Here is a 72089-nt window from a genome sequence, read left to right as displayed (position 1 = left end):
CTTGTATAACACACATTTACCACTCTTGTCTCCTTTAAGTAAAGAATATAGGATTCATACAGTGTTTCATGTGATCTTAACTCGAATTAAGGATTTCCCGGATCTTAGCTACCTTTTCTACACTAAGAACTGACTTGGAGAATCTCTTTGAGCTGTTCTAAACAAGTTCTCATCTGTTTACAGTGATTTTCTCTGAATTATCCATGTTTTCATGCAGTTTCCTATATTCTGCCTTCTGGTCCAAGTATAAGCTTTGCCCACTTTATCAAACAACTTCCTATAGACTGTTATGAACTGAGGCAGCTCGGGAACATTTTCTCTCAACTGTGTTATAGAGTGTAGTACTACATTTCAGTGAAGTGTAAGGCTTTCCAAAGCTGCCGAACGTGTTTCTTTCTCTATTTCAATGGTATTCTGCCTTGTATAACACACATTTACCACTCTAGTCTCCTTTAAGTAAAGAATATAGGATTCATACAGTGTTTCATGTCATCTTAACTCGCATTAAGGATTTCCCGGATCTTAGCTACCTTTTCTACACTAAGAACTGACTTGGAGAATCTCTTTGAGCTGTTCTAAACAAGTTCTCATCTGTTTACAGTCATTTTCTCTGAATTATCCATGTTTTCATGTAGTTTCCTATATTCTGCCTTCTTGTCCAAGTATAAGCTTTACCCACTGTATCAAACAACTTCCTACACACTGTTATGAACTGAGGCAGCTCGGGAACATTGTCTCTCAACTGTGTTATAGAGTGTAGTACTACATTTCAGTGAAGTGTAAGGCTTTCCAAAGCTGCCGAACGTGTTTCTTTCTCTATTTCAATGGTATTCTGCCTTGTATAACACACATTTACCACTCTAGTCTCTTTTAAGTAAAGAATATAAGATTCATACAGTGTTTCATGTCATCTTAACTCGAATTAAGGATTTCCCCTATCTTAGCTACCTTTACTACACTAAGAACTGACTGGAGAATCTCTTTGAGCTGTTCTAAACAAGTTCTCATCTCTTTACACTCATTTTCTCTGAATTATCCATGTTTTCATGTAGTTTCCTATATTCTGCCTTCTGGTCCAAGAATAAGCTTTGCCCACTGTATCAAACAACTTCCTACACACTGTTATGAACTGAGGCAGCTCGGGAACATTGTCTCTCAACTGTGTTATAGAGTGTAGTACTACCTTTCAGTGAAGTGTAAGGCTTTCCAAAGCTGCCGAACGTGTTTCTTTCTCTATTTCAATGGTATTCTGCCTTGTATAACACACATTTACCACTCTAGTCTCCTTTAAGTAAAGAATATAGGATTCATACAGTGTTTCATGTGATCTTAACTCGAATTAAGGATTTCCCGGATCTTAGCTACCTTTTCTACACTAAGAACTGACTTGGAGAATCTCTTTGAGCTGTTCTAAACAAGTTCTCATCTGTTTACAGTGATTTTCTCTGAATTATCCATGTTTTCATGTAGTTTCCTATATTCTGCCTTCTGGTCCAAGTATAAGCTTTGCCCACTTTATCAAAAAACTTCCTATAGACTGTTATGAACTGACGCAGCTCGGGAACATTTTCTCTCAACTGTGTTATAGAGTGTAGTACTACATTTCAGTGAAGTGTAAGGCTTTCCAAAGCTGCAGAACGTGTTTCTTTCTCTATTTCAATGGTATTCTGCCTTGTATAACACACATTTACCACTCTAGTCTCCTTTAAGTAAAGAATATAGGATTCATACAGTGTTTCATGTCATCTTAACTCGCATTAAGGATTTCCCGGATCTTAGCTACCTTTTCTACACTAAGAACTGACTTGGAGAATCTCTTTGAGCTGTTCTAAACAAGTTCTCATCTGTTTACAGTCATTTTCTCTGAATTATCCATGTTTTCATGTAGTTTCCTATATTCTGCCTTCTTGTCCAAGTATAAGCTTTGCCCACTGTATCAAACAACTTCCTACACACTGTTATGAACTGAGGCAGCTCGGGAACATTGTCTCTCAACTGTGTTATAGAGTGTAGTACTACATTTCAGTGAAGTGTAAGGCTTTCCAAAGCTGCCGAACGTGTTTCTTTCTCTATTTCAATGGTATTCTGCCTTGTATAACACACATTTACCACTCTAGTCTCTTTTAAGTAAAGAATATAAGATTCATACAGTGTTTCATGTCATCTTAACTCGAATTAAGGATTTCCCCTATCTTAGCTACCTTTACTACACTAAGAACTGACTGGAGAATCTCTTTGAGCTGTTCTAAACAAGTTCTCATCTCTTTACACTCATTTTCTCTGAATTATCCATGTTTTCATGTAGTTTCCTATATTCTGCCTTCTGGTCCAAGTATAAGCTTTGCCCACTTTATCAAACAACTTCCTACACACTGTTATGAACTGAGGCAGCTCGGGAACATTGTCTCTCAACTGTGTTATAGAGTGTAGTACTACATTTCAGTGAAGTGTAAGGCTTTCCAAAGCTGCCGAACGTCTTTCTTTCTCTATTTCAATGGTATTCTGCCTTGTATAACACACATTTCCCACTCTAGTCTCCTTTAAGTAAAGAATATAGGATTCATACAGTGTTTCATGTCATCTTAACTCGAATTAAGGATTTCCCCGAACTTAGCTACCTTTTCTACACTAAGAACTGACTTGGAGAATCTCTTTGAGCTGTTCTAAACAAGTTCTCATCTGTTTACAGTCATTTTCTCTGAATTATCCATGTTTTCATGCAGTTTCCTATATTCTGCCTTCTGGTCCAAGTATAAGCTTTGCCCACTTTATCAAACAACTTCCTACACACTGTTATGAACTGAGGCAGCTCGGGAACATTGTCTCTCAAATGTGTTATAGAGTGTAGTACTACATTTCAGTGAAGTGTAGGGCTTTCCAAAGCTGCCGAACGTGTTTCTTTCTCTATTTCAATGGTATTCTGCCTTGTATAACACACATTTACCACTCTAGTCTCCTTTAAGTAAAGAATATAGGATTCATACAGTTTTTCATGTCATCTTAACTCGCATTAAGGATTTCCCGGATCTTAGCTACCTTTTCTACACTAAGAACTGACTTGGAGAATCTCTTTGAGCTCTTCTAAACAATTCTCATCTGTTTACAGTCATTTTCTCTGAATTATCCATGTTTTCATGTAGTTTCCTGTATTCTGCCTTCTGGTCCAAGTATAAGCTTTGCCCACTGTATCAAACAACTTCCTACACACTGTTATGAACTGAGGCAGCTCGGGAACATTGTCTCTCAACTGTGTTATAGAGTGTAGTACTACCTTTCAGTGAAGTGTAAGGCTTTCCAAAGCTGCCGAACGTGTTTCTTTCTCTATTTCAATGGTATTCTGCCTTGTATAACACACATTTACCACTCTAGTCTCCTTTAAGTAAAGAATATAGGATTCATACAGTGTTTCATGTGATCTTAACTCGAATTAAGGATTTCCCGGATCTTAGCTACCTTTTCTACACTAAGAACTGACTTGGAGAATCTCTTTGAGCTGTTCTAAACAAGTTCTCATCTGTTTACAGTGATTTTCTCTGAATTATCCATGTTTTCATGTAGTTTCCTATATTCTGCCTTCTGGTCCAAGTATAAGCTTTGCCCACTTTATCAAACAACTTCCTATAGACTGTTATGAACTGAGGCAGCTCGGGAACATTTTCTCTCAACTGTGTTATAGAGTGTAGTACTACATTTCAGTGAAGTGTAAGGCTTTCCAAAGCTGCCGAACGTGTTTCTTTCTCTATTTCAATGGTATTCTGCCTTGTATAACACACATTTACCACTCTAGTCTCCTTTAAGTAAAGAATATAGGATTCATACAGTGTTTCATGTCATCTTAACTCGCATTAAGGATTTCCCGGATCTTAGCTACCTTTTCTACACTAAGAACTGACTTGGAGAATCTCTTTGAGCTGTTCTAAACAAGTTCTCATCTGTTTACAGTCATTTTCTCTGAATTATCCATGTTTTCATGTAGTTTCCTATATTCTGCCTTCTTGTCCAAGTATAAGCTTTACCCACTGTATCAAACAACTTCCTACACACTGTTATGAACTGAGGCAGCTCGGGAACATTGTCTCTCAACTGTGTTATAGAGTGTAGTACTACATTTCAGTGAAGTGTAAGGCTTTCCAAAGCTGCCGAACGTGTTTCTTTCTCTATTTCAATGGTATTCTGCCTTGTATAACACACATTTACCACTCTAGTCTCTTTTAAGTAAAGAATATAAGATTCATACAGTGTTTCATGTCATCTTAACTCGAATTAAGGATTTCCCCTATCTTAGCTACCTTTACTACACTAAGAACTGACTGGAGAATCTCTTTGAGCTGTTCTAAACAAGTTCTCATCTCTTTACACTCATTTTCTCTGAATTATCCATGTTTTCATGTAGTTTCCTATATTCTGCCTTCTGGTCCAAGAATAAGCTTTGCCCACTGTATCAAACAACTTCCTACACACTGTTATGAACTGAGGCAGCTCGGGAACATTGTCTCTCAACTGTGTTATAGAGTGTAGTACTACCTTTCAGTGAAGTGTAAGGCTTTCCAAAGCTGCCGAACGTGTTTCTTTCTCTATTTCAATGGTATTCTGCCTTGTATAACACACATTTACCACTCTAGTCTCCTTTAAGTAAAGAATATAGGATTCATACAGTGTTTCATGTCATCTTAACTCGCATTAAGGATTTCCCGGATCTTAGCTACCTTTTCTACACTAAGAACTGACTTGGAGAATCTCTTTGAGCTGTTCTAAACAAGTTCTCATCTGTTTACAGTCATTTTCTCTGAATTATCCATGTTTTCATGTAGTTTCCTATATTCTGCCTTCTTGTCCAAGTATAAGCTTTGCCCACTGTATCAAACAACTTCCTACACACTGTTATGAACTGAGGCAGCTCGGGAACATTGTCTCTCAACTGTGTTATAGAGTGTAGTACTACATTTCAGTGAAGTGTAAGGCTTTCCAAAGCTGCCGAACGTCTTTCTTTCTCTATTTCAATGGTATTCTGCCTTGTATAACACACATTTCCCACTCTAGTCTCCTTTAAGTAAAGAATATAGGATTCATACAGTGTTTCATGTCATCTTAACTCGAATTAAGGATTTCCCCGAACTTAGCTACCTTTTCTACACTAAGAACTGACTTGGAGAATCTCTTTGAGCTGTTCTAAACAAGTTCTCATCTGTTTACAGTCATTTTCTCTGAATTATCCATGTTTTCATGTAGTTTCCTATATTCTGCCTTCTGGTCCAAGTATAAGCTTTGCCCACTTTATCAAACAACTTCCTACACACTGTTATGAACTGAGGCAGCTCGGGAACATTGTCTCTCAACTGTGTTATAGAGTGTAGTACTACCTTTCAGTGAAGTGTAAGGCTTTCCAAAGCTGCCGAACGTGTTTCTTTCTCTATTTCAATGGTATTCTGCCTTGTATAACACACATTTACCACTCTTGTCTCCTTTAAGTAAAGAATATAGGATTCATACAGTGTTTCATGTGATCTTAACTCGAATTAAGGATTTCCCGGATCTTAGCTACCTTTTCTACACTAAGAACTGACTTGGAGAATCTCTTTGAGCTGTTCTAAACAAGTTCTCATCTGTTTACAGTGATTTTCTCTGAATTATCCATGTTTTCATGCAGTTTCCTATATTCTGCCTTCTGGTCCAAGTATAAGCTTTGCCCACTTTATCAAACAACTTCCTATAGACTGTTATGAACTGAGGCAGCTCGGGAACATTTTCTCTCAACTGTGTTATAGAGTGTAGTACTACATTTCAGTGAAGTGTAAGGCTTTCCAAAGCTGCCGAACGTGTTTCTTTCTCTATTTCAATGGTATTCTGCCTTGTATAACACACATTTACCACTCTAGTCTCCTTTAAGTAAAGAATATAGGATTCATACAGTGTTTCATGTCATCTTAACTCGCATTAAGGATTTCCCGGATCTTAGCTACCTTTTCTACACTAAGAACTGACTTGGAGAATCTCTTTGAGCTGTTCTAAACAAGTTCTCATCTGTTTACAGTCATTTTCTCTGAATTATCCATGTTTTCATGTAGTTTCCTATATTCTGCCTTCTTGTCCAAGTATAAGCTTTACCCACTGTATCAAACAACTTCCTACACACTGTTATGAACTGAGGCAGCTCGGGAACATTGTCTCTCAACTGTGTTATAGAGTGTAGTACTACATTTCAGTGAAGTGTAAGGCTTTCCAAAGCTGCCGAACGTGTTTCTTTCTCTATTTCAATGGTATTCTGCCTTGTATAACACACATTTACCACTCTAGTCTCTTTTAAGTAAAGAATATAAGATTCATACAGTGTTTCATGTCATCTTAACTCGAATTAAGGATTTCCCCTATCTTAGCTACCTTTACTACACTAAGAACTGACTGGAGAATCTCTTTGAGCTGTTCTAAACAAGTTCTCATCTCTTTACACTCATTTTCTCTGAATTATCCATGTTTTCATGTAGTTTCCTATATTCTGCCTTCTGGTCCAAGAATAAGCTTTGCCCACTGTATCAAACAACTTCCTACACACTGTTATGAACTGAGGCAGCTCGGGAACATTGTCTCTCAACTGTGTTATAGAGTGTAGTACTACCTTTCAGTGAAGTGTAAGGCTTTCCAAAGCTGCCGAACGTGTTTCTTTCTCTATTTCAATGGTATTCTGCCTTGTATAACACACATTTACCACTCTAGTCTCCTTTAAGTAAAGAATATAGGATTCATACAGTGTTTCATGTCATCTTAACTCGCATTAAGGATTTCCCGGATCTTAGCTACCTTTTCTACACTAAGAACTGACTTGGAGAATCTCTTTGAGCTGTTCTAAACAAGTTCTCATCTGTTTACAGTCATTTTCTCTGAATTATCCATGTTTTCATGTAGTTTCCTATATTCTGCCTTCTTGTCCAAGTATAAGCTTTGCCCACTGTATCAAACAACTTCCTACACACTGTTATGAACTGAGGCAGCTCGGGAACATTGTCTCTCAACTGTGTTATAGAGTGTAGTACTACATTTCAGTGAAGTGTAAGGCTTTCCAAAGCTGCCGAACGTCTTTCTTTCTCTATTTCAATGGTATTCTGCCTTGTATAACACACATTTCCCACTCTAGTCTCCTTTAAGTAAAGAATATAGGATTCATACAGTGTTTCATGTCATCTTAACTCGAATTAAGGATTTCCCCGAACTTAGCTACCTTTTCTACACTAAGAACTGACTTGGAGAATCTCTTTGAGCTGTTCTAAACAAGTTCTCATCTGTTTACAGTCATTTTCTCTGAATTATCCATGTTTTCATGTAGTTTCCTATATTCTGCCTTCTGGTCCAAGTATAAGCTTTGCCCACTTTATCAAACAACTTCCTACACACTGTTATGAACTGAGGCAGCTCGGGAACATTGTCTCTCAAATGTGTTATAGAGTGTAGTACTACATTTCAGTGAAGTGTAGGGCTTTCCAAAGCTGCCGAACGTGTTTCTTTCTCTATTTCAATGGTATTCTGCCTTGTATAACACACATTTACCACTCTAGTCTCCTTTAAGTAAAGAATATAGGATTCATACAGTGTTTCATGTCATCTTAACTCGCATTAAGGATTTCCCGGATCTTAGCTACCTTTTCTACACTAAGAACTGACTTGGAGAATCTCTTTGAGCTCTTCTAAACAAGTTCTCATCTGTTTACAGTCATTTTCTCTGAATTATCCATGTTTTCATGTAGTTTCCTGTATTCTGCCTTCTGGTCCAAGTATAAGCTTTGCCCACTGTATCAAACAACTTCCTACACACTGTTATGAACTGAGGCAGCTCAGGAACATTGTCTCTCAACTGTGTTATAGGTAGTACTACCTATCAGTGAAGTGTAAGGCTTTCCAAAGCTGCCGAACGTGTTTCTTTCTCTATTTCAATGGTATTCTGCCTTGTATAACACACATTTACCACTCTAGTCTCCTTTAAGTAAAGAATATAGGATTCATACAGTGTTTCATGTGATCTTAACTCGCATTAAGGATTTCCCGGATCTTAGCTACCTTTTCTACACTAAGAACTGACTTGGAGAATCTCTTTGAGCTGTTCTAAACAAGTTCTCATCTGTTTACAGTCATTTTCTCTGAATTATCCATGTTTTCATGTAGTTTCCTATATTCTGCCTTCTGGTCCAAGTATAAGCTTTACCCACTGTATCAAACAACTTCCTACACACTGTTATGAACTGAGGCAGCTCGGGAACATTGTCTCTCAACTGTGTTATAGAGTGTAGTACTACATTTCAGTGAAGTGTAAGGCTTTCCGAAGCTGCCGACCGTGTTTCTTTCTCTATTTCAATGGTATTCTGCCTTGTATAACACACATTTACCACTCTAGTCTCTTTTAAGTAAAGAATATAGGATTCATACAATGTTTCATGTGATCTTAACTCGAATTAATGATTTCCCGGATCTTAGCTACCTTTTCTACACTAAGAACTGACTTGGAGAATCTCTTTGAGCTGTTCGAAACAAGTTCTCATCTGTTTACAGTCATTTTCTCTGAATTATCCATGTTTTCATGTAGTTTCCTATATTCTGCCTTCTGGTCCAAGTATAAGCTTTGCTCACTTTATCAAGCAACTTCCTACACAATGTTATGAACTGAGGCAGCTCGGGAACATTGTCTCTCAACTGTGTTATAGAGTGTAGTACTACATTTCAGTGAAGTGTAAGGCTTTCCAAAGCTGCCGAACGTGTTTCTTTCTCTATTTGAATCATATTCTGCCTTGTATAACACACATTTACCACTCTAGTCTCCTTTAAGTAAAGAATATAGCATTCATACAGTGTTTCATGTGATCTTAACTCGAATTAAGGATTTCCCGGATCTTAGCTACCTTTTCTAAACTAAGAACTGACTTGGAGAATCTCTTTGAGCTGTTCTAAACAAGTTCTCATCTGTTTACAGTCATTTTCTCTGAATTACACATGTTTTCATGTAGTTTCCTATATTCTGCCTTCTGGTCCAAGTATAAGCTTTGCCCACTTTATCAAACAACTTCCTACACAGTGTTCTGAACTGAGGCAGCTCAGGAACATTGTCTCTCAACTGTGTTATAGAGTATAGTACTACATTTCAGTGAAGTGTAAGGCTTTCCGAAGCTTCCGAACGTGTTTCTTTCTCTATTTCAATGTTATTCTGCCTTGCATAACACACATTTACCACTCTAGTCTCCTTTAAGTAAAGAATATAGCACTCATACAGTGTTTCATGTGATCTTAACTCGAATTAAGGATTTCCCGGATCTTAGCTACCTTTTCTACACTAAGAACTGACTTGGAGAATCTCTTTGAGCTGTTCTAAACAAGTTCTCATCTGTTTACAGTCATTTTCTCTGAATTATCCATGTTTTCATGTAGTTTCCTATATTCTGCCTTCTGGTCCAAGTATGAGCTTTGCCCACTTTATCAAACAACTTCCTACACACTGTTATGAACTGAGGGAGCTCGGGAACATTGTCTCTCTACTGTGTTATAGAGTGTAGTACTACATTTCAGTGAAGTGTAAGGCTTTCCAAAGCTGCCGAACGTGTTTCTTTCTCTATTTCAATGGTATTCTGCCTTCTTTAACACTCATTTACCACTCTAGTCTCCTTTAAGTAAAGAATATAGGATTCATACAGTGTTTCATGTGATCTTAACTCGAATTAAGGATTTCCCGGATCTTAGCTACCTTTTCTACACTAAGAACTGACTTGGAAAATCTTTTTGAGCTGTTCGAAACAAGTTCTCATCTGTTTACAGTCATTTTCTCTGAATTATCCATGTTTTCATGTAGTTTCCTATATTCTGCCTTCTGGTCCAAGTATAAGCTTTGCCCACTTTATCAAGCAACTTCCTACACAATGTTATGAACTGAGGCAGCTCGGGAACATTGTCTCTCAACTGTGTTATAGAGTGTAGTACTATATTTCAGTGAAGTGTAAGGCTTTCCAAAGCTGCCGAACGTGTTTCTTTCTCTATTTCCATGGTATTCTGCCTTGCATAACACACAATTACCACTCTAGTCTCTTTTAAGTAAAGAATATAGCATTCATACAGTGTTTCATGTGATCTTAACTCGAATTTAGGATTTCGCGGATCTTAGCTACCTTTTCTACACTAAGAACTGACTTGGAGAATCTCTTTGAGCTGTTCTAAACAAGTTCTCATCTGCTTACAGTCATTTTCTCTGAATTATCCATGTTTTCATGTAGTTTCCTATATTCTGCCTTCTGGTCCAAGTATAAGCTTTGCCCACTTTATCAAACAACTTCCTACACAGTGTTATGAACTGAGGCAGCTCGGGAACATTGTCTCTCAACTGTGTTATAGAGTGTAGTACTACATTTCAGTGAAGTGTAAGGCTTTCCAAAGCTGCCGAACGTGTTTCTTTCTCTATTTCAATGGTATTCTGCCTTGTATAACACACATTTAGCACTCTAGTCTCTTTTAAGTAAAGAATATAGCATTCATTCAGTGTTTCATGTGATCTTAACTCGAATAAGGATTTCTCGGATCTTAGCTACCTTTTCTACACTAAGAACTGACTTGGAGAATCTCTTTGAGCTGTTCTAAACAAGTTCTCATTTGTTTACAGTCATTTTCTCTGAATTATCCATGTTTTCATGTAGTTTCCTATATTCTGCCTTCTGGTCCAAGTATATCTTTACCCACTTTATCAAACAACGTCCTACACACTGTTATAAACTGAGGCAGCTCGGGAACATTGTCTCTCAACTGTGTTATAGAGTTTAGTACTACATTTCAGTGAAGTGTAAGGCTCTCCAAAGCTGCCGAACGTATTTCTTTCTCTTTTGAATCGTATTCTGCCTTGTATAACACACATTTACCACTCTAGTCGACTTTAAGTAAAGAATATAGGATTCATATAGTGTTTCATGTCATCTTAACTCGAATTAAGGATTTCCCGGATCTTAGCTACCTTTTCGACACTAAGAACTGACTTGGAGAATGTCTTTGAGCTGTTCTAAACAAGTTCTCATCTGTTTACAGTCATTTTCTCTGAATTATCCATGTTTTCATGTAGTTTCCTATATTCTGCCTTCTGGTCCAAGTATGAGCTTTGCCCACTTTATCAAACAACTTCCTACACACTGTTATGAACTGAGGGAGCTCGGGAACATTGTCTCTCTACTGTGTTATAGAGTGTAGTACTACATTTCAGTGAAGTGTAAGGCTTTCCAAAGCTGCCGAACGTGTTTCTTTCTCTATTTCAATGGTATTCTGCCTTCTTTAACACTCATTTACGACTCTAGTCTCCTTTAAGTAAAGAATATAGCATTCATACAGTGTTTCATGTGATCTTAACTCGAATTAAGGATTTCCCGGATCTTAGCTACCTTTTCTACACTAAGAACTGACTTGGAGAATCTTTTTGAGCTGTTCGAAACAAGTTCTCATCTGTTTACAGTCATTTTCTCTGAATTATCCATGTTTTCATGTAGTTTCCTATATTCTGCCTTCTGGTCCAAGTATAAGCTTTGCCCACTTTATCAAGCAACTTCCTACACAATGTTATGAACTGAGGCAGCTCGGGAACATTGTCTCTCAACTGTGTTATAGATTTTAGTACTACATTTCAGTGAAGTGTAAGGCTTTCCAAAGCTGCCGAACGTGTTTCTTTCTCTATTTCAATGGTATTCTGCCTTGTATAACACACATTTACCACTCTAGTCTCCTTTAAGTAAAGAATATAGCATTCATACAGTGTTTCATGTGATCTTAACTCGAATTAAGGATTTCCCGGATCTTAACTACCTTTTCTACACTAAGAACTGACTTGGAGAATCTCTTTGAGCTGTTCTAAACATGTTCTCATCTGTTTACAGTCATTTTCTCTGAATTATACATGTTTTCATGTAGTTTCCTATATTCTGCCTTCTGGTCCAAGTATAAGCTTTGCCCACTTTATCAAACAACTTCCTACACAGTGTTCTGAACTGAGGCAGCTCAGGAACATTGTCTCTCAACTGTGTTATAGAGTATAGTACTACATTTCAGTGAAGTGTAAGGCTTTCCGAAGCTTCCGAACGTGTTTCTTTCTCTATTTCAATGGTATTCTGCCTTGCATAACACACATTTACCACTCTAGTCTCCTTTAAGTAAAGAATATAGCATTCATACAGTGTTTCATGTGATCTTAACTCGAATTAAGGATTTCCCGGATCTTAGCTACCTTTTCTACACTAACAACTGACTTGGAGAATGTCTTTGAGCTGTTCTAAACAAGTTCTCATCTGTTTACAGTCATTTTCTCTGAATTATCCATGCTTTCATGTAGTTTCCTATATTCTGCCTTCTGGACCAAGTATGAGCTTTGCCCACTTTATCAAACAACTTCCTACACACTGTTATGAACTGAGGGAGCTCGGGAACATTGTCTCTCTACTGTGTTATAGAGTGTAGTACTACATTTCAGTGAAGTGTAAGGCTTTCCAAAGCTGCCGAACGTGTTTCTTTCTCTATTTCAATGGTATTCTGCCTTCTTTAACACTCATTTACCACTCTAGTCTCCTTTAAGTAAAGAATATAGCATTCATACAGTGTTTCATGTGATCTTAACTCGAATTAAGGATTTCCCGGATCTTAGCTACCTTTTCTACACTAAGAACTGACTTGGAGAATCTCTTTGAGCTGTTCTAAACAAGTTCTCATCTGTTTACAGTCATTTTCTCTGAATTATCCATGTTTTCATGTAGTTTCCTATATTCTGCCTTCTGGTCCAAGTATAAGCTTTGCCCACTTTATCAAACAACTTCCTACACAGTGTTATGAACTGAGGCAGCTCGGGAACATTGTCTCTCAACTGTGTCATAGAGTGTAGTAATACATTTCAGTGAAGTGTAAGGCTTTCCAAAGCTGCCGAACGTTTTTCCTTCTCTATTTCACTGGTATTCTGCCTTGTATAACACACATTTACTACTCTGGTGTCCTTCAAGTAAAGAATATAGGATTCATTCAGTGTTTCATGTGATCTTAACTCGAATTAATGATTTCCCGGATCTTAGCTACCTTTTCTACACTAAGAACTGACTTGGAGAATCTCTTTGAGCTGTTCGAAACAAGTTCTCATCTGTTTACAGTCATTTTCTCTGAATTATCCATGTTTTCATGTAGTTTCCTATATTCTGCCTTCTGGTCCAAGTATAAGCTTTGCCCACTTTATCAAGCAACTTCCTACACAATGTTATGAACTGAGGCAGCTCGGGAACATTGTCTCTCAACTGTGTTATAGAGTGTAGTACTATATTTCAGTGAAGTGTAAGGCTTTCCAAAGCTGCCGAACGTGTTTCTTTCTCTATTTCCATGGTATTCTGCCTTGCATAACACACATTTACCACTCTAGTCTCCTTTAAGTAAAGAATATAGCATTCATACAGTGTTTCATGTGATCTTAACTCGAATTTAGGATTTCGCGGATCTTAGCTACCTTTTCTACACTAAGAACTGACTTGGAGAATCTCTTTGAGCTGTTCTAAACAAGTTCTCATCTGTTTACAGTCATTTTCTCTGAATTATCCATGTTTTCATGTAGTTTCCTATATTCTGCCTTCTGGTCCAAGTATAAGCTTTGCCCACGTTATCAAACAACTTCCTACACAGTGTTATGAACTGAGGCAGCTCGGGAACATTGTCTCTCAACTGTGTTATAGAGTGTAGTACTACATTTCAGTGAAGTGTAAGGCTTTCCAAAGCTGCCGAACGTGTTTCTTTCTCTATTTCAATGGTATTCTGCCTTGTATAACACACATTTACCACTCTAGTGTCTTTTAAGTAAAGAATATAGCATTCATTCAGTGTTTCATGTGATCTTAACTCGAATAAGGATTTCTCGGATCTTAGCTACCTTTTCTACACTAAGAACTGACTTGGAGAATCTCTTTGAGCTGTTCTAAACAAGTTCTCATTTGTTTACAGTCATTTTCTCTGAATTATCCATGTTTTAATGTAGTTTCCTATATTCTGCCTTCTGGTCCAAGTATATCTTTACCCACTTTATCAAACAACTTCCTACACACTGTTATAAACTGAGGCAGCTCGGGAACATTGTCTCTCAACTGTGTTATAGAGTTTAGTACTACATTTCAGTGAAGTGTAAGGCTCTCCAAAGCTGCCGAACGTGTTTCTTTCTCTTTTTGAATCGTATTCTGCCTTGTATAACACACATTTACCACTCTAGTCGACTTTAAGTAGAGAATATAGGATTCATACAGTGTTTCATGTCATCTTAACTCGAATTAAGGATTTCCCGGATCTTAGCTACCTTTTCGACACTAAGAACTGACTTGGAGAATGTCTTTGAGCTGTTCTAAACAAGTTCTCATCTGTTTACAGTCATTTTCTCTGAATTATCCATGTTTTCATGTAGTTTCCTATATTCTGCCTTCTGGTCCAAGTATGAGCTTTGCCCACTTTATCAAACAACTTCCTACACACTGTTATGAACTGAGGGAGCTCGGGAACATTGTCTCTCTACTGTGTTATAGAGTGTAGTACTACATTTCAGTGAAGTGTAAGGCTTTCCAAAGCTGCCGAACGTGTTTCTTTCTCTATTTCAATGGTATTCTGCCTTCTTTAACACTCATTTACCACTCTAGTCTCCTTTAAGTAAAGAATATAGGATTCATACAGTGTTTCATGTGATCTTAACTCGAATAAGGATTTCTCGGATCTTAGCTACCTTTTCTACACTAAGAACTGACTTGGAGAATCTCTTTGAGCTGTTCTAAACAAGTTCTCATTTGTTTACAGTCATTTTCTCTGAATTATCCATGTTTTAATGTAGTTTCCTATATTCTGCCTTCTGGTCCAAGTATATCTTTACCCACTTTATCAAACAACTTCCTACACACTGTTATAAACTGAGGCAGCTCGGGAACATTGTCTCTCAACTGTGTTATAGAGTTTAGTACTACATTTCAGTGAAGTGTAAGGCTCTCCAAAGCTGCCGAACGTGTTTCTTTCTCTTTTTGAATCGTATTCTGCCTTGTATAACACACATTTACCACTCTAGTCGACTTTAAGTAGAGAATATAGGATTCATACAGTGTTTCATGTCATCTTAACTCGAATTAAGGATTTCCCGGATCTTAGCTACCGTTTCGACACTAAGAACTGACTTGGAGAATGTCTTTGAGCTGTTCTAAACAAGTTCTCATCTGTTTACAGTCATTTTCTCTGAATTATCCATGTTTTCATGTAGTTTCCTATATTCTGCCTTCTGGTCCAAGTATGAGCTTTGCCCACTTTATCAAACAACTTCCTACACACTGTTATGAACTGAGGGAGCTCGGGAACATTGTCTCTCTACTGTGTTATAGAGTGTAGTACTACATTTCAGTGAAGTGTAAGGCTTTCCAAAGCTGCCGAACGTGTTTCTTTCTCTATTTCAATGGTATTCTGCCTTCTTTAACACTCATTTACCACTCTAGTCTCCTTTAAGTAAAGAATATAGGATTCATACAGTGTTTCATGTGATCTTAACTCGAATTAAGGATTTCCCGGATCTTAGCTACCTTTTCTACACTAAGAAGTGACTTGGAGAATCTCTTTGAGCTGTTCTAAACAAATTCTCATCTGTTTACAGTCATTTTCTCTGAATTATCCATGTTTTCATGTAGTTTCCTATATTCTGCCTTCTGGTCCAAGTATAAGCTTTGCCCACTTTATCAAACAACTTCCTACACAGTGTTATGAACTGAGGCAGCTCGGGAACATTGTCTCTCAACTGTGTTATAGAGTGTAGTACTACATTTCAGTGAAGTGGAAGGCTTTCCAAAGCTGCCGAACGTGTTTCTTTCTCAATTTCAATGGTATTCTGCCTTGCATAACACACATTTACCACTCTAGTCTCCTTTAAGTAAAGAATATAGCATTCATACAGTGTTTCATGTGATCTTAACTCGAATTAAGGATTTCCCGGATCTTAGCTACCTTTTCTACAATAAGAACTGACTTGGAGAATCTCTTTGAGCTGTTCTAAACAAGTTCTCATCTGTTTACAGTCATTTTCTCTGAATTATCCATGTTTTCATGTAGTTTCCTATATTCTGCCTTCTGGTCCAAGTATAAGCTTTGCCCACTTTATCAAACAACTTCCTACACAGTGTTATGAACTGAGGCAGCTCGGGAACATTGTCTCTCAACTGTGTTATAGAGTGTAGTACTACATTTCAGTGAAGTGTAAGGCTTTCCAAAGCTGCAGAACGTGTTTCTTTCTCTATTTCAATGGTATTCTGCCTTGTATAACACACATTTACCACTCTAGTGTCTTTTAAGTAAAGAATATAGCATTCATTCAGTGTTTCATGTGATCTTAACTCGAATAAGGATTTCTCGGATCTTAGCTACCTTTTCTACACTAAGAACTGACTTGGAGAATCTCTTTGAGCTGTTCTAAACAAGTTCTCATCTGTTTACAGTCATTTTCTCTGAATTATCCATGTTTTCATGTAGTTTCCTATATTCTGCCTTCTGGTCCAAGTATGAGCTTTGCCCACTTTATCAAACAACTTCCTACACACTGTTATGAACTGAGGGAGCTCGGGAACATTGTCTCTCTACTGTGTTATAGAGTGTAGTACTACATTTCAGTGAAGTGTAAGGCTTTCCAAAGCTGCCGAACGTGTTTCTTTCTCTATTTCAATGGTATTCTGCCTTCTTTAACACTCATTTACCACTCTAGTCTCCTTTAAGTAAAGAATATAGCATTCATACAGTGTTTCATGTGATCTTATCTCGAATTAAGGATTTCCCGGATCTTAGCTACCTTTTCTACACTAAGAACTGACTTGGAGAATCTCTTTGAGCTGTTCTAAACAAGTTCTCATCTGTTTACAGTCATTTTCTCTGAATTATCCATGTTTTCATGTAGTTTCCTATATTCTGCCTTCTGGTCCAAGTATAAGCTTTGCCCACTTTATCAAACAACTTCCTACACAGTGTTATGAACTGAGGCAGCTCGGGAACATTGTCTCTCAACTGTGTCATAGAGTGTAGTAATACATTTCAGTGAAGTGTAAGGCTTTCCAAAGCTGCCGAACGTGTTTCCTTCTCTATTTCAATGGTATTCTGCCTTGTATAACACACATTTACTACTCTGGTGTCCTTCAAGTAAAGAATATAGGATTCATTCAGTGTTTCATGTGATCTTAACTCGAATTAATGATTTCCCGGATCTTAGCTACCTTTTCTACACTAAGAACTGACTTGGAGAATCTCTTTGAGCTGTTCGAAACAAGTTCTCATCTGTTTACAGTCATTTTCTCTGAATTATCCATGTTTTCATGTAGTTTCCTATATTCTGCCTTCTGGTCCAAGTATAAGCTTTGCCCACTTTATCAAGCAACTTCCTACACAATGTTATGAACTGAGGCAGCTCGGGAACATTGTCTCTCAACTGTGTTATAGAGTGTAGTACTATATTTCAGTGAAGTGTAAGGCTTTCCAAAGCTGCCGAACGTGTTTCTTTCTCTATTTCCATGGTATTCTGCCTTGCATAACACACATTTACCACTCTAGTCTCCTTTAATTAAAGAATATAGCATTCATACAGTGTTTCATGTGATCTTAACTCGAATTTAGGATTTCGCGGATCTTAGCTACCTTTTCTACACTAAGAACTGACTTGGAGAATCTCTTTGAGCTGTTCTAAACAAGTTCTCATCTGTTTACAGTCATTTTCTCTGAATTATCCATGTTTTCATGTAGTTTCCTATATTCTGCCTTCTGGTCCAAGTATAAGCTTTGCCCACTTTATCAAACAACTTCCTACACAGTGTTATGAACTGAGGCAGCTCGGGAACATTGTCTCTCAACTGTGTTATAGAGTGTAGTACTACATTTCAGTGAAGTGGAAGGCTTTCCAAAGCTGCCGAACGTGTTTCTTTCTCTATTTCAATGGTATTCTGCCTTGTATAACACACATTTACCACTCTAGTGTCTTTTAAGTAAAGAATATAGCATTCATTCAGTGTTTCATGTGATCTTAACTCGAATAAGGATTTCTCGGATCTTAGCTACCTTTTCTACACTAAGAACTGACTTGGAGAATCTCTTTGAGCTGTTCTAAACAAGTTCTCATTTGTTTACAGTCATTTTCTCTGAATTATCCATGTTTTAATGTAGTTTCCTATATTCTGCCTTCTGGTCCAAGTATATCTTTACCCACTTTATCAAACAACTTCCTACACACTGTTATAAACTGAGGCAGCTCGGGAACATTGTCTCTCAACTGTGTTATAGAGTTTAGTACTACATTTCAGTGAAGTGTAAGGCTCTCCAAAGCTGCCGAACGTGTTTCTTTCTCTTTTTGAATCGTATTCTGCCTTGTATAACACACATTTACCACTCTAGTCGACTTTAAGTAGAGAATATAGGATTCATACAGTGTTTCATGTCATCTTAACTCGAATTAAGGATTTCCCGGATCTTAGCTACCGTTTCGACACTAAGAACTGACTTGGAGAATGTCTTTGAGCTGTTCTAAACAAGTTCTCATCTGTTTACAGTCATTTTCTCTGAATTATCCATGTTTTCATGTAGTTTCCTATATTCTGCCTTCTGGTCCAAGTATGAGCTTTGCCCACTTTATCAAACAACTTCCTACACACTGTTATGAACTGAGGGAGCTCGGGAACATTGTCTCTCTACTGTGTTATAGAGTGTAGTACTACATTTCAGTGAAGTGTAAGGCTTTCCAAAGCTGCCGAACGTGTTTCTTTCTCTATTTCAATGGTATTCTGCCTTCTTTAACACTCATTTACCACTCTAGTCTCCTTTAAGTAAAGAATATAGGATTCATACAGTGTTTCATGTGATCTTAACTCGAATTAAGGATTTCCCGGATCTTAGCTACCTTTTCTACACTAAGAAGTGACTTGGAGAATCTCTTTGAGCTGTTCTAAACAAATTCTCATCTGTTTACAGTCATTTTCTCTGAATTATCCATGTTTTCATGTAGTTTCCTATATTCTGCCTTCTGGTCCAAGTATAAGCTTTGCCCACTTTATCAAACAACTTCCTACACAGTGTTATGAACTGAGGCAGCTCGGGAACATTGTCTCTCAACTGTGTTATAGAGTGTAGTACTACATTTCAGTGAAGTGGAAGGCTTTCCAAAGCTGCCGAACGTGTTTCTTTCTCAATTTCAATGGTATTCTGCCTTGCATAACACACATTTACCACTCTAGTCTCCTTTAAGTAAAGAATATAGCATTCATACAGTGTTTCATGTGATCTTAACTCGAATTAAGGATTTCCCGGATCTTAGCTACCTTTTCTACAATAAGAACTGACTTGGAGAATCTCTTTGAGCTGTTCTAAACAAGTTCTCATCTGTTTACAGTCATTTTCTCTGAATTATCCATGTTTTCATGTAGTTTCCTATATTCTGCCTTCTGGTCCAAGTATAAGCTTTGCCCACTTTATCAAACAACTTCCTACACAGTGTTATGAACTGAGGCAGCTCGGGAACATTGTCTCTCAACTGTGTTATAGAGTGTAGTACTACATTTCAGTGAAGTGTAAGGCTTTCCAAAGCTGCAGAACGTGTTTCTTTCTCTATTTCAATGGTATTCTGCCTTGTATAACACACATTTACCACTCTAGTGTCTTTTAAGTAAAGAATATAGCATTCATTCAGTGTTTCATGTGATCTTAACTCGAATAAGGATTTCTCGGATCTTAGCTACCTTTTCTACACTAAGAACTGACTTGGAGAATCTCTTTGAGCTGTTCTAAACAAGTTCTCATCTGTTTACAGTCATTTTCTCTGAATTATCCATGTTTTCATGTAGTTTCCTATATTCTGCCTTCTGGTCCAAGTATGAGCTTTGCCCACTTTATCAAACAACTTCCTACACACTGTTATGAACTGAGGGAGCTCGGGAACATTGTCTCTCTACTGTGTTATAGAGTGTAGTACTACATTTCAGTGAAGTGTAAGGCTTTCCAAAGCTGCCGAACGTGTTTCTTTCTCTATTTCAATGGTATTCTGCCTTCTTTAACACTCATTTACCACTCTAGTCTCCTTTAAGTAAAGAATATAGCATTCATACAGTGTTTCATGTGATCTTATCTCGAATTAAGGATTTCCCGGATCTTAGCTACCTTTTCTACACTAAGAACTGACTTGGAGAATCTCTTTGAGCTGTTCTAAACAAGTTCTCATCTGTTTACAGTCATTTTCTCTGAATTATCCATGTTTTCATGTAGTTTCCTATATTCTGCCTTCTGGTCCAAGTATAAGCTTTGCCCACTTTATCAAACAACTTCCTACACAGTGTTATGAACTGAGGCAGCTCGGGAACATTGTCTCTCAACTGTGTCATAGAGTGTAGTAATACATTTCAGTGAAGTGTAAGGCTTTCCAAAGCTGCCGAACGTGTTTCCTTCTCTATTTCAATGGTATTCTGCCTTGTATAACACACATTTACTACTCTGGTGTCCTTCAAGTAAAGAATATAGGATTCATTCAGTGTTTCATGTGATCTTAACTCGAATTAATGATTTCCCGGATCTTAGCTACCTTTTCTACACTAAGAACTGACTTGGAGAATCTCTTTGAGCTGTTCGAAACAAGTTCTCATCTGTTTACAGTCATTTTCTCTGAATTATCCATGTTTTCATGTAGTTTCCTATATTCTGCCTTCTGGTCCAAGTATAAGCTTTGCCCACTTTATCAAGCAACTTCCTACACAATGTTATGAACTGAGGCAGCTCGGGAACATTGTCTCTCAACTGTGTTATAGAGTGTAGTACTATATTTCAGTGAAGTGTAAGGCTTTCCAAAGCTGCCGAACGTGTTTCTTTCTCTATTTCCATGGTATTCTGCCTTGCATAACACACATTTACCACTCTAGTCTCCTTTAATTAAAGAATATAGCATTCATACAGTGTTTCATGTGATCTTAACTCGAATTTAGGATTTCGCGGATCTTAGCTACCTTTTCTACACTAAGAACTGACTTGGAGAATCTCTTTGAGCTGTTCTAAACAAGTTCTCATCTGTTTACAGTCATTTTCTCTGAATTATCCATGTTTTCATGTAGTTTCCTATATTCTGCCTTCTGGTCCAAGTATAAGCTTTGCCCACTTTATCAAACAACTTCCTACACAGTGTTATGAACTGAGGCAGCTCGGGAACATTGTCTCTCAACTGTGTTATAGAGTGTAGTACTACATTTCAGTGAAGTGGAAGGCTTTCCAAAGCTGCCGAACGTGTTTCTTTCTCTATTTCAATGGTATTCTGCCTTGTATAACACACATTTACCACTCTAGTGTCTTTTAAGTAAAGAATATAGCATTCATTCAGTGTTTCATGTGATCTTAACTCGAATAAGGATTTCTCGGATCTTAGCTACCTTTTCTACACTAAGAACTGACTTGGAGAATCTCTTTGAGCTGTTCTAAACAAGTTCTCATTTGTTTACAGTCATTTTCTCTGAATTATCCATGTTTTAATGTAGTTTCCTATATTCTGCCTTCTGGTCCAAGTATATCTTTACCCACTTTATCAAACAACTTCCTACACACTGTTATAAACTGAGGCAGCTCGGGAACATTGTCTCTCAACTGTGTTATAGAGTTTAGTACTACATTTCAGTGAAGTGTAAGGCTCTCCAAAGCTGCCGAACGTGTTTCTTTCTCTTTTTGAATCGTATTCTGCCTTGTATAACACACATTTACCACTCTAGTCGACTTTAAGTAGAGAATATAGGATTCATACAGTGTTTCATGTCATCTTAACTCGAATTAAGGATTTCCCGGATCTTAGCTACCTTTTCGACACTAAGAACTGACTTGGAGAATGTCTTTGAGCTGTTCTAAACAAGTTCTCATCTGTTTACAGTCATTTTCTCTGAATTATCCATGTTTTCATGTAGTTTCCTATATTCTGCCTTCTGGTCCAAGTATGAGCTTTGCCCACTTTATCAAACAACTTCCTACACACTGTTATGAACTGAGGGAGCTCGGGAACATTGTCTCTCTACTGTGTTATAGAGTGTAGTACTACATTTCAGTGAAGTGTAAGGCTTTCCAAAGCTGCCGAACGTGTTTCTTTCTCTATTTCAATGGTATTCTGCCTTCTTTAACACTCATTTACCACTCTAGTCTCCTTTAAGTAAAGAATATAGGATTCATACAGTGTTTCATGTGATCTTAACTCCAATTAAGGATTTCCCGGATCTTAGCTACCTTTTCTACACTAAGAAGTGACTTGGAGAATCTCTTTGAGCTGTTCTAAACAAATTCTCATCTGTTTACAGTCATTTTCTCTGAATTATCCATGTTTTCATGTAGTTTCCTATATTCTGCCTTCTGGTCCAAGTATAAGCTTTGCCCACTTTATCAAACAACTTCCTACACAGTGTTATGAACTGAGGCAGCTCGGGAACATTGTCTCTCAACTGTGTTATAGAGTGTAGTACTACATTTCAGTGAAGTGGAAGGCTTTCCAAAGCTGCCGAACGTGTTTCTTTCTCTATTTCAATGGTATTCTGCCTTGCATAACACACATTTACCACTCTAGTCTCCTTTAAGTAAAGAATATAGCATTCATACAGTGTTTCATGTGATCTTAACTCGAATTAAGGATTTCCCGGATCTTAGCTACCTTTTCTACAATAAGAACTGACTTGGAGAATCTCTTTGAGCTGTTCTAAACAAGTTCTCATCTGTTTACAGTCATTTTCTCTGAATTATCCATGTTTTCATGTAGTTTCCTATATTCTGCCTTCTGGTCCAAGTATAAGCTTTGCCCACTTTATCAAACAACTTCCTACACAGTGTTATGAACTGAGGCAGCTCGGGAACATTGTCTCTCAACTGTGTTATAGAGTGTAGTACTACATTTCAGTGAAGTGTAAGGCTTTCCAAAGCTGCAGAACGTGTTTCTTTCTCTATTTCAATGGTATTCTGCCTTGTATAACACACATTTACCACTCTAGTCTCTTTTAAGTAAAGAATATAGCATTCATTCAGTGTTTCATGTGATCTTAACTCGAATAAGGATTTCTCGGATCTTAGCTACCTTTTCTACACTAAGAACTGACTTGGAGAATCTCTTTGAGCTGTTCTAAACAAGTTCTCATCTGTTTAGTCATTTTCTCTGAATTATCCATGTTTTCATGTAGTTTCCTATATTCTGCCTTCTGGTCCAAGTATGAGCTTTGCCCACTTTATCAAACAACTTCCTACACACTGTTATGAACTGAGGGAGCTCGGGAACATTGTCTCTCTACTGTGTTATAGATTGTAGTACTACATTTCAGTGAAGTGTAAGGCTTTCCAAAGCTGCCGAACGTGTTTCTTTCTCTATTTCAATGGTATTCTGCCTTCTTTAACACTCATTTACCACTCTAGTCTCCTTTAAGTAAAGAATATAGGATTCATACAGTGTTTCATGTGATCTTAACTCGAATTAAGGATTTCCCGGATCTTAGCTACCATTTCTACACTAAGAACTGACTTGGAGAATCTCTTTGAGCTGTTCTAAACAAGTTGTCATCTGTTTACAGTCATTTTCTCTGAATTATCCATGTTTTCATGTAGTTTCCTATATTCTGCCTTCTGGTCCAAGAATAAGCTTTGCCCACTTTATCAAACAACTTCCTACACACAGTTATGAACTCAGGCAGCTCGGGAACATTGTCTCTCAACTGTGTTATAGAGTGTAGTACTACATTTCAGTGAAGTGTAAGGCTTTCCAAAGCTGCCGAACGTGTTTCTTTCTCTATTTGAATCATATTCTGCCTTGTATAACACACATTTACCACTCTAGTCCCCTTTACTTAAAGAATATAGCATTCATACAGTGTTTCATGAGATCTTAACTCGAATTAAGGATTTCCCGGATCTTAGCTACCTTTTCTACACTAAGAACTGACTTGGAGAATCTCTTTCAGCTGTTCTAAACAAGCTCGCAACTGTTTACAGTCATTTTCACTGAATTATTCATGTTTTCATGTACTTTCCAATATTCTGCCTCTGGTCCAAGTATAAGCTTTGCCCACTTTATCAAACAACTTCCTACACACTGTTATGAACTGAGGCAGCTCGGGAACATTGTCTCTCAACTGTGTTATAGAGTGTAGTACTACATTTCAGTGAAGTGTAAGGCTTTCCAAAGCTGCCGAACGTCTTTCTTTCTCTATTTCAATGGTATTCTTCCTTGCATAACACACATTTACCACTCTAGTCTCCTTTAAGTAAAGAATATAGCATTCACACAGTGTTTCATGTGATCTTAACTCGAATTAAGGTTTTCCCGGATCTTAGCTACCTTTTCTACACTAAGAAATGACTTGGAGAATCTCTTTGAGCTGTTCTAAACAAGTTCTCATCTGTTTACAGTCATTTTCTCTGAATTATCCATGTTTTCATGTAGTTTCCTATATTCTGCCTTCTGGTCCAAGTATAAGCTTTGCCCACTTTATCAAACAACTTCCTACACAGTGTTATGAACTGAGGCAGCTCGGGAACATTGTCTCTCAACTGTGTTATAGAGTGTAGTACTACATTTCAGTGAAGTGTAAGGCTTTCCAAAGCTGCCGAACGTGTTTCTTTCTCTATTTCAATGGTATTCTGCCTTGTATAACACACATTTACCACTCTAGTGTCTTTTAAGTAAAGAATATAGCATTCATTCAGTGTTTCATGTGATCTTAACTCGAATAAGGATTTCTCGGATCTTAGCTACCTTTTCTACACTAAGAACTGACTTGGAGAATCTCTTTGAGCTGTTCTAAACAAGTTCTCATTTGTTTACAGTCATTTTCTCTGAATTATCCATGTTTTAATGTAGTTTCCTATATTCTGCCTTCTGGTCCAAGTATATCTTTACCCACTTTATCAAACAACTTCCTACACACTGTTATAAACTGAGGCAGCTCGGGAACATTGTCTCTCAACTGTGTTATAGAGTTTAGTACTACATTTCAGTGAAGTGTAAGGCTCTCCAAAGCTGCCGAACGTGTTTCTTTCTCTTTTTGAATCGTATTCTGCCTTGTATAACACACATTTACCACTCTAGTCGACTTTAAGTAGAGAATATAGGATTCATACAGTGTTTCATGTCATCTTAACTCGAATTAAGGATTTCCCGGATCTTAGCTACCTTTTCGACACTAAGAACTGACTTGGAGAATGTCTTTGAGCTGTTCTAAACAAGTTCTCATCTGTTTACAGTCATTTTCTCTGAATTATCCATGTTTTCATGTAGTTTCCTATATTCTGCCTTCTGTTCCAAGTATGAGCTTTGCCCACTTTATCAAACAACTTCCTACACACTGTTATGAACTGAGGGAGCTCGGGAACATTGTCTCTCTACTGTGTTATAGAGTGTAGTACTACATTTCAGTGAAGTGTAAGGCTTTCCAAAGCTGCCGAACGTGTTTCTTTCTCTATTTCAATGGTATTCTGCCTTCTTTAACACTCATTTACCACTCTAGTCTCCTTTAAGTAAAGAATATAGGATTCATACAGTGTTTCATGTGATCTTAACTCGAATTAAGGATTTCCCGGATCTTAGCTACCTTTTCTACACTAAGAAGTGACTTGGAGAATCTCTTTGAGCTGTTCTAAACAAATTCTCATCTGTTTACAGTCATTTTCTCTGAATTATCCATGTTTTCATGTAGTTTCCTATATTCTGCCTTCTGGTCCAAGTATAAGCTTTGCCCACTTTATCAAACAACTTCCTACACAGTGTTATGAACTGAGGCAGCTCGGGAACATTGTCTCTCAACTGTGTTATAGAGTGTAGTACTACATTTCAGTGAAGTGGAAGGCTTTCCAAAGCTGCCGAACGTGTTTCTTTCTCTATTTCAATGGTATTCTGCCTTGCATAACACACATTTACCACTCTAGTCTCCTTTAAGTAAAGAATATAGCATTCATACAGTGTTTCATGTGATCTTAACTCGAATTAAGGATTTCCCGGATCTTAGCTACCTTTTCTACAATAAGAACTGACTTGGAGAATCTCTTTGAGCTGTTCTAAACAAGTTCTCATCTGTTTACAGTCATTTTCTCTGAATTATCCATGTTTTCATGTAGTTTCCTATATTCTGCCTTCTGGTCCAAGTATAAGCTTTGCCCACTTTATCAAACAACTTCCTACACAGTGTTATGAACTGAGGCAGCTCGGGAACATTGTCTCTCAACTGTGTTATAGAGTGTAGTACTACATTTCAGTGAAGTGTAAGGCTTTCCAAAGCTGCAGAACGTGTTTCTTTCTCTATTTCAATGGTATTCTGCCTTGTATAACACACATTTACCACTCTAGTCTCTTTTAAGTAAAGAATATAGCATTCATTCAGTGTTTCATGTGATCTTAACTCGAATAAGGATTTCTCGGATCTTAGCTACCTTTTCTACACTAAGAACTGACTTGGAGAATCTCTTTGAGCTGTTCTAAACAAGTTCTCATCTGTTTACAGTCATTTTCTCTGAATTATCCATGTTTTCATGTAGTTTCCTATATTCTGCCTTCTGGTCCAAGTATGAGCTTTGCCCACTTTATCAAACAACTTCCTACACACTGTTATGAACTGAGGGAGCTCGGGAACATTGTCTCTCTACTGTGTTATAGATTGTAGTACTACATTTCAGTGAAGTGTAAGGCTTTCCAAAGCTGCCGAACGTGTTTCTTTCTCTATTTCAATGGTATTCTGCCTTCTTTAACACTCATTTACCACTCTAGTCTCCTTTAAGTAAAGAATATAGGATTCATACAGTGTTTCATGTGATCTTAACTCGAATTAAGGATTTCCCGGATCTTAGCTACCATTTCTACACTAAGAACTGACTTGGAGAATCTCTTTGAGCTGTTCTAAACAAGTTGTCATCTGTTTACAGTCATTTTCTCTAAATTATCCATGTTTTCATGTAGTTTCCTATATTCTGCCTTCTGGTACAAGTATAAGCTTTGCCCACTTTATCAAACAACTTCCTACACACAGTTATTAACTCAGGCAGCTCGGGAACATTGTCTCTCAACTGTGTTATAGAGTGTAGTACTACATTTCAGTGAAGTGTAAGGCTTTCCAAAGCTGCCGAACGTGTTTCTTTCTCTATTTGAATCATATTCTCCCTTGTATAACACACATTTACCACTCTAGTCCCCTTTACTTAAAGATTATAGCATTCATACAGTGTTTCATGAGATCTTAACAAGAATTAAGGATTTCCCGGATCTTAGCTACCTTTTCTACACTAAGAACTGACTTGGAGAATCTCTTTCAGCTGTTCTAAACAAGCTCGCAACTGTTTACAGTCATTTTCACTGAATTATTCATGTTTTCATGTACTTTCCAATATTCTGCCTCTGGTCCAAGTATAAGCTTTGCCCACTTTATCAAACAACTTCTTACACACTGTTATGAACTGAGGCAGCTCGGGAACATTGTCTCTCAACTGTGTTATAGAGTGTAGTACTACATTTCAGTGAAGTGTAAGGCTTTCCAAAGCTGCCGAACGTCTTTCTTTCTCTATTTCAATGGTATTCTTCCTTGCATAACACACATTTACCACTCTAGTCTCCTTTAAGTAAAGAATATAGCATTCATTCAGTGTTTCATGTGATCTTAACTCGAATAAGGATTTCTCGGATCTTAGCTACCTTTTCTACACTAAGAACTGACTTGGAGAATCTCTTTGAGCTGTTCTAAACAAGTTCTCATCTGTTTACAGTCATTTTCTCTGAATTATCCATGTTTTCATGTAGTTTCCTATATTCTGCCTTCTGGTCCAAGTATGAGCTTTGCCCACTTTATCAAACAACTTCCTACACACTGTTATGAACTGAGGGAGCTCGGGAACATTGTCTCTCTACTGTGTTATAGAGTGTAGTACTACATTTCAGTGAAGTGTAAGGCTTTCCAAAGCTGCCGAACGTGTTTCTTTCTCTATTTCAATGGTATTCTGCCTTCTTTAACACTCATTTACCACTCTAGTCTCCTTTAAGTAAAGAATATAGGATTCATACAGTGTTTCATGTGATCTTAACTCGAATTAAGGATTTCCCGGATCTTAGCTACCTTTTCTACACTAAGAACTGACTTGGAGAATCTCTTTGAGCTGTTCTAAACAAGTTGTCATCTGTTTACAGTCATTTTCTCTGAATTATCCATGTTTTCATGTAGTTTCCTATATTCTGCCTTCTGGTACAAGTATAAGCTTTGCCCACTTTATCAAACAACTTCCTACACACAGTTATGAACTCAGGCAGCTCGGGAACATTGTCTCTCAACTGTGTTATAGAGTGTAGTACTACATTTCAGTGAAGTGTAAGGCTTTCCAAAGCTGCCGAACGTGTTTCTTTCTCTATTTGAATCATATTCTGCCTTGTATAACACACATTTACCACTCTAGTCCCCTTTACTTAAAGAATATAGCATTCATACAGTGTTTCATGAGATCTTAACTCGAATTAAGGATTTCCCGGATCTTAGCTACCTTTTCTACACTAAGAACTGACTTGGAGAATCTCTTTCAGCTGTTCTAAACAAGCTCGCAACTGTTTACAGTCATTTTCACTGAATTATTCATGTTTTCATGTACTTTCCAATATTCTGCCTCTGGTCCAAGTATAAGCTTTGCCCACTTTATCAAACAACTTCCTACACACTGTTATGAACTGAGGCAGCTCGGGAACATTGTCTCTCAACTGTGTTATAGAGTGTAGTATTACATTTCAGTGAAGTGTAAGGCTTTCCAAAGCTGCCGAACGTCTTTCTTTCTCTATTTCAATGGTATTCTTCCTTGCATAACACACATTTACCACTCTAGTCTCCTTTAAGTAAAGAATATAGCATTCACACAGTGTTTCATGTGATCTTAACTCGAATTAAGGATTTCCCGGATCTTAGCTACCTTTTCTACACTAAGAAATGACTTGGAGAATCTCTTTGAGCTGTTCTAAACAAGTTCTCATCTGTTTACAGTCATTTTCTCTGAATTATCCATGTTTTCATGTAGTTTCCTATATTCTGCCTTCTGGTCCAAGTATAAGCTTTGCCCACTTTATCAAACAACTTCCTACACAGTGTTATGAACTGAGGCAGCTGGGGAACATTGTCTCTCAACTGTGTTATAGAGTGTAGTACTACATTTCAGTGAAGTGTAAGGCTTTAAAACGCTGCCGAACGTGTTTCTTTCTCTATTTCAATGGTATTCTGCCTTGTATAACACACATTTACCACTCTAGTCTCCTTTAAGTAAAGAATATAGGATTCATTCAGTGTTTCATGTGATCTTAACTCAAATTAAGGATTTCCCGGATCTTAGCTACCTTTTCTACAGTAAGAACTGACTTGGAGATTCTCTTTGAGCTGTTCTAAACAAGTTCTCATCTGTTTACAGTCATTTTCTCTGAATTATCCATGTTTTCATGTAGTTTCCTATATTCTGCCTTCTGGTCCAAGTATAAGCTTTGCCCACTTTATCAAACAACTTCCTACTCACAGTTATGAACTCAGGCAGCTCAGGAACATTGTCTCTCAACTGTGTTATAGAGTATAGTACTACATTTCAGTGAAGTGTAAGGCTTTCCAAAGCTGCCGAACATGTTTCTTTCTCTATTTCAATGGTATTCTGCCTTGCATAACACACATTTACCACTCTAGTCTCCTTTAAGTAAAGAATATAGGATTCATTCAGTGTTTCATGTCATCTTAACTCGAATTAAGGATTTCCCGGATCTTAGCTACCTTTTCTACACTAAGAACTGACTTGGAGAATGTCTTTGAGCTGTTCTAAACAAGTTTTCATCTGTTTACAGTCATTTTCTCTGAATTATCCATGATTTCATGTAGTTTCCTATATTCTGCCTTCTGGTCCAAGTATAAGCTTTGCCCACTTTATCAAACAACTTCCTACACACAGTTATGAACTCAGGCAGCTCAGTAACATTGTCTCTCAACTGTGTTATAGAGTATAGTACTACATTTCAGTGAAGTGTAAGGCTTTCCAAAGCTGCCGAACGTGTTTCTTTCTCTATTTCAATGGTATTCTGCCTTGCATAACACACATTTACCACTCTAGTCTCCTTTAAGTAAAGAATATAGGATTCATTCAGTGTTTCATGTGATCTTAACTCGAATTAAGGATTTCCCGGATCTTAGCTACCTTTTCTACACTAACAACTGACTTGGAGAATGTCTTTGAGCTGTTCTAAACAAGTTTTCATCTGTTTACAGTCATTTTCTCTGAATTATCCATGATTTCATGTAGTTTCCTATATTCTGCCTTCTGGTCCAAGTATGAGCTTTGCCCACTTTATCAAACAACTTCCTACACACTGTTATAAACTGAGGCAGCTCGGGAACATTGTCTCTCAACTGTGTTATAGAGTTTAGTACTACATTTCAGTGAAGTGTAAGGCTCTCCAAAGCTGCCGAACGTGTTTCTTTCTCTTTTTGAATCGTATTCTGCCTTGTATAACACACATTTACCACTCTAGTCGACTTTAAGTAGAGAATATAGGATTCATACAGTGTTTCATGTCATCTTAACTCGAATTAAGGATTTCCCGGATCTTAGCTACCGTTTCGACACTAAGAACTGACTTGGAGAATGTCTTTGAGCTGTTCTAAACAAGTTCTCATCTGTTTACAGTCATTTTCTCTGAATTATCCATGTTTTCATGTAGTTTCCTATATTCTGCCTTCTGGTCCAAGTATGAGCTTTGCCCACTTTATCAAACAACTTCCTACACACTGTTATGAACTGAGGGAGCTCGGGAACATTGTCTCTCTACTGTGTTATAGAGTGTAGTACTACATTTCAGTGAAGTGTAAGGCTTTCCAAAGCTGCCGAACGTGTTTCTTTCTCTATTTCAATGGTATTCTGCCTTCTTTAACACTCATTTACCACTCTAGTCTCCTTTAAGTAAAGAATATAGGATTCATACAGTGTTTCATGTGATCTTAACTCGAATTAAGGATTTCCCGGATCTTAGCTACCTTTTCTACACTAAGAAGTGACTTGGAGAATCTCTTTGAGCTGTTCTAAACAAATTCTCATCTGTTTACAGTCATTTTCTCTGAATTATCCATGTTTTCATGTAGTTTCCTATATTCTGCCTTCTGGTCCAAGTATAAGCTTTGCCCACTTTATCAAACAACTTCCTACACAGTGTTATGAACTGAGGCAGCTCGGGAACATTGTCTCTCAACTGTGTTATAGAGTGTAGTACTACATTTCAGTGAAGTGGAAGGCTTTCCAAAGCTGCCGAACGTGTTTCTTTCTCTATTTCAATGGTATTCTGCCTTGCATAACACACATTTACCACTCTAGTCTCCTTTAAGTAAAGAATATAGCATTCATACAGTGTTTCATGTGATCTTAACTCGAATTAAGGATTTCCCGGATCTTAGCTACCTTTTCTACAATAAGAACTGACTTGGAGAATCTCTTTGAGCTGTTCTAAACAAGTTCTCATCTGTTTACAGTCATTTTCTCTGAATTATCCATGTTTTCATGTAGTTTCCTATATTCTGCCTTCTGGTCCAAGTATAAGCTTTGCCCACTTTATCAAACAACTTCCTACACAGTGTTATGAACTGAGGCAGCTCGGGAACATTGTCTCTCAACTGTGTTATAGAGTGTAGTACTACATTTCAGTGAAGTGTAAGGCTTTCCAAAGCTGCAGAACGTGTTTCTTTCTCTATTTCAATGGTATTCTGCCTTGTATAACACACATTTACCACTCTAGTGTCTTTTAAGTAAAGAATATAGCATTCATTCAGTGTTTCATGTGATCTTAACTCGAATAAGGATTTCTCGGATCTTAGCTACCTTTTCTACACTAAGAACTGACTTGGAGAATCTCTTTGAGCTGTTCTAAACAAGTTCTCATCTGTTTACAGTCATTTTCTCTGAATTATCCATGTTTTCATGTAGTTTCCTATATTCTGCCTTCTGGTCCAAGTATGAGCTTTGCCCACTTTATCAAACAACTTCCTACACACTGTTATGAACTGAGGGAGCTCGGGAACATTGTCTCTCTACTGTGTTATAGAGTGTAGTACTACATTTCAGTGAAGTGTAAGGCTTTCCAAAGCTGCCGAACGTGTTTCTTTCTCTATTTCAATGGTATTCTGCCTTCTTTAACACTCATTTACCACTCTAGTCTCCTTTAAGTAAAGAATATAGCATTCATACAGTGTTTCATGTGATCTTAACTCGAATTAAGGATTTCCCGGATCTTAGCTACCTTTTCTACACTAAGAACTGACTTGGAGAATCTCTTTGAGCTGTTCTAAACAAGTTCTCATCTGTTTACAGTCATTTTCTCTGAATTATCCATGTTTTCATGTAGTTTCCTATATTCTGCCTTCTGGTCCAAGTATAAGCTTTGCCCACTTTATCAAACAACTTCCTACACAGTGTTATGAACTGAGGCAGCTCGGGAACATTGTCTCTCAACTGTGTCATAGAGTGTAGTAATACATTTCAGTGAAGTGTAAGGCTTTCCAAAGCTGCCGAACGTGTTTCCTTCTCTATTTCAATGGTATTCTGCCTTCTTTAACACTCATTTACCACTCTAGTCTCCTTTAAGTAAAGAATATAGGATTCATACAGTGTTTCATGTGATCTTAACTCGAATTAAGGATTTCCCGGATCTTAGCTACCTTTTCTACACTAAGAAGTGACTTGGAGAATCTCTTTGAGCTGTTCTAAACAAATTCTCATCTGTTTACAGTCATTTTCTCTGAATTATCCATGTTTTCATGTAGTTTCCTATATTCTGCCTTCTGGTCCAAGTATAAGCTTTGCCCACTTTATCAAACAACTTCCTACACAGTGTTATGAACTGAGGCAGCTCGGGAACATTGTCTCTCAACTGTGTTATAGAGTGTAGTACTACATTTCAGTGAAGTGGAAGGCTTTCCAAAGCTGCCGAACGTGTTTCTTTCTCTATTTCAATGGTATTCTGCCTTGCATAACACACATTTACCACTCTAGTCTCCTTTAAGTAAAGAATATAGCATTCATACAGTGTTTCATGTGATCTTAACTCGAATTAAGGATTTCCCGGATCTTAGCTACCTTTTCTACAATAAGAACTGACTTGGAGAATCTCTTTGAGCTGTTCTAAACAAGTTCTCATCTGTTTACAGTCATTTTCTCTGAATTATCCATGTTTTCATGTAGTTTCCTATATTCTGCCTTCTGGTCCAAGTATAAGCTTTGCCCACTTTATCAAACAACTTCCTACACAGTGTTATGAACTGAGGCAGCTCGGGAACATTGTCTCTCAACTGTGTTATAGAGTGTAGTACTACATTTCAGTGAAGTGTAAGGCTTTCCAAAGCTGCAGAACGTGTTTCTTTCTCTATTTCAATGGTATTCTGCCTTGTATAACACACATTTACCACTCTAGTCTCTTTTAAGTAAAGAATATAGCATTCATTCAGTGTTTCATGTGATCTTAACTCGAATAAGGATTTCTCGGATCTTAGCTACCTTTTCTACACTAAGAACTGACTTGGAGAATCTCTTTGAGCTGTTCTAAACAAGTTCTCATCTGTTTACAGTCATTTTCTCTGAATTATCCATGTTTTCATGTAGTTTCCTATATTCTGCCTTCTGGTCCAAGTATGAGCTTTGCCCACTTTATCAAACAACTTCCTACACACTGTTATGAACTGAGGGAGCTCGGGAACATTGTCTCTCTACTGTGTTATAGATTGTAGTACTACATTTCAGTGAAGTGTAAGGCTTTCCAAAGCTGTCGAACGTGTTTCTTTCTCTATTTCAATGGTATTCTGCCTTCTTTAACACTCATTTACCACTCTAGTCTCCTTTAAGTAAAGAATATAGGATTCATACAGTGTTTCATGTGATCTTAACTCGAATTAAGGATTTCCCGGATCTTAGCTACCATTTCTACACTAAGAACTGACTTGGAGAATCTCTTTGAGCTGTTCTAAACAAGTTGTCATCTGTTTACAGTCATTTTCTCTGAATTATCCATGTTTTCATGTAGTTTCCTATATTCTGCCTTCTGGTCCAAGTATAAGCTTTGCCCACTTTATCAAACAACTTCCTACACACAGTTATGAACTCAGGCAGCTCGGGAACATTGTCTCTCAACTGTGTTATAGAGTGTAGTACTACATTTCAGTGAAGTGTAAGGCTTTCCAAAGCTGCCGAACGTGTTTCTTTCTCTATTTGAATCATATTCTGCCTTGTATAACACACATTTACCACTCTAGTCCCCTTTACTTAAAGAATATAGCATTCATACAGTGTTTCATGAGATCTTAACTCGAATTAAGGATTTCCCGGATCTTAGCTACCTTTTCTACACTAAGAACTGACTTGGAGAATCTCTTTCAGCTGTTCTAAACAAGCTCGCAACTGTTTACAGTCATTTTCACTGAATTATTCATGTTTTCATGTACTTTCCAATATTCTGCCTCTGGTCCAAGTATAAGCTTTGCCCACTTTATCAAACAACTTCCTACACACTGTTATGAACTGAGGCAGCTCGGGAACATTGTCTCTCAACTGTGTTATAGAGTGTAGTACTACATTTCAGTGAAGTGTAAGGCTTTCCAAAGCTGCCGAACGTCTTTCTTTCTCTATTTCAATGGTATTCTTCCTTGCATAACACACATTTACCACTCTAGTCTCCTTTAAGTAAAGAATATAGCATTCACACAGTGTTTCATGTGATCTTAACTCGAATTAAGGATTTCCCGGATCTTAGCTACCTTTTCTACACTAAGAAATGACTTGGAGAATCTCTTTGAGCTGTTCTAAACAAGTTCTCATCTGTTTACAGTCATTTTCTCTGAATTATCCATGTTTTCATGTAGTTTCCTATATTCTGCCTTCTGGTCCAAGTATAAGCTTTGCCCACTTTATCAAACAACTTCCTACACAGTGTTATGAACTGAGGCAGCTCGGGAACATTGTCTCTCAACTGTGTTATAGAGTGTAGTACTACATTTCAGTGAAGTGTAAGGCTTTCCAAAGCTGCCGAACGTGTTTCTTTCTCTATTTCAATGGTATTCTGCCTTGTATAACACACATTTACCACTCTAGTGTCTTTTAAGTAAAGAATATAGCATTCATTCAGTGTTTCATGTGATCTTAACTCGAATAAGGATTTCTCGGATCTTAGCTACCTTTTCTACACTAAGAACTGACTTGGAGAATCTCTTTGAGCTGTTCTAAACAAGTTCTCATTTGTTTACAGTCATTTTCTCTGAATTATCCATGTTTTAATGTAGTTTCCTATATTCTGCCTTCTGGTCCAAGTATATCTTTACCCACTTTATCAAACAACTTCCTACACACTGTTATAAACTGAGGCAGCTCGGGAACATTGTCTCTCAACTGTGTTATAGAGTTTAGTACTACATTTCAGTGAAGTGTAAGGCTCTCCAAAGCTGCCGAACGTGTTTCTTTCTCTTTTTGAATCGTATTCTGCCTTGTATAACACACATTTACCACTCTAGTCGACTTTAAGTAGAGAATATAGGATTCATACAGTGTTTCATGTCATCTTAACTCGAATTAAGGATTTCCCGGATCTTAGCTACCTTTTCGACACTAAGAACTGACTTGGAGAATGTCTTTGAGCTGTTCTAAACAAGTTCTCATCTGTTTACAGTCATTTTCTCTGAATTATCCATGTTTTCATGTAGTTTCCTATATTCTGCCTTCTGGTCCAAGTATGAGCTTTGCCCACTTTATCAAACAACTTCCTACACACTGTTATGAACTGAGGGAGCTCGGGAACATTGTCTCTCTACTGTGTTATAGAGTGTAGTACTACATTTCAGTGAAGTGTAAGGCTTTCCAAAGCTGCCGAACGTGTTTCTTTCTCTATTTCAATGGTATTCTGCCTTCTTTAACACTCATTTACCACTCTAGTCTCCTTTAAGTAAAGAATATAGGATTCATACAGTGTTTCATGTGATCTTAACTCGAATTAAGGATTTCCCGGATCTTAGCTACCTTTTCTACACTAAGAACTGACTTGGAGAATCTCTTTGAGCTGTTCTAAACAAGTTCTCATCTGTTTACAGTCATTTTCTCTGAATTATCCATGTTTTCATGTAGTTTCCTATATTCTGCCTTCTGGTCCAAGTATGAGCTTTGCCCACTTTATCAAACAACTTCCTACACACTGTTATGAACTGAGGGAGCTCGGGAACATTGTCTCTCTACTGTGTTATAGATTGTAGTACTACATTTCAGTGAAGTGTAAGGCTTTCCAAAGCTGCCGAACGTGTTTCTTTCTCTATTTCAATGGTATTCTGCCTTCTTTAACACTCATTTACCACTCTAGTCTCCTTTAAGTAAAGAATATAGGATTCATACAGTGTTTCATGTGATCTTAACTCGAATTAAGGATTTCCCGGATCTTATCTACCATTTCTACACTAAGAACTGACTTGGAGAATCTCTTTGAGCTGTTCTAAACAAGTTGTCATCTGTTTACAGTCATTTTCTCTGAATTATCCATGTTTTCATGTAGTTTCCTATATTCTGCCTTCTGGTACAAGTATAAGCTTTGCCCACTTTATCAAACAACTTCCTACACACAGTTATTAACTCAGGCAGCTCGGGAACATTGTCTCTCAACTGTGTTATAGAGTGTAGTACTACATTTCAGTGAAGTGTAAGGCTTTCCAAAGCTGCTGAACGTGTTTCTTTCTCTATTTCAATGGTATTCTGCCTTGTATGACACACATTTACCACTCTAGTCTCCTTTAAGTAAAGAATATAGGATTCATTCAGTGTTTCATGTGCTGTTAACTCGAATTAAGGATTTCCCGGATCTTAGCTACATTTACTACACTAAGAACTGACTGGAGAATCTCTTTGAGCTGTTCTAAACAAGTTCTCATCTGTCTACACTCATTTTCTCTGAATTATCCATGTTTCATGTAGTTTCCTATATTCTGCCTTCTGGTCCAAGTATAAGCTTTGCCCACTTTATCAAACAACTTCCTACACACTGTTATGAACTGAGGAAGCTTGGGAACATTGTCTCTCAACTGTGTTATAGAGTGTAGTACTACATTTCAGTGAAGTGTAAGGCTTTCCAAAGCTGCTGAACGTGTTTCTTTCTCTATTTCAATGGTATTCTGCCTTGTATGACACACATTTACCACTCTAGTCTCCTTTAAGTAAAGAATATAGGATTTGCCGGGACTGGTTTAGCTCAATGGATAGAGCGTCGGCTTGGGGACTGAAGGGACCCGGGTTCGATTCCGGTCAAGGGCATGTACTTTGGTTGTGGGCATATCCCCAGTAGGGGGTGTGCAAGAGGCAACTGATCGATGACTCTCTCTCATCGATGTTTCTAACTCTCTATCTCGCTCCCTTCCTCCCTGTACAAAATCAATAAAATATATTAAAAATATATATATATAGGATTCATTCAGTGTTTCATGTGATCTTAACTCGAATTAAGGATTTCCCGGATCTTAGCTACCTTTTCTACACTAAGAACTGACTTGAAGAATCTCTTTCCACGGTTCTAAACAAATTCTCATCTGTTTACAGTCATTTTCTCTGAATTATCCATTTTTTCATGTAGTTTCCTATATTCTGCCTTCTGGTCCAAGTATAAGCTTTGCCCACTTTATCAAACAACTTCCTACACACTGTTATGAACTGAGGCAGCTCGGGAACATTGTCTCTCAACTGTGTTACAGAGTGTAGTACTACATTTCAGTGAAGTGTAAGGCTTTCCAAAGCTGCCGAACGTGTTTCTTTCTCTATTTCAATAGTATTCTGCCTTGTATAATACACATAAACCACTCTAGTCTCCTTCACTTAAAGAATATAGGATTCTTACAGTGTTTCATGTGATCTTAACTCGAATTAAGGATTTCCTGGATCTTAGCTACCTTTTCTACACTAAGAACTGACTTGGAGAATCTCTTTCAGCTGTTCTAAACAAGTTCTCATCTGTTTACAGTCATTTTCTCTGAATTATCCATGTTTTCATGTAGTTTCCTATATTCTGCCTTCTGGTCCAAGTATAAGCTTTGCCCACTTTATCAAACAACTTCCTACACAGTGTTATGAACTGAGGCAGCTGGGGAACATTGTCTCTCAACTGTGTTATAGAGTGTAGTACTACATTTCAGTGAAGTGTAAGGCTTTAAAACGCTGCCGAACGTGTTTCTTTCTCTATTTCAATGGTATTCTGCCTTGTATAACACACATTTACCACTCTAGTCTCCTTTAAGTAAAGAATATAGGATTCATTCAGTGTTTCATGTGATCTTAACTCAAATTAAGGATTTCCCGGATCTTAGCTACCTTTTCTACATTAAGAACTGACTTGGAGATTCTCTTTGAGCTGTTCTAAACAAGTTCTCATCTGTTTACAGTCATTTTCTCTGAATTATCCATGTTTTCATGTAGTTTCCTATATTCTGCCTTCTGGTCCAAGTATAAGCTTTGCCCACTTTATCAAACAACTTCCTACTCACAGTTATGAACTCAGGCAGCTCAGGAACATTGTCTCTCAACTGTGTTATAGAGTATAGTACTACATTTCAGTGAAGTGTAAGGCTTTCCAAAGCTGCCGAACATGTTTCTTTCTCTATTTCAATGGTATTCTGCCTTGCATAACACACATTTACCACTCTAGTCTCCTTTAAGTAAAGAATATAGGATTCATTCAGTGTTTCATGTCATCTTAACTCGAATTAAGGATTTCCCGGATCTTAGCTACCTTTTCTACACTAAGAACTGACTTGGAGAATGTCTTTGAGCTGTTCTAAACAAGTTTTCATCTGTTTACAGTCATTTTCTCTGAATTATCCATGATTTCATGTAGTTTCCTATATTCTGCCTTCTGGTCCAAGTATAAGCTTTGCCCACTTTATCAAACAACTTCCTACACACAGTTATGAACTCAGGCAGCTCAGTAACATTGTCTCTCAACTGTGTTATAGAGTATAGTACTACATTTCAGTGAAGTGTAAGGCTTTCCAAAGCTGCCGAACGTGTTTCTTTCTCTATTTCAATGGTATTCTGCCTTGCATAACACACATTTACCACTCTAGTCTCCTTTAAGTAAAGAATATAGGATTCATTCAGTGTTTCATGTGATCTTAACTCGAATTAAGGATTTCCCGGATCTTAGCTACCTTTTCTACACTAACAACTGACTTGGAGAATGTCTTTGAGCTGTTCTAAACAAGTTTTCATCTGTTTACAGTCATTTTCTCTGAATTATCCATGATTTCATGTAGTTTCCTATATTCTGCCTTCTGGTCCAAGTATAAGCTTTGCCCACTTTATCAAGCAACTTCCTACACACTGTTATGAACTGAGGCAGCTCGGGAACATTGTCTCTCAACTGTGTTATAGAGTGTAGTACTACATTTCAGTGAAGTGTAAGGCTTTCCAAAGCTGCCGAACTTGTTTCTTTCTCTATTTCAATGGTATTCTGCCTTGTATAACACACATTTACCACTCTAGTCTCCTTTAAGTAAAGAATATAGCATTCATACAGTGTTTCATGTGATCTTAACTCGAATTAATGATTTCCCGGATCTTAGCTACCTTTTCTGCACTAAGAACTGACTTGGAGAATCTCTTTAAGCTGTTCTAAACAAGTTCTCATCTGTTTACAGTCATTTTCTCTGAATTATCCATGTTTTCATGTAGTTTCCTATATTCTGCCTTCTGGTCCAAGTATAAGCTTTGCCCACTTTATCAAACAACTTCCTACACACTGCTATGAACTGAGGCAGCTCGGGAACATTGCCTCTCAACTGTGTTATAAAGCGTAGTACTACATTTCAGTGAAGTGTAAGGCTTTCCAAAGCTGCTGAAGGTGTTTCTTTCTCTATTTCAATGGTATTCTGCCTTGTATAACACACATTTACCACTCTAGTCTCCTTTAAGTAAAGAATATAGCATTCCTACAGTGTTTCATGTGATCATAACTTGAATTAATGATTTCCCGGATCTTAGCTACCTTTTCTACACTAAGTACTGACTTGGAGAATCTCTTTGAGCTGTTCTAAACAAGTTCTCATCTGTTTATTGTCATTTTCTCTGAATTATCCATGTTTTCATGTAGTTTCCTGTATTCTGCCTTCTGGTCCATGTATAAGCTTTGCCCACTTTATCAAACAACTTCCTACACACTGTTATGAACTGAGGCAGCTCGGGAACATTGTCTCTCAACTGTGTTATAGAGTGTAGTACTACATTTCAGTGAAGTGTAAGGCTTTCCAAAGCTGCTGAACGTGTTTCTTTCTCTATTTCAATGGTATTCTGCCTTGTATGACACACATTTACCACTCTAGTCTCCTTTAAGTAAAGAATATAGGATTCATTCAGTGTTTCATGTGCTGTTAACTCGAATTAAGGATTTCCCGGATCTTAGCTACATTTACTACACTAAGAACTGACTGGAGAATCTCTTTGAGCTGTTCTAAACAAGTTCTCATCTGTCTACACTCATTTTCTCTGAATTATCCATGTTTCATGTAGTTTCCTATATTCTGCCTTCTGGTCCAAGTATAAGCTTTGCCCACTTTATCAAACAACTTCCTACACACTGTTATGAACTGAGGAAGCTTGGGAACATTGTCTCTCAACTGTGTTATAGAGTGTAGTACTACATTTCAGTGAAGTGTAAGGCTTTCCAAAGCTGCTGAACGTGTTTCTTTCTCTATTTCAATGGTATTCTGCCTTGTATGACACACATTTACCACTCTAGTCTCCTTTAAGTAAAGAATATAGGATTTGCCGGGACCGGTTTAGCTCAATGGATAGAGCGTCGGCTTGGGGACTGAAGGGACCCGGGTTCGATTCCGGTCAAGGGCATGTACTTTGGTTGTGGGCATATCCCCAGTAGGGGGTGTGCAAGAGGCAACTGATCGATGACTCTCTCTCATCGATGTTTCTAACTCTCTATCTCGCTCCCTTCCTCCCTGTACAAAATCAATAAAATATATTAAAAATATATATATATAGGATTCATTCAGTGTTTCATGTGATCTTAACTCGAATTAAGGATTTCCCGGATCTTAGCTACCTTTTCTACACTAAGAACTGACTTGAAGAATCTCTTTCCACGGTTCTAAACAAATTCTCATCTGTTTACAGTCATTTTCTCTGAATTATCCATTTTTTCATGTAGTTTCCTATATTCTGCCTTCTGGTCCAAGTATAAGCTTTGCCCACTTTATCAAACAACTTCCTACACACTGTTATGAACTGAGGCAGCTCGGGAACATTGTCTCTCAACTGTGTTACAGAGTGTAGTACTACATTTCAGTGAAGTGTAAGGCTTTCCAAAGCTGCCGAACGTGTTTCTTTCTCTATTTCAATAGTATTCTGCCTTGTATAATACACATAAACCACTCTAGTCTCCTTCACTTAAAGAATATAGGATTCTTACAGTGTTTCATGTGATCTTAACTCGAATTAAGGATTTCCTGGATCTTAGCTACCTTTTCTACACTAAGAACTGACTTGGAGAATCTCTTTCAGCTGTTCTAAACAAGTTCTCATCTGTTTACAGTCATTTTCTCTGAATTATCCATGTTTTCATGTAGTTTCCTATATTCTGCCTTCTGGTCCAAGTATAAGCTTTGCCCACTTTATCAAACAACTTCCTACACAGTGTTATGAACTGAGGCAGCTCGGGAACATTGTCTCTCAACTGTGTTATAGAGTGTAGTACTACATTTCAGTGAAGTGTAAGGCTTTCCAAAGCTGCCGAACGTGTTTCTTTCTCTATTTCAATGGTATTCTGCCTTCTTTAACACTCATTTACCACTCTAGTCTCCTTTTAAGTAAAGAATATAGGATTCATACAGTGTTTCATGTGATCTTAACTCGAATTAAGGATTTCCCGGATCTTAGGTACCTTTTCTACACTAAGAACTGACTTGGAGAATCTTTTTGAGCTGTTCGAAACAAGTTCTCATCTGTTTACAGTCATTTTCTCTGAATTATCCATGTTTTCATGTAGTTTCCTATATTCTGCCTTCTGGTCCAAGTATAAGCTTTGCCCGCTTTATCAAGCAACTTCCTACACAATGTTATGAACTGAGGCAGCTCGGGAACATTGTCTCTCAACTGTGTTATAGAGTGTAGTACTATATTTCAGTGAAGTGTAAGGCTTTCCAAAGCTTCCGAACGTGTTTCTTTCTCTATTTCAATGGTATTCTGCCTTGTATAACACACATTTACCACTCTAGTCTCCTTTAAGTAAAGAATATAGCATTCATACAGTGTTTCATGTGATCTTAACTCGAATTAAGGGTTTCCCGGATCTTAGCTACCTTTTCTACACTAAGAACTGACTTGGAGAATCTCTTTGAGCTGTTCTAAACAAGTTCTCATCTGTTTACAGTCATTTTCTCTGAATTATCCATGTTTTCATGTAGTTTCCTATATTCTGCCTTCTGGTCCAAGTATAAGCTTTGCCCACTTTATCAAACAACTTCCTACACAGTGTTATGAACTGAGGCAGCTCGGGAACATTGTCTCTCAACTGTGTTATAGAGTGTAGTACTACATTTCAGTGAAGTGTAAGGCTTTCCAAAGCTGCCGAACGTGTTTCTTTCTCTATTTCCATGGTATTCTGCCTTGCATAACACACATTTACCACTCTAGTCTCCTTTAAGTAAAGAATATAGCATTCATACAGTGTTTCATGTGATCTTAACTCGAATTTAGGATTTCGCGGATCTTAGCTACCTTTTCTACACTAAGTACTGACTTGGAGAATCTCTTTGAGCTGTTCTAAACAGGTTCTCATCTGTTTACAGTCATTTTCTCTGAATTATCCATGTTTTCATGTAGTTTCCTATATTCTGCCTTCTGGTACAAGTATAAGCTTTGCCCACTTTATCAAACAACTTCCTACACAGTGTTTTGAACTGAGGCAGCTCGGGAACATTGTCTCTCAACTGTGTTATAGAGTGTAGTACTACATTTCAGTGAAGTGTAAGGCTTTCCAAAGCTGCAGAACGTGTTTCTTTCTCTATTTCAATGGTATTCTGCCTTGTATAACACACATTTACCACTCTAGTCTCTTTTAAGTAAAGAATATAGCATTCATTCAGTGTTTCATGAGATCTTAACTCGAATAAGGATTTCTCGGATCTTAGCTACCTTTTCTACACTAAGAACTGACTTGGAGAATCTCTTTGAGCTGTTCTAAACAAGTTGTCATCTGTTTACAGTCATTTTCTCTGAATTATCCATGTTTTCATGTAGTTTCCTATATTCTGCCTTCTGGTCCAAGTATAAGCTTTGCCCACTTTATCAAACAACTTCCTACACAGTGTTATGAACTGAGGCAGCTCGGGAACATTGTCTCTCAACTGTGTTATAGAGTGTAGTACTACATTTCAGTGAAGTGTAAGGCTTTCCAAAGCTGCCGAACGTGTTTCTTTCTCTATTTCCATGGTATTCTGCCTTGCATAACACACATTTACCACTCTAGTCTCCTTTAAGTAAAGAATATGGCATTCATACAGTGTTTCATGTGATCTTAACTCGAATTTAGGATTTCGCGGATCTTAGCTACCTTTTCTACACTAAGTACTGACTTGGAGAATCTCTTTGAGCTGTTCTAAACAAGTTCTCATCTGTTTACAGTCATTTTCTCTGAATTATCCATGTTTTCATGTAGTTTCCTATATTCTGCCTTCTGGTCCAAGTATAAGCTTTGCCCACTTTATCAAACAACTTCCTACACAGTGTTTTGAACTGAGGCAGCTCGGGAACATTGTCTCTCAACTGTGTTATAGAGTGTAGTACTACATTTCAGTGAAGTGTAAGGCTTTCCAAAGCTGCAGAACGTGTTTCTTTCTCTATTTCAATGGTATTCTGCCTTGTATAACACACATTTACCAATCTAGTCTCTTTTAAGTAAAGAATATAGCATTCATTCAGTGTTTCATGTGATCTTAACTCGAATAAGGATTTCTCGGATCTTAGCTACCTTTTCTACACTAAGAACTGACTTGGAGAATCTCTTTGAGCTGTTCTAAACAAGTTGTCATCTGTTTACAGTCATTTTCTCTGAATTATCCATGTTTTCATGTAGTTTCCTATATTCTGCCTTCTGGTACAAGTATAAGCTTTGCCCACTTTATCAAACAACTTCCTACACACAGTTATGAACTCAGGCAGCTCGGAAACATTGTCTCTCAACTGTGTTATAGAGTGTATTACTACATTTCAGTGAAGTGTAAGGCTTTCCAAAGCTGCCGAACGTGTTTCTTTCTCTATTTGAATCATATTCTGCCTTGTATAACACACATTTACCACTCTAGTCTCCTTTAAGTAAAGAATATTGCATTCATACAGTGTTTCATGTGATCTTAACTCGAATTAAGGATTTCGCGGATCTTAGCTACCTTTTCTACACTAAGAACTGACTTGGAGAATCTCTTTGAGCTGTTCTAAACAAGTTGTCATCTGTTTACAGTCATTTTCTCTGAATTATCCATGTTTTCATGTAGTTTCCTATATTCTGCCTACTGGTCCAAGTATAAGCTTTGCCCACTTTATCAAACAACTTCCTACACAGTGTTATGAACTGAGGCAGCTCGGGAACATTGTCTCTCAACTGTGTTATAGAGTGTAGTACTACATTTCAGTGAAGTGTAAGGCTTTCCAAAGCTGCCGAACGTGTTTCTTTCTCTATTTCCATGGTATTCTGCCTTGCATAACACACATTTACCACTCTAGTCTCCTTTAAGTAAAGAATATGGCATTCATACAGTGTTTCATGTGATCTTAACTCGAATTTAGGATTTCGCGGATCTTAGCTACCTTTTCTACACTAAGTACTGACTTGGAGAATCTCTTTGAGCTGTTCTAAACAAGTTCTCATCTGTTTACAGTCATTTTCTCTGAATTATCCATGTTTTCATGTAGTTTCCTATATTCTGCCTTCTGGTCCAAGTATAAGCTTTGCCCACTTTATCAAACAACTTCCTACACAGTGTTTTGAACTGAGGCAGCTCGGGAACATTGTCTCTCAACTGTGTTATAGAGTGTAGTACTACATTTCAGTGAAGTGTAAGGCTTTCCAAAGCTGCAGAACGTGTTTCTTTCTCTATTTCAATGGTATTCTGCCTTGTATAACACACATTTACCACTCTAGTCTCTTTTAAGTAAAGAATATAGCATTCATTCAGTGTTTCATGTGATCTTAACTCGAATAAGGATTTCTCGGATCTTAGCTACCTTTTCTACACTAAGAACTGACTTGGAGAATCTCTTTGAGCTGTTCTAAACAAGTTGTCATCTGTTTACAGTCATTTTCTCTGAATTATCCATGTTTTCATGTAGTTTCCTATATTCTGCCTTCTGGTACAAGTATAAGCTTTGCCCACTTTATCAAACAACTTCCTACACACAGTTATGAACTCAGGCAGCTCGGGAACATTGTCTCTCAACTGTGTTATAGAGTGTATTACTACATTTCAGTGAAGTGTAAGGCTTTCCAAAGCTGCCGAACGTGTTTCTTTCTCTATTTGAATCATATTCTGCCTTGTATAACACACATTTACCACTCTAGTCCCCTTTACTTAAAGAATATAGCATTCATACAGTGTTTCATGAGATCTTAACTCGAATTAAGGATTTCCCGGATCTTAGCTACCTTTTCTACACTAAGAACTGACTTGGAGAATCTCTTTGAGCTGTTCTAAACAAGTTCTCATCTGTTTACAGTCATTTTCTCTGAATTATCCATGTTTTCATGTAGTTTCCTATATTCTGCCTTCTGGTCCAAGTATAAGCTTTGCCCACTTTATCAAACAACTTCCTACACAGTGTTTTGAACTGAGGCAGCTCGGGAACATTGTCTCTCAACTGTGTTATAGAGTGTAGTACTACATTTCAGTGAAGTGTAAGGCTTTCCAAAGCTGCAGAACGTGTTTCTTTCTCTATTTCAATGGTATTCTGCCTTGTATAACACACATTTACCACTCTAGTCTCTTTTAAGTAAAGAATATAGCATTCATTCAGTGTTTCATGTGATCTTAACTCGAATAAGGATTTCTCGGATCTTAGCTACCTTTTCTACACTAAGAACTGACTTGGAGAATCTCTTTGAGCTGTTCTAAACAAGTTGTCATCTGTTTACAGTCATTTTCTCTGAATTATCCATGTTTTCATGTAGTTTCCTATATTCTGCCTTCTGGTCCAAGTATAAGCTTTGCCTACTTTATCAAACAACTTCCTACACAGTGTTATGAACTGAGGCAGCTCGGGAACATTGTCTCTCAACTGTGTTATAGAGTGTAGTACTACATTTCAGTGAAGTGTAAGGCTTTCCAAAGCTGCCGAACGTGTTTCTTTCTCTATTTGCATGGTATTCTGCCTTGCATAACACACATTTACCACTCTAGTCTCCTTTAAGTTAAGAATATGGCATTCATACAGTGTTTCATGTGATCTTAACTCGAATTTAGGATTTCGCGGATCTTAGCTACCTTTTCTACACTAAGTACTGACTTGGAGAATCTCTTTGAGCTGTTCTAAACAAGTTCTCATCTGTTTACAGTCATTTTCTCTGAATTATCCATGTTTTCATGTAGTTTCCTATATTCTGCCTTCTGGTCCAAGTATAAGCTTTGCCCACTTTATCAAACAACTTCCTACACAGTGTTTTGAACTGAGGCAGCTCGGGAACATTGTCTCTCAACTGTGTTATAGAGTGTAGTACTACATTTCAGTGAAGTATAAGGCTTTCCAAAGCTGCCGAACGTGTTTCTTTCTCTATTTCAATGGTATTCTGCCTTGTATAACACACATTTACCACTCTAGTCTCTTTTAAGTAAAGAATATAGCATTCATTCAGTGTTTCATGTGATCTTAACTCGAATAAGGATTTCTCGGATCTTAGCTACCTTTTCTACACTAAGAACTGACTTGGAGAATCTCTTTGAGCTGTTCTAAACAAGTTGTCATCTGTTTACAGTCATTTTCTCTGAATTATCCATGTTTTCATGTAGTTTCCTATATTCTGCCTTCTGGTACAAGTATAAGCTTTGCCCACTTTATCAAACAACTTCCTACACACAGTTATGAACTCAGGCAGCTCGGGAACATTGTCTCTCAACTGTGTTATAGAGTGTATTACTACATTTCAGTGAAGTGTAAGGCTTTCCAAAGCTGCCGAACGTGTTTCTTTCTCTATTTGAATCATATTCTGCCTTGTATAACACACATTTACCACTCTAGTCCCCTTTACTTAAAGAATATAGCATTCATACAGTGTTTCATGAGATCTTAACTCGAATTAAGGATTTCCCGGATCTTAGCTACCTTTTCTACACTAAGAACTGACTTGGAGAATCTCTTTCAGCTGTTCTAAACAAGCTCGCAACTGTTTACAGTCATTTTCACTGAATTATTCATGTTTTCATGTACTTTCCAATATTCTGCCTCTGGTCCAAGTATAAGCTTTGCCCACTTTATCAAACAACTTCCTACACACTGTTATGAACTGAGGCAGCTCGGGAACATTGTCTCTCAACTGTGTTATAGAGTGTAGTACTACATTTCAGTGAAGTGTAAGGCTTTCCAAAGCTGCCGAACGTGTTTCTTTCTCTATTTCAATGGTATTCTTCCTTGCATAACACACATTTACCACTCTAGTCTCCTTTAAGTAAAGAATATAGCATTCATTCAGTGTTTCATGTGATCTTAACTCGAATAAGGATTTCTCGGATCTTAGCTACCTTTTCTACACTAAGAACTGACTTGGAGAATCTCTTTGAGCTGTTCTAAACAAGTTCTCATCTGTTTACAGTCATTTTCTCTGAATTATCCATGTTTTCATGTAGTTTCCTATATTCTGCCTTCTGGTCCAAGTATGAGCTTTGCCCACTTTATCAAACAACTTCCTACACACTGTTATGAACTGAGGGAGCTCGGGAACATTGTCTCTCTACTGTGTTATAGAGTGTAGTACTACATTTCAGTGAAGTGTAAGGCTTTCCAAAGCTGCCGAACGTGTTTCTTTCTCTATTTCAATGGTATTCTGCCTTCTTTAACACTCATTTACCACTCTAGTCTCCTTTAAGTAAAGAATATAGGATTCATACAGTGTTTCATGTGATCTTAACTCGAATTAAGGATTTCCCGGATCTTAGCTACCTTTTCTACACTAAGAACTGACTTGGAGAATCTCTTTGAGCTGTTCTAAACAAGTTGTCATCTGTTTACAGTCATTTTCTCTGAATTATCCATGTTTTCATGTAGTTTCCTATATTCTGCCTTCTGGTACAAGTATAAGCTTTGCCCACTTTATCAAACAACTTCCTACACACAGTTATGAACTCAGGCAGCTCGGGAACATTGTCTCTCAACTGTGTTATAGAGTGTAGTACTACATTTCAGTGAAGTGTAAGGCTTTCCAAAGCTGCCGAACGTGTTTCTTTCTCTATTTGAATCATATTCTGCCTTGTATAACACACATTTACCACTCTAGTCCCCTTTACTTAAAGAATATAGCATTCATACAGTGTTTCATGAGATCTTAACTCGAATTAAGGATTTCCCGGATCTTAGCTACCTTTTCTACACTAAGAACTGACTTGGAGAATCTCTTTCAGCTGTTCTAAACAAGCTCGCAACTGTTTACAGTCATTTTCACTGAATTATTCATGTTTTCATGTACTTTCCAATATTCTGCCTCTGGTCCAAGTATAAGCTTTGCCCACTTTATCAAACAACTTCCTACACACTGTTATGAACTGAGGCAGCTCGGGAACATTGTCTCTCAACTGTGTTATAGAGTGTAGTACTACATTTCAGTGAAGTGTAAGGCTTTCCAAAGCTGCCGAACGTCTTTCTTTCTCTATTTCAATGGTATTCTTCCTTGCATAACACACATTTACCACTCTAGTCTCCTTTAAGTAAAGAATATAGCATTCATACAGTGTTTCATGTGATCTTAACTCGAATTAAGGATTTCGCGGATCTTAGCTACCTTTTCTACACTAAGAAATGACTTGGAGAATCTCTTTGAGCTGTTCTAAACAAGTTCTCATCTGTTTACAGTCATTTTCTCTGAATTATCCATGTTTTCATGTAGTTTCCTATATTCTGCCTTCTGGTCCAAGTATAAGCTTTGCCCACTTTATCAAACAACTTCCTACACAGTGTTATGAACTGAGGCAGTTCGGGAACATTGTCTCTCAACTGTGTTATAGAGTGTAGTACTACATTTCAGTGAAGTGTAAGGCTTTCCAAAGCTGCAGAACGTGTTTCTTTCTCTATTTCAATGGTATTCTGCCTTGTATAACACACATTTACCACTCTAGTCTCCTTTAAGTAAAGAATATAGCATTCATACAGTGTTTCATGTGATCTTAACTCGAATTAAGGATTTCGCGGATCTTAGCTACCTTTTCTACACTAAGAACTGACTTGGAGAATCTCTTTGAGCTGTTCTAAACAAGTTCTCATCTGTTTACAGTCATTTTCTCTGAATTATCCATGTTTTCATGTAGTTTCCTATATTCTGCCTTCTGGTCCAAGTATAAGCTTTGCCCACTTTATCAAACAACTTCCTACACAGTGTTATGAACTGAGGCAGCTGGGGAACATTGTCTCTCAACTGTGTTATAGAGTGTAGTACTACATTTCAGTGAAGTGTAAGGCTTTAAAACGCTGCCGAACGTGTTTCTTTCTCTATTTCAATGGTATTCTGCCTTGTATAACACACATTTACCACTCTAGTCTCCTTTAAGTAAAGAATATAGGATTCATTCAGTGTTTCATGTGATCTTAACTCAAATTAAGGATTTCCCGGATCTTAGCTACCTTTTCTACATTAAGAACTGACTTGGAGATTCTCTTTGAGCTGTTCTAAACAAGTTCTCATCTGTTTACAGTCATTTTCTCTGAATTATCCATGTTTTCATGTAGTTTCCTATATTCTGCCTTCTGGTCCAAGTATTAGCTTTGCCCACTTTATCAAACAACTTCCTACACACAGTTATGAACTCAGGCAGCTCAGGAACATTGTCTCTCAACTGTGTTATAGAGTATAGTACTACATTTCAGTGAAGTGTAAGGCTTTCCAAAGCTGCCGAACATGTTTCTTTCTCTATTTCAATGGTATTCTGCCTTGCATAACACACATTTACCACTCTAGTCTCCTTTAAGTAAAGAATATAGGATTCATTCAGTGTTTCATGTGATCTTAACTCGAATTAAGGATTTCCCGGATCTTAGCTACCTTTTCTACACTAAGAACTGACTTGGAGAATCTCTTTGAGCTGTTCTAAACAAGTTCTCATCTGTTTACAGTCATTTTCTCTGAATTATCCATGATTTCATGTAGTTTCCTATATTCTGCCTTCTGGTCCAAGTATAAGCTTTGCCCACTTTATCAAACAACTTCCTACACACAGTTATGAACTCAGGCAGCTCAGGAACATTGTCTCTCAACTGTGTTATAGAGTATAGTACTACATTTCAGTGAAGTGTAAGGCTTTCCAAAGCTGCCGAACGTGTTTCTTTCTCTATTTCAATGGTATTCTGCCTTGCATAACACACATTTACCACTCTAGTCTCCTTTAAGTAAAGAATATAGGATTCATTCAGTGTTTCATGTGATCTTAACTCGAATTAAGGATTTCCCGGATCTTAGCTACCTTTTCTACACTAAGAACTGACTTGGAGAATGTCTTTGAGCTGTTCTAAACAAGTTTTCATCTGTTTACAGTCATTTTCTCTGAATTATCCATGATTTCATGTAGTTTCCTATATTCTGCCTTCTGGTCCAAGTATGAGCTTTGCCCACTTTATCAAGCAACTTCCTACACACTGTTATGAACTGAGGCAGCTCGGGAACATTGTCTCTCAACTGTGTTATAGAGTGTAGTACTACATTTCAGTGAAGTGTAAGGCTTTCCAAAGCTGCCGAACTTGTTTCTTTCTCTATTTCAATGGTATTCTGCCTTGTATAACACACATTTACCACTCTAGTCTCCTTTAAGTAAAGAATATAGCATTCATACAGTGTTTCATGTGATCTTAACTCGAATTAATGATTTCCCGGATCTTAGCTACCTTTTCTACACTAAGAACTGACTTGGAGAATCTCTTTAAGCTGTTCTAAACAAGTTCTCATCTGTTTACAGTCATTTTCTCTGAATTATCCATGTTTTCATGTAGTTTCCTATATTCTGCCTTCTGGTCCAAGTATAAGCTTTGCCCACTTTATCAAACAACTTCCTACACACTGCTATGAACTGAGGCAGCTCGGGAACATTGCCTCTCAACTGTGTTATAAAGCGTAGTACTACATTTTAGTGAAGTGTAAGGCTTTCCAAAGCTGCTGAAGGTGTTTCTTTCTCTATTTCAATGGTATTCTGCCTTGTATAACACACATTTACCACTCTAGTCTCCTTTAAGTAAAGAATATAGCATTCCTACAGTGTTTCATGTGATCATAACTCGAATTAAGGATTTCCCGGATCTTAGCTACCTTTTCTACACTAAGTACTGACTTGGAGAATCTCTTTGAGCTGTTCTAAACAAGTTCTCATCTGTTTATTGTCATTTTCTCTGAATTATCCATGTTTTCATGTAGTTTCCTGTATTCTGCCTTCTGGTCCATGTATAAGCTTTGCCCACTTTATCAAACAACTTCCTACACACAGTTATGAACTCAGGCAGCTCGGGAACATTGTCTCTCAACTGTGTTATAGAGTGTAGTACTACATTTCAGTGAAGTGTAAGGCTTTCCAAAGCTGCCGAACGTGTTTCTTTCTCTATTTGAATCATATTCTGCCTTGTATAACACACATTTACCACTCTAGTCTCCTTTAAGTAAAGAATATAGCATTCATACAGTGTTTCATGTGATCTTAACTCGAATTAATGATTTCCCGGATCTTAGCTACCTTTTCTACACTAAGAACTGACTTGGAGAATCTCTTTCAGCTGTTCTAAACAAGCTCGCAATTGTTTACAGTCATTTTCACTGAATTATTCATGTTTTCATGTAGTTTCCAATATTCTGCCTCTGGTCCAAGTATAAGCTTTGCCCACTTTATCAAACAACTTCCTACACACTGTTATGAACTGAGGCAGCTCGGGAACATTGTCTCTCAACTGTGTTATAGAGTGTAGTACTACATTTCAGTGAAGTGTAAGGCTTTCCAAAGCTGCCGAACGTGTTTCTTTCTCTATTTCAATGGTATTCTTCCTTGCATAACACACATTTACCACTCTAGTCTCCTTTAAGTAAAGAATATAGCATTCATACAGTGTTTCATGTGATCTTAACTCGAATTAAGGATTTCCCGGATCTTAGCTACCTTTTCTACACTAAGAACTGACTTGGAGAATCTCTTTGAGCTGTTCTAAACAAGTTCTCATCTGTTTACAGTCATTTTCTCTGAATTATCCATGATTTCATGTAGTTTCCTATATTCTGCCTTCTGGTCCAAGTATAAGCTTTGCCCACTTTATCAAGCAACTTCCTACACAGTGTTATGAACTGAGGCAGCTCGGGAACATTGTCTCTCAACTGTGTTATAGAGTGTAGTACTACATTTCAGTGAAGTGTAAGGCTTTCCAAAGCTGCCGAACGTGTTTCTTTCTCTATTTCCATGGTATTCTGCCTTGCATAACACACATTTACCACTCTAGTCTCCTTTAAGTAAAGAATATTGCATTCATACAGTGTTTCATGTGATCTTAACTCGAATTAAGGATTTCGCGGATCTTAGCTACCTTTTCTACACTAAGAACTGACTTGGAGAATCTCTTTGAGCTGTTCTAAACAAGTTCTCATCTGTTTACAGTCATTTTCTCTGAATTATCCATGTTTTCATGTAGTTTCCTATATTCTGCCTTCTGGTCCAAGTATAAGCTTTGCCCACTTTATCAAACAACTTCCTACACAGTGTTATGAACTGAGGCAGTTCGGGAACATTGTCTCTCAACTGTGTTATAGAGTGTAGTACTACATTTCAGTGAAGTGTAAGGCTTTCCAAAGCTGCAGAACGTGTTTCTTTCTCTATTTCAATGGTATTCTGCCTTGTATAACACACATTTACCACTCTAGTCTCCTTTAAGTAAAGAATATAGCATTCATACAGTGTTTCATGTGATCTTAACTCGAATTAAGGATTTCGCGGATCTTAGCTACCTTTTCTACACTAAGAACTGACTTGGAGAATCTCTTTGAGCTGTTCTAAACAAGTTCTCATCTGTTTACAGTCATTTTCTCTGAATTATCCATGTTTTCATGTAGTTTCCTATATTCTGCCTTCTGGTCCAAGTATAAGCTTTGCCCACTTTATCAAACAACTTCCTACACAGTGTTATGAAATGAGGCAGCTGGGGAACATTGTCTCTCAACTGTGTTATAGAGTGTAGTACTACATTTCAGTGAAGTGTAAGGCTTTCCAACACTGCCGAACGTGTTTCTTTCTCTATTTCAATGGTATTCTGCCTTGTATAACACACATTTACCACTCTAGTCTCCTTTAAGTAAAGAATATAGGATTCATTCAGTGTTTCATGTGATCTTAACTCAAATTAAGGATTTCCCGGATCTTAGCTACCTTTTCTACATTAAGAACTGACTTGGAGATTCTCTTTGAGCTGTTCTAAACAAGTTCTCATCTGTTTACAGTCATTTTCTCTGAATTATCCATGTTTTCATGTAGTTTCCTATATTCTGCCTTCTGGTCCAAGTATAAGCTTTGCCCACTTTATCAAACAACTTCCTACACACAGTTATGAACTCAGGCAGCTCAGGAACATTGTCTCTCAACTGTGTTATAGAGTATAGTACTACATTTCAGTGAAGTGTAAGGCTTTCCAAAGCTGCCGAACATGTTTCTTTCTCTATTTCAATGGTATTCTGCCTTGCATAACACACATTTACCACTCTAGTCTCCTTTAAGTAAAGAATATAGGATTCATTCAGTGTTTCATGTGATCTTAACTCGAATTAAGGATTTCCCGGATCTTAGCTATCTTTTCTACACTAAGAACTGACTTGGAGAATGTCTTTGAGCTGTTCTAAACAAGTTTTCATCTGTTTACAGTCATTTTCTCTGAATTATCCATGATTTCATGTAGTTTCCTATATTCTGCCTTCTGGTCCAAGTATAAGCTTTGCCCACTTTATCAAACAACTTCCTACACACAGTTATGAACTCAGGCAGCTCAGGAACATTGTCTCTCAACTGTGTTATAGAGTATAGTACTACATTTCAGTGAAGTGTAAGGCTTTCCAAAGCTGCCGAACGTGTTTCTTTCTCTATTTCAATGGTATTCTGCCTTGTATAACACACATTTACCACTCTAGTCTCCTTTAAGTAAAGAATATAGGATTCATTCAGTGTTTCATGTGATCTTAACTCGAATTAAGGATTTCCCGGATCTTAGCTACCTTTTCTACACTAAGAACTGACTTGGAGAATGTCTTTGAGCTGTTCTAAACAAGTTTTCATCTGTTTACAGTCATTTTCTCTGAATTATCCATGATTTCATGTAGTTTCCTATATTCTGCCTTCTGGTCCAAGTATGAGCTTTGCCCACTTTATCAAGCAACTTCCTACACACTGTTATGAACTGAGGCAGCTCGGGAACATTGTCTCTCAACTGTGTTATAGAGTGTAGTACTACATTTCAGTGAAGTGTAAGGCTTTCCAAAGCTGCCGAACTTGTTTCTTTCTCTATTTCAATGGTATTCTGCCTTGTATAACACACATTTACCACTCTAGTCTCCTTTAAGTAAAGAATATAGCATTCATACAGTGTTTCATGTGATCTTAACTCGAATTAATGATTTCCCGGATCTTAGCTACCTTTTCTACACTAAGAACTGACTTGGAGAATCTCTTTAAGCTGTTCTAAACAAGTTCTCATCTGTTTACAGTCATTTTCTCTGAATTATCCATGTTTTCATGTAGTTTCCTATATTCTGCCTTCTGGTCCAAGTATAAGCTTTGCCCACTTTATCAAACAGCTTCCTACACACTGCTATGAACTGAGGCAGCTCGGGAACATTGCCTCTCAACTGTGTTATAAAGCGTAGTACTACATTTCAGTGAAGTGTAAGGCTTTCCAAAGCTGCTGAAGGTGTTTCTTTCTCTATTTCAATGGCATTCTGCCTTGTATAACACACATTTACCACTCTAGTCTCCTTTAAGTAAAGAATATAGCATTCCTACAGTGTTTCATGTGATCATAACTCGAATTAAGGATTTCCCGGATCTTAGCTACCTTTTCTACACTAAGTACTGACTTGGAGAATCTCTTTGAGCTGTTCTAAACAAGTTCTCATCTGTTTATTGTCATTTTCTCTGAATTATCCATGTTTTCATGTAGTTTCCTGTATTCTGCCTTCTGGTCCATGTATAAGCTTTGCCCACTTTATCAAACAACTTCCTACACACTGTTATGAACTGAGGCAGCTCGGGAACATTGTCTCTCAACTGTGTTATAGAGTGTAGTACTACATTTCAGTGAAGTGTAAGGCTTTCCAAAGCTGCTGAACGTGTTTCTTTCTCTATTTCAATGGTATTCTGCCTTGTATGACACACATTTACCACTCTAGTCTCCTTTAAGTAAAGAATATAGGATTCATTCAGTGTTTCATGTGCTGTTAACTCGAATTAAGGATTTCCCGGATCTTAGCTACATTTACTACACTAAGAACTGACTGGAGAATCTCTTTGAGCTGTTCTAAACAAGTTCTCATCTGTCTACACTCATTTTCTCTGAATTATCCATGTTTCATGTAGTTTCCTATATTCTGCCTTCTGGTCCAAGTATAAGCTTTGCCCACTTTATCAAACAACTTCCTACACACTGTTATGAACTGAGGAAGCTTGGGAACATTGTCTCTCAACTGTGTTATAGAGTGTAGTACTACATTTCAGTGAAGTGTAAGGCTTTCCAAAGCTGCTGAACGTGTTTCTTTCTCTATTTCAATGGTATTCTGCCTTGTATAACACACATTTACCACTCTAGTCTCCTTTAAGTAAAGAATATAGGATTTGCCGGGACCGGTTTAGCTCAATGGATAGAGCGTGGGCTTGGGGACTGAAGGGACCCGGGTTCGATTCCGGTCAAGGGCATGTACTTTGGTTGTGGGCATATCCCCAGTAGGGGGTGTGCAAGAGGCAACTGATCGATGACTCTCTCTCATCGATGTTTCTAACTCTCTATCTCGCTCCCTTCCTCCCTGTACAAAATCAATAAAATATATTAAAAAAATATATATATAGGATTCATTCAGTGTTTCATGTGATCTTAACTCGAATTAAGGATTTCCCGGATCTTAGCTACCTTTTCTACACTAAGAACTCACTTGAAGAATCTCTTTCCGCGGTTCTAAACAAATTCTCATCTGTTTACAGTCATTTTCTCTGAATTATCCATTTTTTCATGTAGTTTCCTATATTCTGCCTTCTGGTCCAAGTATAAGCTTTGCCCACTTTATCAAACAACTTCCTACACACTGTTATGAACTGAGGCAGCTCGGGAACATTGTCTCTCAACTGTGTTACAGAGTGTAGTACTACATTTCAGTGAAGTGTAAGGCTTTCCAAAGCTGCCGAACGTGTTTCTTTCTCTATTTCAATAGTATTCTGCCTTGTATAATACACATAAACCACTCTAGTCTCCTTCACTTAAAGAATATAGGATTCTTACAGTGTTTCATGTGATCTTAACTCGAATTAAGGATTTCCTGGATCTTAGCTACCTTTTCTACACTAAGAACTGACTTGGAGAATCTCTTTCAGCTGTTCTAAACAAGTTCTCATCTGTTTACAGTCATTTTCTCTGAATTATCCATGTTTTCATGTAGTTTCCTATATTCTGCCTTCTGGTCCAAGTATAAGCTGTGCCCACTTTATCAAACAACTTCCTACACACTGCTATGAACTGAGGCAGCTCGGGAACATTGTCTCTCAACTGTGTTATAGAGTATAGTACTACATTTCAGGGAAGTGTAAGGCTTTCCAGAGCTGCCGAACGTGTTTCTTTCTCTATTTGAATCATATTCTGCCTTGTATAACACACATTTACCACTCTAGTCCCCTTTACTTAAAGAATATAGCATTCATACAGTGTTTCATGAGATCTTAACTCGAATTTAGGATTTCCCGGATCTTAGCTACCTTTTCTACACTAAGAACTGACTTGGAGAATCTCTTTCAGCTGTTCTAAACAAGCTCGCAACTGTTTACAGTCATTTTCACTGAATTATTCATGTTTTCATGTAGTTTCCAATATTCTGCCTCTGGTCCAAGTATAAGCTTTGCCCACTTTATCAAACAACTTCCTACACACTGTTATGAACTGAGGCAGCTCGGGAACATTGTCTCTCAACTGTGTTATAGAGTGTAGTACTACATTTCAGTGAAGTGTAAGGCTTTCCAAAGCTGCCGAACGTGTTTCTTTCTCTATTTCAATGGTATTCTTCCTTGCATAACACACATTTACCACTCTAGTCTCCTTTAAGTAAAGAATATAGCATTCATACAGTGTTTCATGTGATCTTAACTCGAATTAAGGATTTCCCGGATCTTAGCTACCTTTTCTACACTAAGAACTGACTTGGAGAATCTCTTTGAGCTGTTCTAAACAAGTTCTCATCTGTTTACAGTCATTTTCTCTGAATTATCCATGATTTCATGTAGTTTCCTATATTCTGCCTTCTGGTCCAAGTATAAGCTTTGCCCACTTTATCAAGCAACTTCCTACACAGTGTTATGAACTGAGGCAGGTCGGGAACATTGTCTCTCAACTGTGTTATAGAGTGTAGTACTACATTTCAGTGAAGTGTAAGGCTTTCCAAAGCTGCCGAACGTGTTTCTTTCTCTATTTCCATGGTATTCTGCCTTGCATAACACACATTTACCACTCTAGTCTCCTTTAAGTAAAGAATATTGCATTCATACAGTGTTTCATGTGATCTTAACTCGAATTAAGGATTTCGCGGATCTTAGCTACCTTTTCTACACTAAGAACTGACTTGGAGAATCTCTTTGAGCTGTTCTAAACAAGTTCTCATCTGTTTACAGTCATTTTCTCTGAATTATCCATGTTTTCATGTAGTTTCCTATATTCTGCCTTCTGGTCCAAGTATAAGCTTTGCCCACTTTATCAAACAACTTCCTACACAGTGTTATGAACTGAGGCAGTTCGGGAACATTGTCTCTCAACTGTGTTATAGAGTGTAGTACTACATTTCAGTGAAGTGTAAGGCTTTCCAAAGCTGCAGAACGTGTTTCTTTCTCTATTTCAATGGTATTCTGCCTTGTATAACACACATTTACCACTCTAGTCTCCTTTAAGTAAAGAATATAGCATTCATACAGTGTTTCATGTGATCTTAACTCGAATTAAGGATTTCGCGGATCTTAGCTACCTTTTCTACACTAAGAACTGACTTGGAGAATCTCTTTGAGCTGTTCTAAACAAGTTCTCATCTGTTTACAGTCATTTTCTCTGAATTATCCATGTTTTCATGTAGTTTCCTATATTCTGCCTTCTGGTCCAAGTATAAGCTTTGCCCACTTTATCAAACAACTTCCTACACAGTGTTATGAAATGAGGCAGCTGGGGAACATTGTCTCTCAACTGTGTTATAGAGTGTAGTACTACATTTCAGTGAAGTGTAAGGCTTTCCAACGCTGCCGAACGTGTTTCTTTCTCTATTTCAATGGTATTCTGCCTTGTATAACACACATTTACCACTCTAGTCTCCTTTAAGTAAAGAATATAGGATTCATTCAGTGTTTCATGTGATCTTAACTCAAATTAAGGATTTCCCGGATCTTAGCTACCTTTTCTACATTAAGAACTGACTTGGAGATTCTCTTTGAGCTGTTCTAAACAAGTTCTCATCTGTTTACAGTCATTTTCTCTGAATTATCCATGTTTTCATGTAGTTTCCTATATTCTGCCTTCTGGTCCAAGTATAAGCTTTGCCCACTTTATCAAACAACTTCCTACACACAGTTATGAACTCAGGCAGCTCAGGAACATTGTCTCTCAACTGTGTTATAGAGTATAGTACTACATTTCAGTGAAGTGTAAGGCTTTCCAAAGCTGCCGAACGTGTTTCTTTCTCTATTTCAATGGTATTCTGCCTTGCATAACACACATTTACCACTCTAGTCTCCTTTAAGTAAAGAATATAGGATTCATTCAGTGTTTCATGTGATCTTAACTCGAATTAAGGATTTCCCGGATCTTAGCTACCTTTTCTACACTAAGAACTGACTTGGAGAATGTCTTTGAGCTGTTCTAAACAAGTTTTCATCTGTTTACAGTCATTTTCTCTGAATTATCCATGATTTCATGTAGTTTCCTATATTCTGCCTTCTGGTCCAAGTATAAGCTTTGCCCACTTTATCAAGCAACTTCCTACACACTGTTATGAACTGAGGCAGCTCGGGAACATTGTCTCTCAAATGTGTTATAGAGTGTAGTACTACATTTCAGTGAAGTGTAAGGCTTTCCAAAGCTGCCGAACTTGTTTCTTTCTCTATTTCAATGGTATTCTGCCTTGTATAACACACATTTACCACTCTAGTCTCCTTTAAGTAAAGAATATAGCATTCATACAGTGTTTCATGTGATCTTAACTCGAATTAATGATTTCCCGGATCTTAGCTACCTTTTCTACACTAAGAACTGACTTGGAGAATCTCTTTAAGCTGTTCTAAACAAGTTCTCATCTGTTTACAGTCATTTTCTCTGAATTATCCATGTTTTCATGTAGTTTCCTATATTCTGCCTTCTGGTCCAAGTATAAGCTTTGCCCACTTTATCAAACAACTTCCTAAACACTGCTATGAACTGAGGCAGCTCGGGAACATTGCCTCTCAACTGTGTTATAAAGCGTAGTACTACATTTCAGTGAAGTGTAAGGCTTTCCAAAGCTGCTGAAGGTGTTTCTTTCTCTATTTCAATGGTATTCTGCCTTGTATAACACACATTTACCACTCTAGTCTCCTTTAAGTAAAGAATATAGCATTCCTACAGTGTTTCATGTGATCATAACTCGAATTAAGGATTTCCCGGATCTTAGCTACCTTTTCTACACTAAGAACTGACTTGGAGAATCTCTTTGAGCTGTTCTAAACAAGTTCTCATCTGTTTATTGTCATTTTCTCTGAATTATCCATGTTTTCATGTAGTTTCCTGTATTCTGCCTTCTGGTCCATGTATAAGCTTTGCCCACTTTATCAAACAACTTCCTACACACTGTTATGAACTGAGGCAGCTCGGGAACATTGTCTCTCAACTGTGTTATAGAGTGTAGTACTACATTTCAGTGAAGTGTAAGGCTTTCCAAAGCTGCTGAACGTGTTTCTTTCTCTATTTCAATGGTATTCTGCCTTGTATGACACACATTTACCACTCTAGTCTCCTTTAAGTAAAGAATATAGGATTCATTCAGTGTTTCATGTGCTGTTAACTCGAATTAAGGATTTCCCGGATCTTAGCTACCTTTACTACACTAAGAACTGACTGGAGAATCTCTTTGAGCTGTTCTAAACAAGTTCTCATCTGTCTACACTCATTTTCTCTGAATTATCCATGTTTCATGTAGTTTCCTATATTCTGCCTTCTGGTTCAAGTATAAGCTTTGCCCACTTTATCAAACAACTTCCTACACACTGTTATGAACTGAGGAAGCTTGGGAACATTGTCTCTCAACTGTGTTATAGAGTGTAGTACTACATTTCAGTGAAGTGTAAGGCTTTCCAAAGCTGCTGAACGTGTTTCTTTCTCTATTTCAATGGTATTCTGCCTTGTATAACACACATTTACCACTCTAGTCTCCTTTAAGTAAAGAATATAGGATTTGCCGGGACCGGTTTAGCTCAATGGATAGAGCGTCGGCTTGGGGACTGAAGGGACCCGGGTTCGATTCCGGTCAAGGGCATGTACTTTGGTTGTGGGCATATCCCCAGTAGGGGGTGTGCAAGAGGCAACTGATCGATGACTCTCTCTCATCGATGTTTCTAACTCTCTATCTCGCTCCCTTCCTCCCTGTACAAAATCAATAAAATATATTAAAAAAATATATATATAGGATTCATTCAGTGTTTCATGTGATCTTAACTCGAATTAAGGATTTCCCGGATCTTAGCTACCTTTTCTACACTAAGAACTGACTTGAAGAATCTCTTTCCGCGGTTCTAAACAAATTCTCATCTGTTTACAGTCATTTTCTCTGAATTATCCATTTTTTCATGTAGTTTCCTATATTCTGCCTTCTGGTCCAAGTATAAGCTTTGCCCACTTTATCAAACAACTTCCTACACACTGTTATGAACTGAGGCAGCTCGGGAACATTGTCTCTCAACTGTGTTACAGAGTGTAGTACTACATTTCAGTGAAGTGTAAGGCTTTCCAAAGCTGCCGAACGTGTTTCTTTCTCTATTTCCGTGGTATTCTGCCTTGCATAACACACATTTACCACTCTAGTCTCCTTTAAGTAAAGAATATTGCATTCATACAGTGTTTCATGTGATCTTAACTCGAATTAAGGATTTCGCGGATCTTAGCTACCTTTTCTACACTAAGAACTGACTTGGAGAATCTCTTTGAGCTGTTCTAAACAAGTTCTCATCTGTTTAAAGTCATTTTCTCTGAATTATCCATGTTTTCATGTAGTTTCCTATATTCTGCCTTCTGGTCCAAGTATAAGATTCGCCCACTTTATCAAACAACTTCCTACACAGTGTTACGAACTGAGGCAGCTGGGGAACATTGTCTCTCAACTGTGTTATAGAGTGTAGTACTACATTTCAGTGAAGTGTAAGGCTTTCCAACGCTGCCGAACGTGTTTCTTTCTCTATTTCAATGGTATTCTGCCTTCTTTAACACGCATTTACCACTCTAGTCTCCTTTAAGTAAAGAATATAGGATTCATTCAGTGTTTCATGTGATCTTAACTCAAATTAAGGATTTCCCGGATCTTAGCTACCTTTTCTACATTAAGAACTGACTTGGAGATTCTCTTTGAGCTGTTCTAAACAAGTTCTCATCTGTTTACAGTCATTTTCTCTGAATTATCCATGTTTTCATGTAGTTTCCTATATTCTGCCTTCTGGTCCAAGTATAAGCTTTGCCCACTTTATCAAACAACTTCCTACACACAGTTATGAACTCAGGCAGCTCAGGAACATTGTCTCTCAACTGTGTTATAGAGTATAGTACTACATTTCAGTGAAGTGTAAGGATTTTCAAAGCTGCCGAACGTGTTTCTTTCTCTATTTCAATGGTATTCTGCCTTGCATAACACACATTTACCACTCTAGTCTCCTTTAAGTAAAGAATATAGGATTCATTCAGTGTTTCATGTGATCTTAACTCGAATTAAGGATTTCCCGGATCTTAGCTACCTTTTCTACACTAAGAACTGACTTGGAGAATCTCTTTGAGCTGTTCTAAACAAGTTCTCATTTGTTTACAGTCATTTTCTCTGAATTATCCATGTTTTAATGTAGTTTCCTATATTCTGCCTTCTGGTCCAAGTATATCTTTACCCACTTTATCAAACAACTTCCTACACACTGTTATAAACTGAGGCAGCTCGGGAACATTGTCTCTCAACTGTGTTATAGAGTTTAGTACTACATTTCAGTGAAGTGTAAGGCTCTCCAAAGCTGCCGAACGTGTTTCTTTCTCTTTTTGAATCGTATTCTGCCTTGTATAACACACATTTACCACTCTAGTCGACTTTAAGTAGAGAATATAGGATTCATACAGTGTTTCATGTCATCTTAACTCGAATTAAGGATTTCCCGGATCTTAGCTACCGTTTCGACACTAAGAACTGACTTGGAGAATGTCTTTGAGCTGTTCTAAACAAGTTCTCATCTGTTTACAGTCATTTTCTCTGAATTATCCATGTTTTCATGTAGTTTCCTATATTCTGCCTTCTGGTCCAAGTATGAGCTTTGCCCACTTTATCAAACAACTTCCTACACACTGTTATGAACTGAGGGAGCTCGGGAACATTGTCTCTCTACTGTGTTATAGAGTGTAGTACTACATTTCAGTGAAGTGTAAGGCTTTCCAAAGCTGCCGAACGTGTTTCTTTCTCTATTTCAATGGTATTCTGCCTTCTTTAACACTCATTTACCACTCTAGTCTCCTTTAAGTAAAGAATATAGGATTCATACAGTGTTTCATGTGATCTTAACTCGAATTAAGGATTTCCCGGATCTTAGCTACCTTTTCTACACTAAGAAGTGACTTGGAGAATCTCTTTGAGCTGTTCTAAACAAATTCTCATCTGTTTACAGTCATTTTCTCTGAATTATCCATGTTTTCATGTAGTTTCCTATATTCTGCCTTCTGGTCCAAGTATAAGCTTTGCCCACTTTATCAAACAACTTCCTACACAGTGTTATGAACTGAGGCAGCTCGGGAACATTGTCTCTCAACTGTGTTATAGAGTGTAGTACTACATTTCAGTGAAGTGGAAGGCTTTCCAAAGCTGCCGAACGTGTTTCTTTCTCTATTTCAATGGTATTCTGCCTTGCATAACACACATTTACCACTCTAGTCTCCTTTAAGTAAAGAATATAGCATTCATACAGTGTTTCATGTGATCTTAACTCGAATTAAGGATTTCCCGGATCTTAGCTACCTTTTCTACAATAAGAACTGACTTGGAGAATCTCTTTGAGCTGTTCTAAACAAGTTCTCATCTGTTTACAGTCATTTTCTCTGAATTATCCATGTTTTCATGTAGTTTCCTATATTCTGCCTTCTGGTCCAAGTATAAGCTTTGCCCACTTTATCAAACAACTTCCTACACAGTGTTATGAACTGAGGCAGCTCGGGAACATCGTCTCTCAACTGTGATATAGAGTGTAGTACTACATTTCAGTGAAGTGTAAGGCTTTCCAAAGCTGCAGAACGTGTTTCTTTCTCTATTTCAATGGTATTCTGCCTTGTATAACACACATTTACCACTCTAGTCTCTTTTAAGTAAAGAATATAGCATTCATTCAGTGTTTCATGTGATCTTAACTCGAATAAGGATTTCTCGGATCTTAGCTACCTTTTCTACACTAAGAACTGACTTGGAGAATCTCTTTGAGCTGTTCTAAACAAGTTCTCATCTGTTTACAGTCATTTTCTCTGAATTATCCATGTTTTCATGTAGTTTCCTATATTCTGCCTTCTGGTCCAAGTATGAGCTTTGCCCACTTTATCAAACAACTTCCTACACACTGTTATGAACTGAGGGAGCTCGGGAACATTGTCTCTCTACTGTGTTATAGAGTATAGTACTACATTTCAGTGAAGTGTAAGGCTTTCCAAAGCTGTCGAACGTGTTTCTTTCTCTATTTCAATGGTATTCTGCCTTCTTTAACACTCATTTACCACTCTAGTCTCCTTTAAGTAAAGAATATAGGATTCATACAGTGTTTCATGTGATCTTAACTCGAATTAAGGATTTCCCGGATCTTAGCTACCATTTCTACACTAAGAACTGACTTGGAGAATCTCTTTGAGCTGTTCTAAACAAGTTGTCATCTGTTTACAGTCATTTTCTCTGAATTATCCATGTTTTCATGTAGTTTCCTATATTCTGCCTTCTGGTCCAAGTATAAGCTTTGCCCACTTTATCAAACAACTTCCTACACACAGTTATGAACTCAGGCAGCTCGGGAACATTGTCTCTCAACTGTGTTATAGAGTGTAGTACTACATTTCAGTGAAGTGTAAGGCTTTCCAAAGCTGCCGAACGTGTTTCTTTCTCTATTTGAATCATATTCTGCCTTGTATAACACACATTTACCACTCTAGTCCCCTTTACTTAAAGAATATAGCATTCATACAGTGTTTCATGAGATCTTAACTCGAATTAAGGATTTCCCGGATCTTAGCTACCTTTTCTACACTAAGAACTGACTTGGAGAATCTCTTTCAGCTGTTCTAAACAAGCTCGCAACTGTTTACAGTCATTTTCACTGAATTATTCATGTTTTCATGTACTTTCCAATATTCTGCCTCTGGTCCAAGTATAAGCTTTGCCCACTTTATCAAACAACTTCCTACACACTGTTATGAACTGAGGCAGCTCGGGAACATTGTCTCTCAACTGTGTTATAGAGTGTAGTACTACATTTCAGTGAAGTGTAAGGCTTTCCAAAGCTGCCGAACGTCTTTCTTTCTCTATTTAAATGGTATTCTTCCTTGCATAACACACATTTACCACTCTAGTCTCCTTTAAGTAAAGAATATAGCATTCACACAGTGTTTCATGTGATCTTAACTCGAATTAAGGATTTCCCGGATCTTAGCTACCTTTTCTACACTAAGAAATGACTTGGAGAATCTCTTTGAGCTGTTCTAAACAAGTTCTCATCTGTTTACAGTCATTTTCTCTGAATTATCCATGTTTTCATGTAGTTTCCTATATTCTGCCTTCTGGTCCAAGTATAAGCTTTGCCCACTTTATCAAACAACTTCCTACACAGTGTTATGAACTGAGGCAGCTCGGGAACATTGTCTCTCAACTGTGTTATAGAGTGTAGTACTACATTTCAGTGAAGTGTAAGGCTTTCCAAAGCTGCCGAACGTGTTTCTTTCTCTATTTCAATGGTATTCTGCCTTGTATAACACACATTTACCACTCTAGTGTCTTTTAAGTAAAGAATATAGCATTCATTCAGTGTTTCATGTGATCTTAACTCGAATAAGGATTTCTCGGATCTTAGCTACCTTTTCTACACTAAGAACTGACTTGGAGAATCTCTTTGAGCTGTTCTAAACAAGTTCTCATTTGTTTACAGTCATTTTCTCTGAATTATCCATGTTTTAATGTAGTTTCCTATATTCTGCCTTCTGGTCCAAGTATATCTTTACCCACTTTATCAAACAACTTCCTACACACTGTTATAAACTGAGGCAGCTCGGGAACATTGTCTCTCAACTGTGTTATAGAGTTTAGTACTACATTTCAGTGAAGTGTAAGGCTCTCCAAAGCTGCCGAACGTGTTTCTTTCTCTTTTTGAATCGTATTCTGCCTTGTATAACACACATTTACCACTCTAGTCGACTTTAAGTAGAGAATATAGGATTCATTCAGTGTTTCATGTGATCTTAACTCGAATTAAGGATTTCCCGGATCTTAGCTACCTTTTCTACACTAAGAACTGACTTGAAGAATCTCTTTCCGCGGTTCTAAACAAATTCTCATCTGTTTACAGTCATTTTCTCTGAATTATCCATTTTTTCATGTAGTTTCCTATATTCTGCCTTCTGGTCCAAGTATAAGCTTTGCCCACTTTATCAAACAACTTCCTACACACTGTTATGAACTGAGGCAGCTCGGGAACATTGTCTCTCAACTGTGTTACAGAGTGTAGTACTACATTTCAGTGAAGTGTAAGGCTTTCCAAAGCTGCCGAACGTGTTTCTTTCTCTATTTCCGTGGTATTCTGCCTTGCATAACACACATTTACCACTCTAGTCTCCTTTAAGTAAAGAATATTGCATTCATACAGTGTTTCATGTGATCTTAACTCGAATTAAGGATTTCGCGGATCTTAGCTACCTTTTCTACACTAAGAACTGACTTGGAGAATCTCTTTGAGCTGTTCTAAACAAGTTCTCATCTGTTTAAAGTCATTTTCTCTGAATTATCCATGTTTTCATGTAGTTTCCTATATTCTGCCTTCTGGTCCAAGTATAAGATTCGCCCACTTTATCAAACAACTTCCTACACAGTGTTACGAACTGAGGCAGCTGGGGAACATTGTCTCTCAACTGTGTTATAGAGTGTAGTACTACATTTCAGTGAAGTGTAAGGCTTTCCAACGCTGCCGAACGTGTTTCTTTCTCTATTTCAATGGTATTCTGCCTTCTTTAACACGCATTTACCACTCTAGTCTCCTTTAAGTAAAGAATATAGGATTCATTCAGTGTTTCATGTGATCTTAACTCAAATTAAGGATTTCCCGGATCTTAGCTACCTTTTCTACATTAAGAACTGACTTGGAGATTCTCTTTGAGCTGTTCTAAACAAGTTCTCATCTGTTTACAGTCATTTTCTCTGAATTATCCATGTTTTCATGTAGTTTCCTATATTCTGCCTTCTGGTCCAAGTATAAGCTTTGCCCACTTTATCAAACAACTTCCTACACACAGTTATGAACTCAGGCAGCTCAGGAACATTGTCTCTCAACTGTGTTATAGAGTATAGTACTACATTTCAGTGAAGTGTAAGGATTTTCAAAGCTGCCGAACGTGTTTCTTTCTCTATTTCAATGGTATTCTGCCTTGCATAACACACATTTACCACTCTAGTCTCCTTTAAGTAAAGAATATAGGATTCATTCAGTGTTTCATGTGATCTTAACTCGAATTAAGGATTTCCCGGATCTTAGCTACCTTTTCTACACTAAGAACTGACTTGGAGAATCTCTTTGAGCTGTTCTAAACAAGTTCTCATTTGTTTACAGTCATTTTCTCTGAATTATCCATGTTTTAATGTAGTTTCCTATATTCTGCCTTCTGGTCCAAGTATATCTTTACCCACTTTATCAAACAACTTCCTACACACTGTTATAAACTGAGGCAGCTCGGGAACATTGTCTCTCAACTGTGTTATAGAGTTTAGTACTACATTTCAGTGAAGTGTAAGGCTCTCCAAAGCTGCCGAACGTGTTTCTTTCTCTTTTTGAATCGTATTCTGCCTTGTATAACACACATTTACCACTCTAGTCGACTTTAAGTAGAGAATATAGGATTCATACAGTGTTTCATGTCATCTTAACTCGAATTAAGGATTTCCCGGATCTTAGCTACCGTTTCGACACTAAGAACTGACTTGGAGAATGTCTTTGAGCTGTTCTAAACAAGTTCTCATCTGTTTACAGTCATTTTCTCTGAATTATCCATGTTTTCATGTAGTTTCCTATATTCTGCCTTCTGGTCCAAGTATGAGCTTTGCCCACTTTATCAAACAACTTCCTACACACTGTTATGAACTGAGGGAGCTCGGGAACATTGTCTCTCTACTGTGTTATAGAGTGTAGTACTACATTTCAGTGAAGTGTAAGGCTTTCCAAAGCTGCCGAACGTGTTTCTTTCTCTATTTCAATGGTATTCTGCCTTCTTTAACACTCATTTACCACTCTAGTCTCCTTTAAGTAAAGAATATAGGATTCATACAGTGTTTCATGTGATCTTAACTCGAATTAAGGATTTCCCGGATCTTAGCTACCTTTTCTACACTAAGAAGTGACTTGGAGAATCTCTTTGAGCTGTTCTAAACAAATTCTCATCTGTTTACAGTCATTTTCTCTGAATTATCCATGTTTTCATGTAGTTTCCTATATTCTGCCTTCTGGTCCAAGTATAAGCTTTGCCCACTTTATCAAACAACTTCCTACACAGTGTTATGAACTGAGGCAGCTCGGGAACATTGTCTCTCAACTGTGTTATAGAGTGTAGTACTACATTTCAGTGAAGTGGAAGGCTTTCCAAAGCTGCCGAACGTGTTTCTTTCTCTATTTCAATGGTATTCTGCCTTGCATAACACACATTTACCACTCTAGTCTCCTTTAAGTAAAGAATATAGCATTCATACAGTGTTTCATGTGATCTTAACTCGAATTAAGGATTTCCCGGATCTTAGCTACCTTTTCTACAATAAGAACTGACTTGGAGAATCTCTTTGAGCTGTTCTAAACAAGTTCTCATCTGTTTACAGTCATTTTCTCTGAATTATCCATGTTTTCATGTAGTTTCCTATATTCTGCCTTCTGGTCCAAGTATAAGCTTTGCCCACTTTATCAAACAACTTCCTACACAGTGTTATGAACTGAGGCAGCTCGGGAACATCGTCTCTCAACTGTGTTATAGAGTGTAGTACTACATTTCAGTGAAGTGTAAGGCTTTCCAAAGCTGCAGAACGTGTTTCTTTCTCTATTTCAATGGTATTCTGCCTTGTATAACACACATTTACCACTCTAGTCTCTTTTAAGTAAAGAATATAGCATTCATTCAGTGTTTCATGTGATCTTAACTCGAATAAGGATTTCTCGGATCTTAGCTACCTTTTCTACACTAAGAACTGACTTGGAGAATCTCTTTGAGCTGTTCTAAACAAGTTCTCATCTGTTTACAGTCATTTTCTCTGAATTATCCATGTTTTCATGTAGTTTCCTATATTCTGCCTTCTGGTCCAAGTATGAGCTTTGCCCACTTTATCAAACAACTTCCTACACACTGTTATGAACTGAGGGAGCTCGGGAACATTGTCTCTCTACTGTGTTATAGAGTATAGTACTACATTTCAGTGAAGTGTAAGGCTTTCCAAAGCTGTCGAACGTGTTTCTTTCTCTATTTCAATGGTATTCTGCCTTCTTTAACACTCATTTACCACTCTAGTCTCCTTTAAGTAAAGAATATAGGATTCATACAGTGTTTCATGTGATCTTAACTCGAATTAAGGATTTCCCGGATCTTAGCTACCATTTCTACACTAAGAACTGACTTGGAGAATCTCTTTGAGCTGTTCTAAACAAGTTGTCATCTGTTTACAGTCATTTTCTCTGAATTATCCATGTTTTCATGTAGTTTCCTATATTCTGCCTTCTGGTCCAAGTATAAGCTTTGCCCACTTTATCAAACAACTTCCTACACACAGTTATGAACTCAGGCAGCTCGGGAACATTGTCTCTCAACTGTGTTATAGAGTGTAGTACTACATTTCAGTGAAGTGTAAGGCTTTCCAAAGCTGCCGAACGTGTTTCTTTCTCTATTTGAATCATATTCTGCCTTGTATAACACACATTTACCACTCTAGTCCCCTTTACTTAAAGAATATAGCATTCATACAGTGTTTCATGAGATCTTAACTCGAATTAAGGATTTCCCGGATCTTAGCTACCTTTTCTACACTAAGAACTGACTTGGAGAATCTCTTTCAGCTGTTCTAAACAAGCTCGCAACTGTTTACAGTCATTTTCACTGAATTATTCATGTTTTCATGTACTTTCCAATATTCTGCCTCTGGTCCAAGTATAAGCTTTGCCCACTTTATCAAACAACTTCCTACACACTGTTATGAACTGAGGCAGCTCGGGAACATTGTCTCTCAACTGTGTTATAGAGTGTAGTACTACATTTCAGTGAAGTGTAAGGCTTTCCAAAGCTGCCGAACGTCTTTCTTTCTCTATTTAAATGGTATTCTTCCTTGCATAACACACATTTACCACTCTAGTCTCCTTTAAGTAAAGAATATAGCATTCACACAGTGTTTCATGTGATCTTAACTCGAATTAAGGATTTCCCGGATCTTAGCTACCTTTTCTACACTAAGAAATGACTTGGAGAATCTCTTTGAGCTGTTCTAAACAAGTTCTCATCTGTTTACAGTCATTTTCTCTGAATTATCCATGTTTTCATGTAGTTTCCTATATTCTGCCTTCTGGTCCAAGTATAAGCTTTGCCCACTTTATCAAACAACTTCCTACACAGTGTTATGAACTGAGGCAGCTCGGGAACATTGTCTCTCAACTGTGTTATAGAGTGTAGTACTACATTTCAGTGAAGTGTAAGGCTTTCCAAAGCTGCCGAACGTGTTTCTTTCTCTATTTCAATGGTATTCTGCCTTGTATAACACACATTTACCACTCTAGTGTCTTTTAAGTAAAGAATATAGCATTCATTCAGTGTTTCATGTGATCTTAACTCGAATAAGGATTTCTCGGATCTTAGCTACCTTTTCTACACTAAGAACTGACTTGGAGAATCTCTTTGAGCTGTTCTAAACAAGTTCTCATTTGTTTACAGTCATTTTCTCTGAATTATCCATGTTTTAATGTAGTTTCCTATATTCTGCCTTCTGGTCCAAGTATATCTTTACCCACTTTATCAAACAACTTCCTACACACTGTTATAAACTGAGGCAGCTCGGGAACATTGTCTCTCAACTGTGTTATAGAGTTTAGTACTACATTTCAGTGAAGTGTAAGGCTCTCCAAAGCTGCCGAACGTGTTTCTTTCTCTTTTTGAATCGTATTCTGCCTTGTATAACACACATTTACCACTCTAGTCGACTTTAAGTAGAGAATATAGGATTCATTCAGTGTTTCATGTGATCTTAACTCGAATTAAGGATTTCCCGGATCTTAGCTACCTTTTCTACACTAAGAACTGACTTGAAGAATCTCTTTCCGCGGTTCTAAACAAATTCTCATCTGTTTACAGTCATTTTCTCTGAATTATCCATTTTTTCATGTAGTTTCCTATATTCTGCCTTCTGGTCCAAGTATAAGCTTTGCCCACTTTATCAAACAACTTCCTACACACTGTTATGAACTGAGGCAGCTCGGGAACATTGTCTCTCAACTGTGTTACAGAGTGTAGTACTACATTTCAGTGAAGTGTAAGGCTTTCCAAAGCTGCCGAACGTGTTTCTTTCTCTATTTCCGTGGTATTCTGCCTTGCATAACACACATTTACCACTCTAGTCTCCTTTAAGTAAAGAATATTGCATTCATACAGTGTTTCATGTGATCTTAACTCGAATTAAGGATTTCGCGGATCTTAGCTACCTTTTCTACACTAAGAACTGACTTGGAGAATCTCTTTGAGCTGTTCTAAACAAGTTCTCATCTGTTTAAAGTCATTTTCTCTGAATTATCCATGTTTTCATGTAGTTTCCTATATTCTGCCTTCTGGTCCAAGTATAAGATTCGCCCACTTTATCAAACAACTTCCTACACAGTGTTACGAACTGAGGCAGCTGGGGAACATTGTCTCTCAACTGTGTTATAGAGTGTAGTACTACATTTCAGTGAAGTGTAAGGCTTTCCAACGCTGCCGAACGTGTTTCTTTCTCTATTTCAATGGTATTCTGCCTTCTTTAACACGCATTTACCACTCTAGTCTCCTTTAAGTAAAGAATATAGGATTCATTCAGTGTTTCATGTGATCTTAACTCAAATTAAGGATTTCCCGGATCTTAGCTACCTTTTCTACATTAAGAACTGACTTGGAGATTCTCTTTGAGCTGT

The sequence above is a fragment of the Pipistrellus hanaki genome (genome assembly GCF_964339955.1).
Source record: "Pipistrellus hanaki genome assembly, chromosome: 8".
NCBI lineage: Eukaryota > Metazoa > Chordata > Mammalia > Chiroptera > Vespertilionidae > Pipistrellus > Pipistrellus hanaki.
Note: the sequence above shows the minus strand (reverse complement) of the source record.